Raw genomic sequence first — 71,538 nt, 5'->3', positions numbered from 1 at the left:
AACAGTTGCTTTTTCTCAAGAAACCAAATTGCTAACCCCTGATGACTAGTAAAGAAGGGAGTGATCGAGATTTGAACCCGTGACCTTTGTGTTACGTTGGTTCCGATATTATGTTAAGGGACTAACTCAACCAAAAGCTTAATTAAGCTCATGTTTGTTGTGAGTCAATTTTAAGTGTATACACTTTTTTGAGTTTGGACATGGAACTTAGACTGTTTTTTTTGCAATTAAACTGCATGTTAGTCGTTGCTTTTAAAGTCCGTGTTCATTCATTTTAACTCTTACGTACTTTTAAAGTTCATGTTCATTTATTTTAGCCTTAATGTTATTTGAATATACCCTTTAGGTTCATTGGATGTACAAACCAATAATTGGGCCGGAGGAAGCATATATGTAAACAAAGCTTACCAAGTTTACAAGCCAATTGATCCACTGCCTTTCCAATTTAAAGTTAGGCTAATACTATGTCTAATAATTCCTTAAAATATATATATGTATATGTGCTATGTCTAATAATTGATTAAAAAAAAACCATTTACAGTTTAAATTGAAAAATGAACTATTTTGAAATTACATACAGAGAATGTTTGGCATGGAAGAAAGCCAATTGAGCAAGGCTAGCTAACAAAGATTTTCGAAAGCTGAAAAAAAATTATATGCTTTCTTCTATATCTTAATCAGCTGACAAAAACGAAGCAGGGGAATTAGATTAAAATGCTTTCATATTTTCATTGGCAATAATAGATGGACCTTCTACTTTCACATGATAAGAGTTTAAACCATTGATATCAAGACCTTGCCATTTGTTACTATGATCATTTATAGGCATTTGTCCAAGCATTTGTGTTCGAGATGTTGTGTATACTTCTTGCTCGGGGCTTTGGCTGTTTGATTCAAACGTGTATGGTGAAATATTTCCGAGGGGTGAGTCCATTGCCTGAGGAGGGTAACTCATATTTGCTTCGTTTGTACAAAATTGTGGCACTCTTGGTTTAGATGACTCGAATGGAAGAAAACTGCCTCTATCAATGGGGAAATGTTGTGGTACTTTTGGTTGCTGAGCCATGTTAATCATTATTGCTTCGATTGGTTCTGTTTGGTGTGAGTCAAGTGCTGGAGAAGGGCGGGAGATCTTCATCTCAAAGGGTTGTAAACAGGACATTTTTGAGTTATGTGAGTCGATTTGATGAGGGCTCATGAGCATGTTTGAGTCGAACGGACAGGATGATTGCTGCTGCTGTTGGCGGTGGGGGTGTTGCTGCTGTTGCGAATGATGTGGTGCATTCTGTTGTGGCATAACGAAGGTGTCTGCAGTGTTTGAAGTATCTCCAGTAGCAGCCTTAAGCCTGTCTAGTTCTTGTTTGAGCGCGTCATTCAAAGCTGTTTGACAAGGTAACATCTTACATGATTCAGTCGGTTATTCTAAGAGTCAGAGTATACATATACATCATGAAATAAAGCTGCTATATCCTTAAGATGTCTATTCATAACTAGCATAGAATTATCAATTATGACAGTAAACGAGGGTTACACGTACCATCACGTAGTTGAGCCTGTTGTTCCATGGACTCTAATTGACGTCTAAGATCCATGTTCTCGTTTGTTAAACCAGTTGTATCTCTCTGAAGATGGGAAAACAAAATGCATAAAAATCTGGCTTTAGAACCAGTTAAAAAAGCAATTTTGATGAATTATAACACTAGATTTGTTTACATTTACACTATAGAAGCATCGTAGAACAAAACATTATTCTACCACATAATTTCTGGCAAGAGAATTCTACCACATAATTTCTGGCAAGAGAAGGAAATAAGAGCTATTAGCCTATTAGCATAATTGTTTTTTTCCTAAGCTTGTAAATGACTATCTATCATCTTTGATGCACGGAAACTCGTACAAAGGGTTATGTTTTCTTATAGCTTAAGGGGATTCAGGGGAAACATTTTTTGTACTAACCTTAAAAAGTGAGAGCTGTACGGAGAGTGCAGTTGCTTCAGTTTGTAAAGATTTGACTCTTTTCTCTAGCTCCTGCATATATCGAGCCTTTCGTTCTTTCGATCGAGCAGCAGACTGCCTATTAGCCAAAATCCTACATGAAAATTTTCATTTTAATTCATACTCGCTACAAGAACCTGTCTATTATCCATACTAAGAAAATTACAATCACATACTAGCTAAGGTACACAAGGGAAATTTGTCAGAAATGAATTAAGATATAAGATTGCAAAAAATTTCGAAAGGCTCTTTGTTATAAACGTCGTCGGTCTAGAGAATTTTGAGGGGGTTGATTCTATAATAACTAAAATTTCATAAGGAACAAGTTTATAAACTCAATTAATCAAGGACAATCGACCCCAATTCTTCTTATGTAGATCCTCCCCTGCACACTTTACCCTTTTTTTTCCCCTAGAAAAACAAAATTGCGAGTATGTGATAGAGAATATATGATCAACATTATTTTTAAAAATAAAAAAAATAGACATGTACGTTTGTTTTATAGATAAGATTATAAGAAAAGGGGTAACCTCTTAGCTCGTTTAGGATCAGCAATCCACAATTCAGCCAATTTATGAGGAGGCATAGCCTTCTTAGCTTCACAAGAAGCAATCCCAGAATTATTATTGCTAATCTTGCTATAATCATTGTTATTATCATTGTCATTATTACTCGAAATTCCTGAAAATTCATCGACTAACATGCAATGTCTAGGCTTTTGATTATTATTGTTATTATGATGATGATCTTGAGGAGCATTGTCATGACAATTCATGGGATCATTTTGTTTATCGTCGAAATACTCGATTTTCTCCATATCCATATAAGTAGCCAAGAGATCATCAGCGTCATCACCTCCTTCCATGGAACCCCCGAAGCTAATTTGGTCGGGAATTCGTAAAAGAATCTCTGAGTGAACTCTCCGGTGGCCCATTACCAGAGAGACTACGCTAGCATTACCATTGACATTGACATGGACATATTGTAATTATGTGCCGCGATTATTTTATGTTTTTTTTTTTTTGACCTCTTTTCCTCTCGTAAAATTATTGGTGGTGGTGGTGATAGTGATTGATGACGGGAGGATGGCGAATTCTCCCGTCGAAAAAATGGAGGGAGGGAGGAGAGATAGGGAAAGAGAAGGGAGAGGAGAGGAAAGGGACGTTAACAAGAAATGTGTGGGAGGAGGAGCGACATTTTTGGAGGGAATTTTTGTGATGAGAGGTTCTTATATGAATGAATGGGGAATTTTGCGGAACATAAGCTTCTTCCCTCCAAAATTATGATTTTTTCTTACTCATATAATAATAATTATTATTATTAGTAATCAGTTTCACTATATATATATATATTTTTATTTTGATAGAGGCATGGAGCGAATAAGGAATTGAAAAATAAAATGACATTAAAAGACCATGTTCACGAAGGGAACACCTAATGCAAGTAGAGCCTATAAAGGTGAGCATGGTTGAATATCTGAACCATTATTGTTATCGGATCAGATTTTTGATAATAACTTACTAAAAATGCTATTTATGAGCCAAACTTATACACAAAGTATAAATTCGGGTATCAAATACTGGATACCCAATATGATATCCAAATATAAAAAGTTATACTTTTGTTACTGTGATATCATTTGGTACTATTCAACAACATTACAGCATAATCTCGACTATTTGTTCAAATTATAAAGCAATTATGAAACAATGTAAGAGTTTAGGTATTGGATATATAAATTTGAGTGGACAAAAATGGTAACAATTTTTGTTAGATCATTATCGGATACCCATCAACTTTGAAAAGTGAATTATCGAATTGAATACTCGAACCATTACAATTATCTACCTTTCGAAACAAATTTTGGGATTTTTAGTTTTCCAAATAATTTTGCTCAACCTTAATGCAACTCATGTATACAATAGATAATTGTTGCATGCATGTTACTGTATTACTGTATATAATAAGATTTATAACATATAGGAAAAATTGTCAGGAATATTATGACCTTTGTTTGGTCTTCCATAAATAAATCCACCTTTTGTTTATTCCCAATAAAATGACCTAATATTGATCTTCCATAAATAGGATAAATGACCAGTAACCTGTTTTATAGGTTAAGGAAGAGACATGTCGTATTGTGATTGGTTAGGATTTTTTAATTTAATATTAACATTTTTCTTTTTAAAAAATGATATTAATTTTTTAAAAACTTAATCAAAAAACAAAAAAAAAAAATATTCCCTCCTTCCCCTTCCGACCCCTTTCCCGATCTCAGTCTCCCTAGCAGCAGCCACCGCGACACAGCACCAACAGCCTCCTCGCAACGCCATCATACCAGCCCAAAACCCTCCCCATCCTGCCACGCAATCCCGACCCTTGCCAGACCACGCAACCATCCCCCTCTCTGACGCTAATTCCAATCCTCGCCAGACTGCCAGAACACGCAACCATCCCCTACTCCGACCCTCACCAAACCCTGAACTTCCAAATAATTATAAAATTAAAAAATATATATATTCTATTAAATATATCTAGTTAGTGAGATCAAATGGTATTGCCAAAGACTAAAAATAATTATAAAAAAGTTTGAAAACGAATAGAAGTGGAATTAATTCGTGGTGGATAGTGTGTCGGGTCATAATAGCTCACAAACCTAAGTTGCAAATTTGAACCATGTTCAATTGTTCATGCCACATATCGTGCCATGCTTTTCTCTCCAATTGCAAGCATAATGTCATGATGTGCCAAGCCAAACCCATGTTAGGTTGTGATGTATTTTAGGTCGGCCTGGCTAGCTCCAACTCGAACTTGGACTCTTGGAGTACGACCCAATATGCAAGGCCCGGATTGACTCAACTTTTAAGGACTAAAGAAAATTCTCCCTTAAATGTGTCTTTGTTAACTTTAACTATGCTCTCATTAAGACGAGCAAACTTCAAAATTATTGCCATTAAAGTATATGGTTGTTGGTTACATTATTGCCATTAAATATGCAAGCATATTATCCGATCTTTTCAATTTCCAATTGTCTATAATTCATTGGTGCTAATTTATATATATTGACGAAAATACAAAGATTCTTAAAGCATGAATGTGGTTTTTTCGCTCTTGGTACTTAGATGACTCATAAAGCAAAGACCAAGATGCCTAATGTTGGGAGTCAATCATGTATAATATAAATGGCTTTATCCCAATTGTTAGGGTCCAGCACATCCATTGGCTAGTAGAGAATAAGCAAATATAGATACAATGATTATATAATTAAAACAAGACATTTTATTTCATATCATAATTAGTGTGTGGCCTGAGCTCCGGGACATTACTATAATTATCATATTGCAATATTTAGATTTTTATATACATAGTGCATCATAAATATTACTTCTTATTAAACAATAGAATAACTAATGGAAAAAATATATATAAACAAACACCCCAATTAAAGTTAGATATATAATTAAAAGCGTTAAATATAAAAGTATAACTAAAAGTTGGCTAATATGGTTATTAGACCTTCAACTTAATTATTGTTGGTCGTGAGTTCAAACACTATAAAGATCAAACGTCTATAATTATTTTTCTTTGAATAGATAACATAAATGACGTAGTAGTATTACTTTACACTACACGTGTTACATGTATATCAATGTATTCGAAAAAATATAATTGAATATAGCCTAACATAATATACATCTTGTCAATACACGACTTTAACCATAAATATTTTAATCATCTAATTGTAAAAAGTATCAAAATTTACTTGGTATGAGAACAAGTTTAATAACTAATTATAATTAAAGATGGTAAATTATTGTGATTGCAAAGTGTGTGTGTGTGGGGGGGGGGAGCAAATTTGTAGGCGCTTCACTGTAGAAAACTAGAAACCATATTTGTTAAAATCCCGATTCGGATCTTACGATCCTACGATTCTACGAACAAAAATTGCGTGATCGATCCGGATTTTTGGTAGGATCTTAAAGTTTGTAGGATCTTACGATCCTATTCCGATATTAATTATGAGTGGTAAGATCTCAACATGATCCTACGATTTTATTACGATCCTACGATCCGATCCAACATTTTACTATAATATGAGACTTTGATTTATTTTGACATATTTTTTATTACTCACTAGGCTATATGCACCTAAATTTAATGTATTTAATAATTATCGCCAATAAATTAGCGAATCCGAGACATTAATATGATTTTATCAATTGACAACTTGCAATTGTTATAGTTAAGGTCTCATTCTTGACAAATTTGCACATAATTTATTAATTTAAACTTGTGTTATTAATCTTCTAACTACCATACAAACAATGCTAAATGAAGATCGACCTTTCTTAAGCAAACCAATGTCTTTCGCATGGAAACCCATTAGAAGAAATGTTTTTCAGTCAATTTATAGCATATAATATTATTCGTTACTAAGTAGGATCTTACGATCCTACGTTTCGATTCTATTGATTCGATCCCACCCCCCCTCATCGATCCAAGGTAGGATCTCGATCCTAACAACCTTGGTAGAAACAAGTATCTAAGGTCACCAAAAATTAACAATTAAACAGTACTGTAAATAATGCAGGAGATTAATCATACTATTGTGTGCCGTTCAATGGTCTAACATAATTAAACATTAGTGCAAATCAATTTCTAATATTTATTCAATGACATTTTATTGTAGAACACCGCCTTAAGCTATTAAAACATTATTTTATATTTTATTTTTTACAATCAAAGTAAAAAACAATTTTCCTTTGGGTTACAAGATTGTGAAAAACTTCGTATTACTATAGAGTGAACATGTAAAATAGGCGGTAATTGGCAAAGTGGTTGTCTTGGTGTATTATGGTAGGTGGCGGAACTTACGACGCATAATAGAGTAGAGTATAGCGCCAATACAATTTGGCATATAGCCACTAGTAGCCGTAACTAGACAATTTGGAGCTCGATGCATGAGCCAAGTCGCAGCCATATATAAGTCCAAGGGGTAATGGACAAACACATTTGACAACTTCCAACTAGAAACTTTTTAATTAATTAATACTGGCAAGAATGATGATTAGGCTACAAATAGTTCTAGGAGATTGCAAACTTTATCTTAATCATGAACCTAATCCATAAATTTAGTACCATAAAAAGATCAGCGGATGCCAGTACATCAGGAGATTAAAGCATGACAAATTATTAAACTTCAAATAAAATTAAATCTAATTAAAGAGTAGTAAGGTCAAATATGTAATATTTTTTAAATATTCTCTCATTAAGAACATTAACTATATATGAGCAGTTGAGCACTGAACTCGAATGAATCGCCTTATTACTCTAATATTCTCTTAATGCTTATTAGTTCGATAACTATTCTCTCTTTACTTAATAATTCAATGATTCAACACCAAGATTACAATATCCTGTTATAAAGACTACAACACCCTATTATAAAGACTACAACACCCTTAAAATTGTAACTAGAGTATATGGCCTAGTATGGATAAATATGTAAATTTCTACAAGTACTATGTTAGATTTTTTTTTTTTTTTAGATAAAAAAAACATAAAAGTCCCTTGCCTAGGGTTTGTTCTCGTCCCTCGCCTAGGGTCTCTGTTTGCCCCTGTTTTTCGTCGGTTCTTGGTGGTTTTTCGACTCTTTTTCTGCAGTTTTCCCCCTGTTTTCTCTTGGTTTTATTCCTTTGTGAGCAATGGAGTCTCAATTATTGAATGATTTGGATAATTTGCGGTTATCTGAGGAGGAGAATAAGGTATTCGGCAATTCTGATGATTGCGATGTCGATGATGATACGAAAGCTCGAATTTCCCTAACCTTGATAGGGAAATTGTTGACTGTGAGACCGTACAATGTCGAGGCTATGAAACGCACCCTGCTGAATGTTTGGAGAGTCCGAGACAATGTGGCGATTCGAATGGTGAAAACGAATTTGTTCATCTTTCAATTCTTTAGCGAAGATGATAAGCGCAGAGTTCTTGAGGGCTGCCCTTGGTTTTTCGATAAGAAACTCCTTCTGCTGACTGAAATTTCCGGTGATGAGCAACCCTCAGAGGTGCGATTTGGGATTTCCCCTTTCTGGATCAGATTGCGTGATGTCCCTTTTAATAAGCGAATACCTGAGTTTGCCTTTGATATCGGTGAACACCTAGGAGGGTTTATAGAATATGATGACTCGAACCCTCTTGGATGGAACAAATATCTCCATGTGAAAGTACAAGTCGACATTAACAAGCCCCTTCGTAGAGGGGTGAGGGTTGCAACTGGAAGACAAGGATCGAAGTGGTGTGGCATTCAATATGAGCGTCTGGCGGATTTTTGTTATTACTGTGGCCGACTTGAACACACTGACATTGAATGTCAATATGTGGAGGAGGAGGCAGTTAAGAAGGGGGTAGTATATGAGTATGGACCTTGGCTTGGAGCTTTGCCAAAGAAACCAGTCAGACTATCGATCTTTGAGCGTGAAAAGGAGAAGGAGTTGCTGGCTAAACTGAAGGGGCAGGCTACGGTGAAACTCCCTGGTTATCATGACCCAAATGTGATCCGTAAGGGACCTCCGGTGGCTGCCCGGAAGCTTGTTTTTTCGCCTGAAAGGGAGGCTGAAACCGTGATCCTACACAAGGAGGATAATGTCCAGCAGAATGTTCAACTAGGGGCCTTGAAGGAGAGCACTACGACGGTTACAATCAGTGATGATATTGAGGTGACGGGGATTCTTCCTAATACCCAGTCCGGATATAGCGCAAACCACTTGGAGGATGCCTCTTCCCCTATTAATCCGATACTTGTGGCTGACCCCCTAATAACTCCAAGGTTGGAGTTAGAGAAGCAAGTGCTTGGAGAGATTAAAGGAGGAGACTCTCACGGTAAGACATGGAAACGCATTGACAGAGATATGGATACCAATATGGAGGAGCAACCACCTCTTTATGGGAAGAGAAAACTTCTTGATTCTTCTGTTGAAGTGGAAACGAGTGAGACATCTTTTGGGAAGCGATTCAAAGCAAGCTAGCTCGGAGGTGCCTTCTTTTTCTTCTAGTCCGGCGGAGGTTGACATGGATCAACCCCGCCAAGACCAATGAGTACTTTATGTTGGAACTGTAGGGGGCTTGCTAGCCCTCGTGCAGTTCGGGAACTACGAAAGTGGTGCTCTTCTTTAGTTCCTGATATTTTATTTTTGTCTGAAACAAAAGTTAATAAAAGCATTGCTAAGAATAATAAAATTAGTTTCAATTTTTCGTATTCTTTTGGTGTGAGTAGTATTGGTAGATCCGGGGGGTTGTGTATTTATTGGAGGGACTGTGTGGATTTTTCTCTGGTTTCGTTCTCCCAAAATCATATTTGTGGTGATGTTAAACTTGAGTCGGGTGTGGGTGGCCGGAGTCTGGAAATAAACACAAAACCTAGTCCCTAATTAGACAGTTATGTGATGATGTTGAGGGGCCTATGTTGTTTGGGGGCGATTTTAATGAGATTTTGTCGTATGGTGAAAAGGAGGGCGGAGTTGATAATGCGAGAAGGGCTTTGCTTGATTTTCGGGAAGTTCTTCACGATTGTGAGCTTAGGGATTTTGGGTATGAAGGGCAATGGTTTACATGGGAGAAAGGTCGGACTGTACAAACTTTTATTAGGGAGAGGTAGGATCGTTTTGTGGCAAATGGACCTTGGTTCTAGCTTTCTCTCAACCAGGAGGTGGACAACATGGCTCGTAAAAAATCTGATCATTCACCAATTTTTCTGAAATTTGGTGAACATAGGAGGAAAAAGAAGAGAAAAAAGAAAATTCGATTTCGTTTTGAAACTCACTGGCTGCTCGATGGGGAATGTGAGGAGGTAGTGCGTGGGGCTTGGGGAGACAGTATGGGTGAGGTGGGGGACCGTTTGAAGAGGGTTGCGGGTGATCTGAAGAGCTGGAGTGGTCGTAAGTTCAAGGGGTTGGAATTGCAAATTGACAAGCTCGAGAAGGAATTGAAAGAGGCGCAAGGGGAGGCGGTGTCAGATGAGCCTCTTGCTAAATGTGCTAACATTGAGAAGCAGCTGGAGGAACTGTGTGATAAGCAGGAAGCCTACTGGTACTTGAGGTCTAGGGCCTCAGAAATCAAGGACGGGGATCGCAATACCAAATATTTCCACCATAAAGCCTCTCAGCGCAGGAACAAAAATGAGATAAAAGGCCTCTATGATGCCGAGGGTAATTGGAAAGAGAAGCTAGAAGATATTGAGAAGATTGTCGAACAATTCTATAAAAACTTATTTGCTGCTGGCACTTTTTCCGAGGATGCGTGCACTAAGGTTCTCGAGGCAACTGAGAGACTTGTGACTCCAGACATTAATTCTGAGCTTATGCGATCGTTCTCAAAGGAGGAGATTTTTGCCGCTCTTAAACAAATGCACCCCTGCATGGCTCCAGGTCCTGACGCTATGCATGCTATCTTTTTCCAAAAATTCTGGCATATTGTAGGTGATGATGTTTCCAGACTTGTTAGTAGTATATTGCAGGGTAATGAGTCAATTGTCCCTGTTAATCATACTAACATTGTGCTTATCCCAAAAGTGAATTCCCCTACTCTAGTGTCAGAATATAGGCCTATTGCTCTCTGTAATATGTTGTATAAAATTGCTTCGAAGGCCATTGTGATGAGACTGAAATCTATCCTCCCTGACATTGTTTCGGAGAATCAGAGTGCTTTTGTCCCCGGTCGGATTATTACTGACAATGCTCTCATAGCCCTGGAATTGTTTCATACAATGAAGACGAGATGTAGCAGTAAAAGAGGCATGGTGTCTATGAAGCTGGATATGAGTAAGGCCTACGATAGAGTTGAGTGGAATTTTCTAGAAAAACTTCTCTTGAAATTGGGGTTTGCGGACAAATGGGTGGCAACAATTATGGATTGTGTAACTTCGGTTAAATACTCCTTTATTGTCAATGGGGATGTTTGTGGCTCAGTTTCACCCACGAGGGGTCTTAGACAGGGAGACCCTCTTTCTCCATATTTATCTATTCTTGTTGCAGATGCTTTCTCGGGTTTGATGCGGAAAGCTTTAGTTGATGGTTCTATTCATGGTGTTAAAGCTAGCCGAAGAGGTTCGGAAATTTCTCACCTCCTATTTGCAGACGATAGTCTTCTTTTAGCAAGAGCCAACCGAAGGGAGTGTTCCCCAGATTGTTGAAATCCTCAACATATACGAACAAGCTTCCGGCCAAAAAAATAATTATGAAAAATCGGAGGTCTCTTTTAGTAAAGGGGTGAGTGCTTTGGTGCAAGAGGAATTATTGGGGGTTTTGGCTATGCGTCGGGTTAATAAGCATGAGAAATACTTGGGGATTCCGACAATAATTGGTAGATAAAAAAAGACGATTTTTGCAGCCCTTAAGGATAGAATATGGAAAAAATTGTCAGGGTGGAAAGAAATTTTTTTATCGAGAGCGGGCAAGGAAATTCTACTCAAATCTGTCATTCAAGCCATTCCGACTTATATTATGGGAGTCTATAGAATTCCGGAAGGGGTAATTGGGGAGATTCATGCTATGATGGCTCGCGTTTGGTGGGGAAATGATACTACCCGGAAGAAAGTTCACTGGAAGAGTTGGAAGGATCTTTGCTCTCCTAAGTGCCTAGGAGGCATGGGCTTCAGGGACTTATGAGTCTTCAATGATGCCCTCCTTGGTAGACAAGCATGGAGGCTAACCAGTAACCCAAATTCTCTCCTCAATAAGGTGTTAAGTGCGAAATATTATGCGGGCAAGAGCTTCCTGGAAGCAAACTTGGGTTATGGAGGTAGTTTCTCTTGGCGCAGTATATGGTCTTTGAAGGCCCTTTTCAAGGAGGGTTTGCTTTGGAGGATAGGGAATGAAACAACAGTCAACATATGGCTTAATAAATCATATACTGCGCCTTCCACCCCTTGTTCGGATGTTGTGACTCGGGTAAGTGACTTAATAGATCATGACTCTCGCCAATGGGATGTTCAACGCATCGAAAATATTTTCAATACTGAAGACATTCATAGCATACTAGCAATCCCCTTGTGTCCGAATGCTGCTAAAGACTCTATAATGTGGGCCTTCTCGAATGATGGTTGCTATTCTGTGAAAACAGCCTATATGCTAGGCAAGTCATGTAATCTTGATCTGTTTCACAAAGCATGGATAGAGATTTGGAAGTTGGAGGTTACCCCAAAAGTCCGACACTTTTTGTGGCGAGTTTGCACGGGAACTCTCCCTGTAAGAGCCTACCTCATGCATAGGCACATGACTAATGTAGTGAGTTGCCCATGGTGCGTGGACTACCCAGAAACCGTCCAGCATGCCATGTTCGATTATCACACTGTGCGTGAACTTTGGGTAGAGTGCGATTGTGTGGAGATGTCTTTTTGGCCAACTGGTATGTCTTTCTTGGATTTATTGGAATCATGGAGCAAGCTGGACGCAAGGAAGGTGAGTAGAGGTGCGATTTTAATGTGGTACTTATGGAATCGGAGAAACGAAATGGTCTTCAATGGCAAGGAAATTTATCATCCCGTCATTGTTAAGCGTACTCACCGCCTTGCGGCTGATTGTAACACCTACATGAAGAAGAAATATGGAGGGGTCAAAAGAAATTCTTGCCGCAGCCCCAAAGGATGGAAAGCACAACCGGAAGGTATTGTTAAACTCAATTGTGATGCTTCCTTGTGTGATGAAGGTTGGGTAGGAATGGGGGTGATTGCTAGAGATTGGAAGGGGGATACCCTCTTTGCTGCGGCCAGAAGAGTGAGAGCTCATTGGTCTCCGATTATTGCGGAAGGGAAAGCGGTTGCCTTGGCCATAAAACTTGCAAAACGCCTCGGATTGAAGGAGGTTATAATCGAATCTGATAGCCAAGTTATCATCAATCGCTTAACCAAAGCATCGATCTTCTTCACTGACCTGGATGCAATTTTAGATGATATTTTATCTTCTTGTTCCTCTTTTTCTTCTGTTGTTTGGTGTCATGTTAAACGGGACGGTAATGTTGTGGCTCATAATTTAGCCCGTTTAACGCCTTTTGGTGTAGAACAAGTTTGGGAGAACCACGTCCCTTGTGAGGTTTCTCCCTATGTTTTGATGGACAAGTTATCAATATAAGGCACCTACAACGTTTTCTCAAAAAAAAAAAAGATAAAAAAAACATGACCAAATAGAAATGAGAGGTATTATGATTTATGAGGTTGGCAAAAATGATTGCCCCCCTTGTATGAAACACCTCTGGAGCACAATCACCAACGAAAATGAATGAAAAAGATTTGTGCGAACCATAGGCGGTTCTGGGCCGGAGCAAGGTGGTCGACGGAACAGGGCCCCAAAATTTGAGGGGCCCCAAAATTTAGATATATATAATTAAGTTAGGTATAATATTTTGAAAGTGCAGTTGGTGTAGTGGTTAGAGCAATTGCCTTGAGTATAGGAGGTCTTGGGTACGAGACACGCATCAAACAATTGTCTAATTTTTTGGGGAGCTGAATTCAGATTCCTTTTTCCCCCAAAAATTTTCAATCTACTATTTCAATTCCAAAAATACTCTATATCTTCTAAACTCTATATTTCCTATTTACTTTCTATTATTATCTTCTTCATTTTCTTCAATTATTCAATTAATTTTCAAATTTTTTCATCTCCCAAAATTATTCAACGAATTTTATTATCAAATAAAAATTGTGTATTAAATTTATCGAGTAGAAGACCTCATTTTAAAAAGTTGAACAAGGCACCATAAATAATTTACAATTTTAGCCCCGGCACTGGTGCGAACCATAAACCTATCACCAACAAAAGGCATGGGATGCAGTCATGCAGTCATAGCTGCATCAGTTATTGATAGCTAAACAGCCTTACACCTTATGATTTTGCACCGTAACTAAAACATTAGAATAGTAACCCCTGCTTTTTACAGTTTAACGTAACTGTAGTATACGTTTAAAGTCTTTATTTCTATATTCGAATAATTTTGAGGTTATTGAGATCAAATATAGGCTAAGTTCAACTCTGTATTCTATTTCAGTATTGCATAAGTTAGTTAAGGCTTAAGAGTAAAAAATAATCAGGTACACGATAATACTCTGTAGTGTAGAAAAACAATTCGTTACCATACAATACCAACATTATAGTGGTATGGATGATTAATAATTATTTTGGAGAAAAAAAAAATGATATTTGACGATGTTAGGATTATCAACCCCGATCATATTAACAATCTCTATATAAATCACGGTTAGATTTAATACATCTACTATTTTTTATAACAATCTATATCTGCTTTTTAATTATCTAAATCATTCCTTAATCCGGTAAAAAAGGGACAAGTGTTATTAAAGCTCAATTAAGCCACTGTTAAGCAATCAAGTGTTATTCATAATTATATGATTTCTTACTAGATCCAAACCAACAATTTTGGATCATAAATCTTGGATAATCTATACGTTGAAGAGAATTTCTCACAGCTAATTAAACTGCAGAGGCATCTATTATTGTCCTAAGCCATATTATATTTTCTCATCGTAGACTTTAGGAAAAGACAATAGACTTGTATAAATAGTTTTCAAATCCAAGTATGTTTATTAGAAAAATGATTGCTAAATAACATAATAGTGTTTTTTCCATTAATTTTGAGGTGGGGGTTGCGCAGCCCTAGATGCTAAACAGAAACTAATGAAATGATAAAAGAAATATGCTTTCACAGGAGTAACAACAAATACAGTTTCAAATGAAAATGATTACGAATTTACGATAAACATCTACATACAACAAATCATCTTGTAAAACACATCAAAAGTCACCCATTTTTCAGTATAATGTGATCATAGTATTAAAAGGGAGTAAAATTCATTTCACTATTATAAGGAAGTGGAAGGATGGTAAACCTTATATCTTAAACTAAAAGGTTGCACGATTAATCCTCGCCTAACAAATTCAGATTGAAGCTAATTATTTCAGATAGAGTTTACAGGTAACTCCAAAAACCCAGGTGGTATCTCCAATTCCAAAGGTCAAATCTCGCCTACACTATTTACCCGGATAAAACTAATCCTAACTTGAACTAATTCAAAAAAAAAAAAACATACTGCTACTAGTAGCTTAGTGAAGAAATGACATCTTCTCAGCTTCTCTGTTGCATTTAAAGAAAGAAAGCAACTTAACGCTACTACCTTTGATCAAAGTATAGTTGAAAGAAGCACGATAGTGTGTTAATGCTAATGTAGAACTTCAACACACTCGAATATTCCTATAATAGCACGAAGCCAAATCAGCGGATTATATAATCTTAGTAATTTGACTTTTAAATCCTGTTTAGATTTGTTTATCTATGCTAATTAATCTTAAAAGTCATGAAATTCGATTGGCACTTTGTTCAAGTAAGATGTATGATTTTAGAATAGGTAAAACTCATAGATCGTGCTTTTTAAATTTTCAACTTTAAAACCAATCTTTCAAACCCACATGGTATGGGGTTTGGAAACCCAAGAAGAGGTGAATTGCTCATACCATTTTTTCAGGTATCAAATTAAAGAAAATTATTCGTACTGATATTTTATAATTTTATCGCATGAGGTTAATTATTGTTATAAAATGTCGAATGATGATTTAGTAACGATGGTTTTCCTATCTCATACAGAAATTAAAAATCCCCAAACTTAACCCGCTATACTTAGATTAGGTTGGAGTTGAATCACCAGATCGGGTCAATTAACCTTTCTCAACTTTAAAATCGATCACTCCTTTAAGACACTCAAACCAAACCAAACTTCTACCAAAAAACAATGTAAGACCCAACCTGAGGCAACACAAGATTAAATCCCTTGACTCATAAAAATGAAATGGGCCTCATAAAACATTAGGTTAACATAACATGGGCTTGTATTATTTTAGCAAATCCCTAATTTCTTCGATATATATATCGTCCACTTCTCCAGTTCTCTTTTTTCTCGGTTTAATCTTTGTTACTCTTCATTTTCAAATTGATCGCTTGCAGAGCCTAGGAAGAGTTTCATCGATTAGTTGACTTATAAGGCTTTCTCCAACTAGCCATTTATCGGTTTAAGGTAGTTCGATACTCGATCGTTTCTTACCTGAGATAAATTGATCGCTTGCAGCGCCTAGGTCGGGACTGACGGAGCTCGAACCGCAGCTTCCGCCTTGACAGGGCGGTGCTCTGACCGATTGGGAAATTTCGCCAGTGTTTTCTTCAATTTTTGAAGAAATTAAAATCAAGGGGCAGAGATTTGAGTCATTGTGCCTTCAATTTAATGAGGTCCAATGAATTATGCCTTGCCATATTCTCTCTCCTTTAATTCGTTATCTTGAGGGTTTTATTTTAAATGATTTATTTTTGGAGGGTCCAGTGATGGTAAATAATCTTTGAGACCTGAGATTTGTCTTTCCTTGATGACAAACTTTCAAGCATGTTTTCTGAGGATTCTCTTGATTTTTTTTATTTAATTAATTTAAATTTGATTTAGAAATTCAAAGGATGAATGTGCACTGGGCTCTGAAATTTTTGATGCATAATTGCAAGCCCTAGAAAAGCTTCTTCTGATCTTTTTCAATTCATTTAATCGATTTCAAACTTATTATTATTAATTTACTGATATTCATCCGAGGGTTTATGGGTCCAAGGATGTTCTAAATACGAATCATCAGAGCTGAATCTTAATTTGATGAAACATTTTTACCAATATTTAGCTGAGGATACTAGAAATTAAAATTAGTATTAATTTGTTGATTTAAAAATTAGTGGAAATAATTAAAGATAGTGATTTCTCGATGATGATTACAACAGATGACGAGTCTGATTAATCCATTCTTTTAAATCGTGAGGACAAAACGAGGCATTTGTCTGAGAGAAATCCCATCTTTTTAGTTTATTTTCAATAAATTTAAATTAATAGGCTAAAAGAACTTGATAAGTGATAAGCTGCAATGTGCAAATTGCTCGGACATGATGACCTGAAGGATTAACACAGTAATGAAGATTTAAGGCTTTCTTTTTTGTACAAATTATAAAAAGAATAATGCTTAAATGAGTGTTAGTTAAAATGAGTTTAATCGGTAAATTTGACAACAAAAAGAAAAGTGAAGGATTTCTCGATGATGATTACAACAGATGACGAGTCTGATCAATCCATTCTTTAAATCGTGAGGACAAAACGAGGCATTTGTCTGAGAGAAATCCCATTTATGTATAATCAGTTAATCACACTTTTTTTTTTTGGCTCATTTGAATGTATTTGCTTACTTGTATTTTTCAAATGATATAACGACTTAACAAGCCATGGCAACAAATATTTCTGTTGTGACCAACATTATGACCAACGCCACAATAGGTTGCCGCTAGATCGGCCAGACTACGCAAGGAGACGCAGAGCGAGTCAAGGTTGCTTTTAGAGCTTCCTAAGACAAGAGGATAATATTTCATAGCAAGAATGAGTCAAAAAGGCGATTTTAACGAATCTATCTATCTATAACTATACTAAAACAGAGGACACTCCAAACAGAAGTTCTATGTGTCACCTGGATATTAAAAAAAATTCCGCTCTTATCCACTATCCTAAATAAATAAAGCAATTATTCACCAAAAATTTTTAAGATCTTCTATTTCCTATAAATATTACGCATAATATTAGAAAAATATCAGTATATACTAGAATAATATTAATTGATCCTATAAATTTTATTAATCATAGGTAAAAAATATTTTCATTATTTTCCTTAAACTTGGTATTTACGCATGAGTTATTCTAAACTTTATTTACCTAAATAAATATTTACATATGTGAACTCTTATTTACATAACTATTTACACATGTGAACTTGTATTGAAAATATCAAGTTCACATGTGTCAACTGTTTCGGGGTTTTCCGTGTCCCTAGGGAGAGTTATAACACCAATACTGGATTCCAAGCGTCTGTACCTGCAAAACAACGGAGACTCCGGTTGGTTGGAGTTCCGCCTCCGACGACCAAGTTAGAACGTGTTCAAGTGAGGTAAAAAGGTCGGAAAGTAAAGTATCTTCTCGGATTCCGAGATCGAGAGTGTTCTCTGAGGTGAGAGGTAAATATCTGCAATTAATGATTGCTCAGTTTTCAGTGAATGTTTTTTTGAATAATCCTCCCCTGGTGGGAATATCTCCTTATTTACAAGGTCTTGGAATTTGTGCCGCTTTTCTGGGTTACGGAAACCTAGGAATTGTGGGCTATCTCGGAAATTGGGCCTTAAAGACTGTCTTTTTCCCAATCATTGGGGATGCCACGTGGTGACATGTGTCACCATCTTATTGGACCACGTGGCCTTTGGTATTTTTACCCAAAACATTTACCCCTCATAGGTGTGACGTGGCGTGCCACGTGGCCCCTGGTGTCACATGCAGATGGGTGAACGGTATTTTTTTTTTTTGACAGTTCGCCTTTTGGGGAAGTTATAGGAGTTCCCCTATTTCCACCCCTTCTATAAGTAAGACTCCCCCCCTCCCCTTTCTCATTTTAGAAATCTGAAAAAATTTGAGAGAGAAGATTTTAGAGAGAAGCTCTGACACCGCCTGCCTTTGTTTTCACAAAATTTTCCGCCTTTTTCGCCTGACACAGCCGGTATATACCGTCTGTGTAGCTCACAAACAAGAAACATCAGAACCGCCTGGGTATATTCCAGAACTGCCCCCTTTTTCAGCTAGGTACAACCGGACTACCGTCTGGGCACCTTCCCGCTAATTCTCTTGCTTTCAAAGTAGCTACAGCCGGTCATCCACCTGCACTCAGCAAATAGAGCTTCCGAGAACCGTCTGGGTATATTTCCAACAAATTCTCTTGCTTTCCAAGTGGGTACATTCGGTCAACCATCTGTACATTTCTCAAGCAGCTAACTGATTTCCGCTTGCCAGCCACAACCAGTCGACGCTTTTCTTCACTTTTAGAAACATCTTCGAGATACCGTCTCTCCCCTTTGCAACTCTTTCAAGCTTTTACCGTCTGTATATATTGCATTCAATAATGGATTCACCCACAACACACACGGCACATTCTAGGACAGTAGTCAGCCGGTCTCTTGGTACGGTTGAGTCTAGGACTGGGGGTGCCGCCTGGGGGTGTTTGCACCACCCTTGCTCTTCCTTGAATCCGACCGTCTCTGTGCATGTGCAGGACAATATGGCTCGGACGAAGCGGACGACACTTGACCCAGATTATAGATCAGACGGCTCAGCCGAGGTGCCGGTTGATAGAGAGTATGATGACCCTCCAGGTGCACTCAACACTCCAAGTGACAGCATTTTGTAGGATTCTGATCAAAGAGACGGCGTTGAGACCGTCCAACGATCTGACTCAGAGGAGTCAAACTCACTGCAGGCGGATGCCGTCAGTGAGGAGGATGAGGCGTACAAGTGGTCGTCTATATCCAACCCAACTAAAGCGCACATGTCCGCCAGGGATATTGTCACCCTAACAGCCACCTTTCCCGCCTTTGTAGAGAAATGTCCAGTGGGGGATAGGTGGGAAATCATTGTGTCGCCTGCTGAGGCAACATTCGTCTGGGATGACGACATCGAACATGCCGACAATTATTTCGGCTGCTATGAGGCGGCATTCAAAGCCAGCCTCCGGTTCCCCCTTCATGACACAGTAAAAGCAATCTTGAGGGGCAATGATCTTGGCGTATGGCAACTCACCCCCAATTCCTGGTGAACATCATTAGCTATATCGCCGCTTGCGAGATGCAGGACATAACGCCCAGCTGGGAGGCGTTTGCACATATGCACTACTTAAGCCGTGCCCCAGGCGGCTGGAAGGCGTGGTACACTTTAACCACGCATCCGTAGTACATGATGACACTGGACAAGCCGTCTAAGTGGAGCAACTGGAAAAGCAAGTTCTACTTGGTTTCCTCTCCATCCAGACGTCTAAACCATCTGCTCCGCCAGTACAATAAGGAGCCGGTTCTCCCGGGGAAAAAGTGTGTCCTCCCACGTGTCCCGGAGGAGGCTTGGGCACAAATAATGGAGTTAGAGTTTTTCAAGAGGACCACCATGCCTCTGGATGATGGAACCGAAATAATTGTACCCAAGAACTGGGTACCCCATCAAGACTGGCTCAAGGATGAGGTTTTCCTCTCCGCCTGTGGCTTTAGTACCTTTTATGATAGACGTACGTAGACCACTTAACCGGCACTTTTGTGTCGTCTCCATGATTCTATTATTTTTGTATTTAACCAACCAGTTTTCCTTTTGCAGAAAAAGGTCTAGAAATGGTTCCGCCTAAAAAGACGCCGGCTAGGTCAGCAGCCCAGATCCGGAATGATCAATTGGAAAAGAAAAGGGCCCAACTGGCGGCCAAGGATGATGAGGTAAGCACCGGTTGCATCCTTTATCTTGTAAAATTTTTGTATCAAGCGGCTTTCAACCGGCGGTGACCCTTGTGTTTGACTTTTCAGGGTGGGAGTAAGAACATTCCACGCTCCATCTCTAAGATGTTGTTCAAACGGAAGGTTAAGGAACCTTCCAAAGCTCCCTCTAAGGCCAGGAAAGCCCCACCTGCCCAATCGGCATCATCAAGGCCGCCTGTATAGGACAGACCAACTTCTGCAGGCAAAAGCCTGAAAGATCTCAGTCTGAGTACCGAGACGGCTGACAAAGAGTCGGGTGTCCTTAAGACGCCGAAGAGTGGCATGCCACTCAATGCTGCATCCGGTTCTGAAGTGGATGGGGGTGGGGTGACCCCCCAGTCTGAACCTCAAGGTATGGCTTACGGCTTTGATTCCTCATGGCCGCTTGGGCCTATGCGAGTTAAATCCTAAGTTATCCAATCAGGGTATTCTTCTAGCAGCCGGCACAATATTGGTGCCGCCTATGCTGCTGTCCCACCACATCATTCTATTAGTGCAGATGCCACTCCAAGATGGCCTGACCTCCAGCAATACTCCAGACGGATGCTGAGGTGCCTCACCCGATCTAAAAAGGAGTCAATCCCGGGAGTGCATCAGGTCAACATGGACCGCATCAATGCTTTGCTTGCTGAGGTAACTTGCCAGCTGTGTTAAATGAGCTAAATTAACTCTTTACCAGCTAAGATATCTGAGGTAAATTAACTTTTTGCCGGCTAGTTTATCAAAGGTAAATTAACATTTTGCCGGCTAAGTTTTGCTGGTAATGCTGAGAGTGGAAGGGCTCAAAGTCCTTTTTGAAAAGAAGCAAGAGGAGGTAAGAGACGCTAATAAACGGGCGGCTGATACCCTTGATGTTGCTCAATACCAATGTAGTATGACTGACATTAGGACTAAAGGCCAAGCAATGAAACAAGTGGAGCTGGTTAAGGAGCTCACGTCTGCTGTGGAGACGGCCAATAATAAGACGTTTGACCTTGAAATTCAAATTAAAAACCTTCAGTCAGATCTCAAGGCACTGGAGGATGCTGACAAAGAGAATACCCAGCTTAGGGCAGACGTCTCCCGGCTGAAGGACGAGCTGGCCCAGGTGCAAATTAACCACAAGGCTGAGCTGGTTGCTGAACAAGAACGGCTGGTGGATGAGAATGAGCGAGATTGTGAGGCTCGCATGAATATGGCATGGAATCTCATCCACTTGGACTATGACTGGGAGTTTTTCAACTTGAGATACAAGTATGCCTTTGAGGTATACGATGCCCAGTCCCTTGGTCTTGAAGCGCCGGCTCCCTTTGAAGAATGGGCCGACATTAAGCCGTCTGATGAGGAGCAAGAAGAGCAAGTGCCGGTTGACACTGATCAAGTTCAACCAAGGCAACCTGAGAGCGCGCTCCTATTCGGCCAGAACCAAACGGTGCCTCCTCAGAAACGACAAAAATAAACCTGACTTTGTTTCCGGCCTACGTGCCAAGTATTTCCATGTAACTTCAACCAACAATCTGTTATTTTTCCGGGTTGTGGATCCGGTGTGACAATCTTCAACTCCCGGTTTTTTATGCCAGGGGCTTTTAATGAATTAGCCAACTGAGTCGGTTTTGTCAATCTTAGAAATTTGCATTAATTTTTCAATCTTTGCAAATTTTTTTTTTTAATATGCACATATTTTGCTAAGTAGCCTAATACATGAGGTTTTCCGGATGCGCCAGGTGTATTTGCCCCTGGACGGATGCGCGCTTGGTTTTAAAAAGGTTATAACTAATGTTTCGAGTCAATCAATCACCAAGGTGATCGCCCCAACCCAAGCAGACAGTCGTCCACTGAGCATCCGGTTTGAACGTCAGACGGTCATTGACCGTATCTGAATCAACTTTCAGAATTTAATTCTAAGTTGGAATGACAGACAGTTTTTGCTATGGTGTCTAGGTTCCATCTTAGGTTATTCAGGTCAACCGGCTGTGATTAGTCCTGGGATTAATCATTCTTTGCCGGTTGCTTCCTACGACGTGTTCACCCCGGATGGGCTTCGTCGTATGTCTTGATCTTAGAGCAGACGAATTAACGTTTAGTAGCAGACGACCATTGACCGTGTGTGGTTGCCTTAAACGAGCAATGTTTTAGCTGCTAAGGTTCTGACTTAGCTTAGATCTTCCAATTTACCCGTTTGTAGTGCTTTTTAGCAACAACAGGTTATATCCAACCAAGATGGTTACTGGTCACCGTTTGTTACATTACAGGCGGTGACCTATGATAAATAGGTCTCACTTGATCATTCGAACGGCTATGCATTATCCTTGTCCGGACAGTCGGTAGGGTTGTTCGTTTTAAAGTTTATAGAGCAATGTACCACCCAAATGGGAGATGCTCTCTGGACGAATTCACCTGGATGGGCGTCGCCGGATGCCCACTCATGTTGGAGCAGGCGATGGTTTGTAGTATTATCCAGCTATTTGCCTTATTAATGTCATCTGGCCATTGGCCTCATTAGCTGCTAAGTTTTTGGACTTAACTTATATCTACTCATGTTAGAGCAGACTTAAATATTTAACAAGTTCGTCTGTACATTGCACAGACGGTATTTTATAAAGAAAGCAATATATATGATTGAAATTAAAGAACAACTTTTCATTAAACTTTATTTACAAAATTTTTGAAGTTTTAGAAGTAGTACTTTTTTAAGTTGTCTACATTCCAAGTTCTGGCTAGCTGCCTGTCTCTGGAGTTTCCAGGCGGTAGGTGCGGCCTCGTACTTCTTCATAGATCCGGTAGGGGCCTTCCCAATTGGGTGTCAACTTTCCTTGCACATTTGCCCTACCGGTTGCCTCCATTTTCCATAACACAAAGTCCCTTACTTTCAAGGGCCGTTTGTGTACTCTTTTGTTGTAGGCTCTTGTCATTCTCAAACGGTAAATCTCATGACGCAAGGCGGCATTGCCCCTGCGCTCCGGGAGTGAGTCCAATGCTAGCCGCATGGCCTCCCAATTAACCTCTTCGTCATAAAGCATGACTCGAAGGGTTGGCTCATAGTGCTCAATTGGCAAGACGGCTTTTGCACCGTACGTCATAAGAAACAGGGTTTCACCGGTTGCCCCTTTTTCAGTTGTTCTGATGGCCCATAGGACATGAGGTAATTCATCTGCCCATAGACCGCCAGCCCTTTCAATCTTCTTCTTAATGCCGTATGAGATGAGGTTGTTGAAGGCTTCAACTTGGCCGTTTGCTTGGGGACGACCGACTGATGCAAAGCAATGAGAGATCCCTTGGTCTCCCAACCAATTCTTGATGTAAAGCAATGAGAGATCCCTTGGTCTCCCAACTAATTCTTGAGAGCAGGCGTCTCAAACTGAGGGCTATTGTCAAAGACCATAGACATAGGTACCCCTAACCGGGTGAGAACATTTAATTTCTCCAAATGAAGGAGATGACATCCTTTGTCTTAATGCCTTTTGCCGCCTCTACTTCTACCCATTTGGTGAAGTAGTCAACAGCAACCAGAACATAATGTCGTCCGCCTGTAGCAGGCGTATATGGACCCAGAATGTCCATGCCCCATTTGGCGAATGGTACTGGGCTGTAAATAGCCGTCAGATCAGCAGTCGCACGGTGTATGAGTTTGCCAAATTTTTGACACTTGTCACATTTCTTTACCATTTCCATGGCGTCTGCCTAAAGAGTGGGCCAAAAGTAGCCTTGCCGCCTGACCCTTTTTACTAGGGACCTTCTGCCTATGTGTGATGCACAATAACCCGAGTGCAGATCCTCTAGTACCTCCTTCCCCCTTTCTGCGGTGACACATTTCAATAACGGCTGCAGATAACCCCTCTTGAAAAGTTCTCCTTTATGAATCTCAAAGTTTGCAACACGCTTTTTCATTGCAACCGCTTCTAGGTATGCATCTGGCAGAGCACCGTCTAATAGATAAACCCGAATGTCATCCATCCAGGCTGAGCTTCGGTCCAGAATTCCAATGGGATCTTGTTCAATACTTCTTTTTTCCATAACTTCCCAAAAGACCGACCTAGGCGTATCACAAGAGGCGGATGATGCCAGTTTAGAGAGTGCATCTGCCTGATTGTTTTCAGACCTGGGTACTTGACTTAGATGAATTTCATCAAGTGTCCCAGCCTCTTCTTTGACCGTCTGCAAGTATTTAATCATAACCGGATGGGTGGCCTCGTAGTCACCATGGTATTGGTTAACGATCAATTGTGAATCAGGGCAGGCGTTAACTTTTCTTGCCCCTGCCGCCTTACACATGCGGATACCGGCTAGCAGGGCTTCATATTCTGCCTCATTATTTAAGGCTTGGAACTTGAATTGTAGTGCATATTTATACCTGTCCCCTTCAGGGGACTGACATATAACGCCTGCACCACAGTCGTTCATTGTAAAGCTCCCATCTACATACACTTTCCTAACCTGGTCAAGATTCTCCGGCTCAGCTGGCCTTGTCATTTCGACAATGAAGTCGGCAAACGCCTGACCCTTCACTTCCTTCCTTGGTTCGAAAGAGATTTCAAGACTTTGCATTTCAATAGCCCATTTGAGCATCCTTCCGGATGAATCCAAAATTGTCATTGGCCGCTTGAGGGGTTGATCTGTGTAGACCACAACCGGATGTGCCAAGAAGTAAGGCTTCAACTTCTTGACTGCCATGGAAGAGCAAGGCCAAATTTTTCAACGTGGGGTACCGTAGCTCAGCATTTCGAAGAACGTGGCTAATGAAATATACCGGGAGCTGACTCCCGTCTCTCTCAGCAAGGAAAACAACACCGAGGGCATGGTCTGAGACGGCTAATTAAGTACATGTACAGCACCTCCTGTGGCAGTGGGCTAACAAGCCTTGGTAATGAGTGCAAGTGTTTTTTCAACTTCTGAAAGGCCGCCTTAGCATCCTCCCCCCATTCAAATCTAGTCTTCTTTTTTATTGTTTGGAAGAAATAGAGGCACTTATCACCTGACCGGCTGAGGAATCTCCCTAATGCCGCTAGACAACCTGTTAACTTCTGAACTTCTTTGACAGTGCGGGGTGATTTCATGTCAATGACCGCCTGTATCTTCTCTGGGTTGGCCTCTATCCCCCTTTGATCAATCAGAAATCTGCGGAACTTTCTAGCCTCAACACCAAAGACACACTTCTTGGGATTGAGCATGACCTTGTGCCGCCTGAGGGTGGTGAAGGTTTCTCGGAGGTCAGCAAGGTGATCCGTCTGTAGCTTGGATTTGACTATCATATCATCAATGTACGCCTCTACATTCCTCCCAATTTGATTAATGAAGACCGTATTAATCATTCGTTGGAAGGTAGCAGGCGCGATTTTCAACCCAAACGGCATCACAGTATAACAAAATAACCCTTGATCAATAACGAATGCCATCTTCTCTTGATCTTTTTTCCACAAGGGTATCTGATAAAAGCCTGAGTAGGCGTCCATAAAGCTCAACAAGGCATGACCGGCTGTAGAGTCGGCCATACTGTCGATCTTTGGAAGGGGATAATTACCCTTCGGACATGCCTTGTTCAAATTTGTGTAGTCGACACACATCCGCCAGGTGCCATTCGGCTTTTTTACAAGAACAATATTTGCAACCCAATCCAAGTAACGTTGTCGAATGAACCCAGCATCCAACAGCTTCTTTAGTTCGGCGATTGCCGCCTGAATTCTTTTCTCACCGTGGTTCCTTTTTATTTTGCCTAACCGACTTTTTTTTGGGATCCACGACAAGTTTATGAACAACAAGATCTGGGCTGACGCCTGGCATCTCTTCTACTTCAATGGCAAAGATGTCTTTGAATTCTTTCAATAGATTGTGCAAGTCTGCACCCAACCTTGTAAATGCAATCGTCCTAACCCTTAACAGTTCGATCCGGACGTGTGTCGTCCAGAACAATATCAATGTGCTCACCAGCCGGCTAGGGACGGAGTTTGTCTGACCGTTCCCCAGTCAGTGATTGCTATTGCTTCTCTTTTTTCACAGCCACCAACTGGTCGACCTTTCTCTTTTTGCCGACTGCTATTGGGGCAAGCGCGGCTTCCTTGACCTCATCAAGGTCTATAGGTTCTTCACCTTGGCCAGATACGGCCACAGTAGGCTTGACGTCTGAGAGGTAACACTCTCTTGCCGTCTTCTGATCCCCGTTCAAGGAACCTACAGACCCGTCATCCTTTTAAAATTTCAGGAGCATAAGGGATGTAATGATGACGGCCTTGGATTTATTCAGTGTTGGACGACCCAATATCATATTATAGGCGGTCAACTCCTCAATGACCAAGAACCGGACTACCATGTGGCGTCCTTCTCCCTTCTCCCCTAACCGGATGAGTAAGTCAATCCTCCCTACCGGATGCACTACTCCACCCCCAAAATCAACTAAGGGGTGAGATACTTTGTGCATACTGCTGGGCTTGTACTTGAGCTTTGCCAAGCACTTATGTCTGATCAGGTCAGACAAGCTCCCGGTGTCAATAAGGATCCGACCTACCTTCTGGTTGACCACTTTGCATTCAATGACTATGAGGTCATCATGCGGCCGCCTGACCTTGCCCCTGTCCTTCTCAATGATGATGACCTCAGGAAAGGTGTCTTTTGACGCCTGTCCCTCATCAACTGAGTTGACATCCAGCCGTTTGATATAGTCTTTGGTGCCCCGGATGGTTGGATCCTCTCCGACGAAGCCGCATACTATTGTATAGATCGACTCCTCATCAGTGTCCGAACTATTAACTGGTTGGGCCGCCTTTTTGGACGGTTGTCCATTGTTTGTCCTCAGGGTCACCTTGGACTTTAGAATGTAGGACTTCAGCACCCCTTTATCATCCAGACGGTCCAACAATCGTTTGAGGCTATAACAGTCGTAGCTGTCGTGGCCTATGTCCTCATGGAAATGACAATATTTGTTCTTGTTCCGATTTTTTACGGAACCTTTCATTGTAGCCGGTTTCTCAATAGTCACCCGGTCTTTGATCTCCATGAGAATGGAGTAGCATTCCTTGTTAAACTCGTACTTAGGAACGTACGGTTTAAACTCTTTTTCTTTCTTCTTTTTCTGAGATGGCTGCTCAGAGTCATCTGCCACCCAGACTTCTTTTCTCTTCTTGCTCTCTTCTTTTTTGGCTAGCTGAGCAGGCCGACTCTCTTTTTTATCAGACTTCTTAGGGTCCGACTGCTTACTGATGGCACAGAGTTCAGTCGCCTGTATATAGGCTTCCGCCTCCATCAGAGCTTCTTGGAGGGTAGCAACCTTCTTTCTGACGAGATTGAACTTAAAGGTCGACCCGTCATTCAGACCTTAAAGAAGTCTATGTAAGCCACTTCGTTAGAAAGCCCTTGAATCTGAATTCTCATCAGATTGAACCGCCTGACATAGGACCTTAGCCCTTCTCTATCTCCCTGCTGTATGGCACCCAAGTCGAGACTTGTTTTCTTAGCAGGGATGTTCATAGAGAAGTTAGAAGCAAACAAGTACACAAGCGTCTTGAAGCTATTGATGCAGCCGGCTAGCAGATTGTCAAACCATCGTTGGGTAATGCCCTGCAATATAGCCGGAAAGTATCGGCACCAGGTGGCATCATCCAACCCCTGTAAGTACATGAGGTTGGTGTAGGCCATCAGGTGATCTTCAAGGTTAGTGGTAACATCATAAGTACCCACCAACACATTCTTAACCTTGGCCGGCTGTGCCGCCTTGGTTATCTCCTTGGAAAACGCAGAAGGCTGTTCCCCAAGTTTGAGCAGACGAAGCTGCCAGTCTAAAGGTTGGACATTCTGTGCCGCCTAACCCCCAAAGAGAGTCGGCTGCATATAGCATGTATGGCTGCTGAGGCGCATATGGAGTCGAATGGATTATCTGAGGGCCAGTGTGAACGGACAAGCCGCCTGACTGACTCTCTCAGTTTTATTGCGAATTCCTCATTGAGGTATTCTGAAAGCTGTATGGGTAAGTCGACGTTGAAGCCGACTCAAACAGTTGTCAACATTTCTTCTGCTGGATTAACATCCGGGCATCAGAATAAGTCTTCTTTGATCCATCCGGCTGAACATGTCGGATGGCCTTCCTTTTCCCTATTTCAGGGAATCGGATCTTGGACAGATCAATCACGGGTCGGTTCCCCTCTTTTTGTTTAGGATGGAGTAGGCACACGATCCTTGACCGATTTTTTCTTCTCTGAGGGAGAAGATTTCTTGGCCGACTGACCCCTATTGGAGCCACCCATCTTCTTGTTGATCAAGTCCTTGATTTCCCCTTTAAAACTTGCCATGAATTTCATGAATTCGTCTCTAGTAATTAAGGCTGCACCTTCTGCCGCCTGGGGTTGTCCAGACGGCTGTCCGACTGTCTCACTTGGACCAACTTGCTCTTTGCCCCGTTCCCTTGTTTCCATGGGACGAGTGCGCCTGGTTCTGAGTGACCAGTCTGGGGCCACATAGGTTTCGACATCAAAGTCGTCACCACTGTCTTGGTTTGAATAGACCTCAACCTCGACCGTAGGTCGTTTCTCGTTAGCAGGCGGTACAGACTCATATGAAGCCATCTTAGAAGTACTCTCCCCAAAGACGGCGCCAAATTTTTCGGGGTTTTTTGTGTCCCTCGGAAGAGTTACAACACAAAGACTGGATTCCGAGCGCCTGTACTTGCAAAACACTAGAGATTCCGGTTGGGTGGAGTAAAAAGTGCAGAAAGTAAAGTATCTTCTTGAATTTCGAGATCTAACGTGTTCTCTGAGGGGAGAGGTAAATATCTGCAATTAATCATTGCTCAGTTTTCAGTGAATGTTTTTTAGAATAATCCTCCCCTGGTGGGAATATCTTCCTATTTACAGGTCTTGGAATTTGTGCCGCTTTTCTAGGTTACGGAAACCTAGGAATCGTGGGCTATCTCGGGAATTGGGCCTTGAAGGCCGTCTTTTTCCCAATCATTAGGGATGCCACGTGTCAGCAGAGGAGAGGTTAATTTTGAACCTCTCTAAGGGTGACACGTGTCACCATCTTATTGGGCCACGTGGCCTTGGGGTATTTTTACCCAAAACATCAACTTCAGTACTATCGCATGAGTTATTCTAAACTTGTTATTTATGAAAAATTCTTGACCCATAAATATCACAAGTTGATATTTACATAAATAATCTAGATTGATCATAAGCTAGATTATTTAAAATATACTTATAGTCCTTTAAAATTTGACACGTGTCGTTCTTATAATAAAAAAAATTTCCGCCTAATTACAGAATACTATTTATGGTAGTTAATTCTAAAGTCTATTGCAATATATTAATATGCAATCTAAATGAATCTTTTTAGTTACTAATAATAATCAATAATCAATATCATTTAATATATTAAATAATATATAGGCTATCTTGTACTAAATATGATGATATAAATAATAGAAATATTTTATATCATATAAATGATATTATTGATTTTAGTTAACAAAATAAGGCATTTGAGCTGTGTATAAAGTATAAAGCAAGATTATGAACAGTGATCTTATTAGATTAATACAATAGTAAATAATGTATATGCTATCATATATAACTAAATGTATGTATAACTAGATTAGTCTCATGTGATGCATGATCTGAACAAATAAAGTTTTCTAAATTTGTTTATTTTTTCATATTAAAATTAAAAATAACAAAAAATTCCAAATAAATACGTCAAATATTTAAAAAAAAAAAAAAAGAAAAATTAGGGATCATAGAAAAACTGAATGATGCAATGAAAGGGGTAGTACTTGAGGAGGAAGAAAACATATATTATATATTATTGTTAGAGAGAATATAATCTTTTTCGGAAATTGATAATAATAATAATATATCTGACTGGAATTTTAATAAAAAAAAATAATAAAAATCATAAAATGATGACATCATTTATAGTTTTGGAGGAAATTATTTTAATAATTGTATAACCATAGCAAACAAAAGAATTTATACAAAGTTTTTGGGTACTACTCCCTCCGTTCCTTATTTACATGCATACTTTTCATTTTACACGAGAATTAAGAAACTTAAAAGCCATGATTGGGAAGTACAAATATGCATGTGGGGTTAGAGAGAGAAAGAAAAGGTAGTTGGTAATTATTAAAGAGATGGAGAGAGAAAATGTTGTAAATAATGTCAAAAGTACAAAAAAAAAAATGACAATTCAAAAAAAAAAAGAGGGAATATTGTCAAAAAGTACATTCTTAAAATAAAAATAGATATAGGCATGTAATTTTGAAACCCCAAAAAAGTATGTAATTTTGAAACCCCAAAAAGGAAAGTAGGCATGTAAACAAGGGACGGATGGAGGACGGTAATATCCTCAACACTTCACCAATTCACATTGCATTCTAGAGTAAATCGTGTCATTGAAAATTGTAATCATCACAATGTGTTATTACACTTATTAGAATCGCCTTCGAATCATGCAACAACAATTCTGATGATTTGATAAACTGCTCACTTCTCCAAACTTGAACGCAAACTAAGTTTTCAATGTTCAAACCGAATCTTCCTTTGTCTACCATCTTCAGGAATTCCACCATAACTTAACCAAGTCGATGTCTTTTGAATACCATCAATACTACTCATACTAGTAATATATACTAAGCAAATCTTAATTCCTACTTACTATGTATGTACCATATCAGAAATTTTCTACTACTTTCTTCTTTTACTATAATCTGCACATAGTTAAAGATCATGTTCAAGCAGCCCGAAAACAGCTTAGACAGGAATCGTCTTCGATTTCTGACTCTTCTTCTTCAATATTGATCCCAGAGACATGATCTTCTTCAACTTCTGAACAACACTTTTCCCAAATCCACCTACTTTGTTCTTGGCAGCAGCAGCTTTCTCTTTCGCCTTCTGTTCTTCCTCTTCCTTAAACTGTTGGACAAACAGGTCTACAGAAGCACCAGTTTTCGATAATGCCACCATCAACTCCCCATAAACCTGATTCACTGCCCCCTTAAACTTGACTGAAACTTCCGCTTTAGTTCCCTTCAGAACCCCATTGAATAACCCAACTCCTGCTAACCCTTTCCTGTATGCATCACAAGCATTCAGTATAAACTCGGCGCTATCCTTGAAGTGTTCAGTAACCAGTTGCTCAAAGTTCTTTGGAGGCCTTCGAAGCACACAAAGCATTGTTTTGCAGCTTAGAACAAACACTTCTTCGCTGTATGCCAAAGATTTCTTCTCCCCGTAAGTTCGCCCTGCCCATCCCGCATTACCTGGCTCGTTGAAGTATGGCCTTTCATTGAGGACTAATGCTTGGATTGACAAGAGTAGCTGCAATAATTTTCCAATGATATCAAGTTAATATGAGCATTCCAATCTCCAAGCCTTTTCGTCGAATTAGAGCTAACAATCTAAATTACAATACTTTAACAAACCAAAAACATTGTGTAATAAGTAGTACAGTACTTTAACACACCAAAAAAAACACAAAAACTATGAACTTTGGCATATTAATCGATAGTGACCTCATGTTAAAAGTAATTGACCATAAAATGGACCCACTCGAACCAAAAATAAACCAAATGACCATCACTAAAACATACTAGTAACTCTAACCAAAATTGAACCAGCATCACTAAAACATGACCCGAACCAAAATTAAATTGTATGACTATCACTAAAACATGACCCGAACCAAAACTAAATTGCACGACCGTCACTAAAACATGACCAGAACCAAAATTAACTTGAACGACCATGACTAAAACATGACCGGAACCAAACAACAATCACACATTCACGTGACTTCGAGGGGATCCACGAGAACTCACGCTTAAACGAATCAAACAAGCCGATTTTCACATCAAGTAACTTTGTATCGGCAATAAAACTATCTTTCTAGTCAATTTTCGAGCAGGGTCAAGTCAAGAAAATAAACGAAAATTAAATTTTTTTATAATACTAATCAAACAACAGCTTATTTCTTATACTCATGATCAAAATTAAAACCGAAACATTTAAAAACAATCTTTAACGAACGGAAAGAGTAACACTTAAAATCATAATCAAAACCCAAAATTTCCAACTCAATCTTTATAACTAGAAATAACATAACTCTAATATCACACATTTAATTAAACTGATAATTTAAAAACAGAGGATTAAACTGATAATTCTAAAGAAAAGATTCAAACCTGAAGAATAGTAGATTTATTAGGATCCCATTTCTCACACTTTTTACCTGACCAAGTATTCAACAAACTAAGACAAACCCGGCCATTATTATACAAATTCGGGTTGATCCGATACCCGAATGACTGATAATGAACCAAAGGTGGTTTCGCCGGATAATCTACCGGAAAAGCAATATCAAAGAAGAACAACCCATCATGATAAGGAGTTCCACGAGCGCCGACAATTGCGGCCCGAAGAAGGTCCATCCGGGTTTCATAGGCCCGAACAAAAATGGTTTCGGGTAAGTCCTTTTTAAAAAGCTTCCATTCTTGCATTATCTTTTTCTGGGCTGTTGTTGGCATTGAGGGTGTTCTAGGGTGTTTCCCGGCGAAATGGTGGTCAGAAAGATTAGAAACTGCGTCGAATTGGGGGAATTTGTTGTCGGAAAGTGACGTCATGTTGGGGGTTGGGGGGGGGGGGAGGGAGAAGAAAGTGGAGTGGGAGAGTGTGTTTTTGATGTTTGTTATTTTTGGAGTTGAAAAAAGTTTTTAAGGAAGTAGTCAAAAGTATGGGAATGATTTAATAAAAATAGAGAGAAATTTTAAGGGGGGAAATGGGGGATTGTAGAATTTTCCAAAGGGTTTTAAACTCTTCAAACATTGAGAGATTTGCGGGAGATATTACTCGTATTAATATTATGGTTTTTAATATAGGATGTAGTACTTGTATATTTTTATCATTAACTGTTCGGATTATTTATTGAATTTTAAAATAAACTTTTTATCTATATATTAAGTTTTAAAACATATCATTGATGATTTAAATTATGTAGTAGACATGTAATGACTAATAATAATATTGGTGAAAATGTTCGATTTAAAAGATTATTTAAAAAAAAAATAGCAAAGAAGGTTGAAGTATTAGAAATTTCTAAATATTAGCCAAAAATAAATTAAACAAAAAAATTGTTCTAAGCTTATTGGGTTGACCCGAACCCGAAACTTTTGGCTATCCTTGAACATTTCTTGACCCGTGACCTCAAATGACCCGTGACCCGACCCGATTGACAGGTCTACATACAGTAATACTCCCGCTGTGTTTAAATATAAATGAAACATTTTCCTTTTCCGGCCGTAATTAAATAAATGAAACGTTTCCTTTTTAGTAAATTCTCTCCATTTTTTTTAATACTACGTAATATTATCTTTATTTTTAATAATATTTAACTAATTTATGGTCCCCACAAAACCCCTTGCTTTCTTCTCTATCCTCAAACTTATACCCCACTACCTATTATTTTATTTAATTCAACTAACTTTCCTAAAATTTCGTGAAAGTTAATACGTTTCCTAAAACTAATCTATTAGAATATATTATAAATGAATGTCAGTACGTTTTCTTTGCTCCAAAAAAAAATTATGATATAAAAATAAATTTATATGATTAAATATTTAATCGTTGTCTACGTGGTGCAGCATTTGGTCAAAAGTTGAAACGTCAAGTGTCGTTGTCTTGTGGTCTGGCTAAACTTATAATTTATTTTATAAATGTGAAATATTGGCATTTTATTGGAAATAAACTCTAAACCAACAATTTTATCAATTTCAAATTTTATTGAAAATAAAACTCCAAGGATTAGTTTGGCATCGTTATGATTTTCTGTTTTTTTTTTTTTTTTTAAACAAAAAACGATGTCAAACAAGTCCTTAACTAACTTTTTTATCCTACAAAATCTATCCAAGTTTTTATCCTAATAAAAAAAATACAACTTTTTTATTCATAAAAAATTTAGCCAAATAAGTCCTACATTTCTTACTAATATTTAATTGTTGCTTACGTGGCGCGACACTTGGCGTTTCACACCTGGCGAAAAGTTGAAACGCCAAGTGTCGCTGTCTCGTGGCCTGACTAAAAGTTTAGCTTTATATATTAGTTATATATATATATACTTTCTCCGTTTATTTTTAGTTGACACGTTTCTATAGTCACGTTTGCCAATGCACAAATTCAACTATTAATATCTCTAATTATCGATAAGTGAAAAATATGAAAAGTTGATATTTTGAAAATATATATCGTGACGAATCTAACAAGATCTCACACAAATATATTTTTCATTACGTATAAAGCACGAAAAACGATCAAAGGGGAGTATGTGAATAGTGTTAAAGTCAAAACGTGTCAACTAAAAAAACGGAGTTAGTATATGATATGATACTGTACATGTATTTTTTTATTATTGATACTTCGAATACTATATTAGGTAAAAAATAAAAACAAAATTTGATATTAAACATTAATACTTTAAAAATATGTTTTTTTTTTTTTTTTTTTGTATATATTGATAAAAATTTGAGTCAAAACTCAATTTTTTTTAAAGTTAGACAATGAAAATAAAATTATACATAAAATATGAATATGTTTAGTACTGTATCTAAAATAATCATCAATCATGTCACATAAAATATCAAAGTTTAGAACACATTAGATATTTTAAGATTGTTTGATATATTGAACTTAAATACTCCGTTACTATAGTTTTAGTAGTACTACTCCGTATTTACGGAGTACTAATTATAGACAAGATCACAAGAATAAAAGTGCGATATTAAATTTTAAAATAAATTTACTCATTAATTTAGTAACTATTTTTTTTTTTTTTTTTGGGTGTAGTTTTAGGAAAGTCTATTGAATGGTTATGTATACAATTGCGGTTGTATTGCACAAAAATACTCTAGGATTACATACAATAATAAAGTGATATTGGATAATATTTAAGCAAGTAGATACCTCATTACATTTTAGATCTCTAGTTCCTTTTAGAGTCTTTAGGTATATACTGTATAGTTTTACTTTTTTTTCAAAGATAGAAGCATAATTTACATGGTAAGTTATAAGCAAATGACACATATCAGTTGGAAATGAACATGACAAACATTACAGATTCATCAGTTAAAATTCCCTCAGAGAAAAATGAGATACAATTACTACATTGTATCAGCAACTTCTTTCATTACTAGAATTATGTACAGTTCAAATGGAACAAATATAAAACAATAATTATACAACCCTATACAGTTAGAACTTGGGAAAATGTGCACATTCTCAAGTCCTCCAATTGATCAGATGATATATAAACAATGAGCTCCAGCCCACAATCAAATAGATTCTTTAATTGCGATAGAGGAGATAACATATTTACATGGCATTAACAACCAGTCAAATGCAAAACGGGAAGCAACAAAAAACTCACACAGTATAATTTATATGGGAAAAAGTTGGTATGTAAAGCTCTGGAAACAAGACTAGTGTTCTTACAACCACTTGGCCCTTCTCCCACGTCAGCTTAAACGGGAAAGAGAACTTTAAGCTTTAACAAGTGTTTCGGTATGAAAACAATAGGGCCTTCGGTAGGCCCTTTTAAGGGAGAAGACTGATCTCGGACCAACTGATGAGTGGGCCGAGGGTTTCCTACACAGCAAACTAGCCTCGGGGGTAGTTGCCGAGGAAGGCCCCTCCGATGCTAAAGTCAGTTCAGTGTGTTGAGAGAGAAAAGCTATGCAAGAGAACTAATTGCTTGAGGTTATTTCTAAATGAATGATAAATGAGACAATTGATGGCTTTTATACCTTTGCTCAAAATATGAGGATTGGGCCTTGAAGTCAGATGGGCGTGCCATGCTGACTAGGCTTGATTGACTTTAACGTGCTTTAGAGAGTTGAACCTTGCTTTGGGCTTTTGTAATTAAATCATTTGGACTGGATTAAGTTGATTGAATTGGACCCAAACAACTTGCCCCCTAGACCCGATTCAGAAGGATGACGGGTCGGGTTTTGACTTGCAAAATAGAGGGAAACAAATGATTGTAATTTAAATCTGGAATTTGGATAGTTAATGACATTTGAACTGTTGTTTAAGGAGAATAATTAGGGAAGGTGGAAGGTTTAGTGGGTAGTTAACTTGGGAAAGTGTTCAACAGTTGTGATTAAGTGGAAGTAGTGGGGTTTTTGGCGGTTCGGACTCTTGGAATTCTTGATTCCAGCAAGTTTATTTAAACCGCCCTATCCACTTTCTTTTAATCACTTTTCGTGACGGATACCCTGAAATTCGCTAACACCCTTGAAAACCCAATTTCACTCTTTCCTTTATATCTTTCAATTCCGAGCTTTAAACTGAAATTCGTTGCTCCAAGCTTATTGATCGGCAAATTCCCAGTTTGATAAAGGTAATTTTCTCCGAAACTTGTTCGAATACCCTTGTTTTTCCAAGCTTTCCCCTTTTCCCGAATTTCTTGATTTTCGCACAAATATGGCTCAAGACTGACGGTCGTTGAGGAGGAGGAGGAAGTTCCTCAATTAGGGGCTCAGCGCAGCTAGCCACTTGGGCAAATACCGCCCTTGAGCCGCTGAAGCTCTCTCCCTAGAAGAGAGGATAGGGCTATGGCTGAAGACGCCCCCATTGCTGCGATACCACTGGCTTCGGTGCCTTACCGAGGCTGGGAAGAGGCGAGCACATCCAGCAGTGGCTCAGCGCATGGGCCTCGGCGTCTACCTTCTGAGGCCACTGAATGGCATAACCCGCCCGAGAACTTTGGGCTGATGAACGCTGCTTCGTATGACTGGTGGGTCAATGGGAATGCCCTCCATCACTTCGGTGAGAAAATCGAAATTCTACGACATAATGGAGGAAGACGAGTATTGGTGTCAAATGCCCGTGGCCGAGGTTAGGATTCATAGGCCCCCACCTGGTTACATCGGCGTGTACACCAGGCAACTTCAATTTGGACTTAAATTTCCTTTGCATCCATTCATTGTACAGGTGCTAAATGGGTACAACATTTCGTTGTGCCAATTAACCCCGGTCAGCATCCGAAAAGCCATGACATTTCTTTGGGTCTGTCTCTTCTACGGATTTGAGCCGAGCATTCATGTTTTCCGCAAACTACATAAGCTGATGCCGAATCAGCAATCGGATGAGCACCATTGCCCTGGATGGTGGAGAATTGAGACCCCAAATGGGGTACTTAACCACTTGGCCGAATGACATGTCCGATAAAGGTTGGCGAGGCCAATGGATATGGATTCGGGCTCCTGTAGAGGAGGATCACCCGAATTACTATGGAGGGCCGAGGCATCTGAGAATGCCAGATCCGAAGATGAAAGCCACCGGCCTAGATGATCTCAAATCCGAAGAGACGGAGTTGTTGACTCTCTTCGGAAAAAAGAAGAACCTAGGGGGCACTGGCCGAATGACCTTTGTGCCAGAGACTTGGCTACCCTGTTATCACTATATCTTCAAGGAGAAGATACTAGCTGCTGTCGGCCTCAGCCGAAAGTACCAAAATGGTAAAAAGCTCGGCTGGGGCCGAAGGCCTTTGCTTTTCTTTTTTATTTTTCATTCTGCTTTTGTTTGCTTCTTCTTCATGCAGAATAACCTTTTTTCTTTCGGTTTTTCAATGCTGCACGAAGGGAATTGCGGCTTTGAATATAAGAGACTTGGCATTAACGCTGCTCGGCGAGTGACGAGGAACGCCCTGACCATAATCGATCCTTCAGCTAGGGCCCCTGCACTACGTCCGTCAACGCTTGAAGAGGGACCCATTTTTCTTGTTGGGTCCTGAAGAACAAGCAGTTGTTGTTGCTGCTGCTGCTAGCGTAAGGGCTGGAATTTTTGCAAGAAATCCCGAGCAAGTGCCTAGCCGCAAACTTTCGTTGCTAAACCCGACATGCTCAGCACTAAAGACGAGCTACTGCTGAAGACCTCGGTGAGTCTTAGCCTTTTTTCTGTTTTTCCTTTTTCTTTTTCTCCTTACCTTGCTCTTTCTACTTAGGTTTTCATTTGAATTTTTCAACTTGTGAAATTTTTTCTAAGTACTAAGCTTCGGCTTGGAGATATTTTGTTTTATTTATTTATTTTTTATACTGATATCGCTCTTTGCCCCCCTGTCTCTTCTACTGCAGTCTGACGAAGAAGAAGGAGACCAGAGAGAGCCTGATAAAGCACCATCATCTTCTTCAGACGAAGATATGGCCGGGCAAAGAAGAAGGAGAGCTGTAGTAAATCCGAGACAGTTCCCGGTTACTAAGCCCCCAACTAAAAGACCTCGGCTGGATGAGGACCAGGCCGAGGTGGCCAAAGAGAAGACTCCTCCTCCTCCCGAAAATCGGGAGGAAGAAGTTCAGCAAAGGACTCCTCCCATTCCATCTCAATCTCCTCGGCACATGGCTGAACCTTTCGCTGCTGAGGTTCAGAAAGAGGCTGATACGCTGATAGTGCAGCCCGCCGAAGACGATGATGTTCAAATTCTGGATAGGAGGCCAGATAACTTTAAGGAAGCCGAAGAAAGAGTTGATGATCCCCCAGAACTTCGACGTTCCATCAACCTCTGTTGGGAACTCTTTCCGGACTTTCCAATCTTCGGATATAGGGTTTGAGTCTGCCCCACTTCTAACTGTTCCAGAAGCTATTAGGAACATCATGCTCTCTCACCAAAACTCGGCTGTCGAGTTTTTTAGTGACTTGTATGGCCTTTTAGAACTGGAAAGGGCTAGGGTTTAGTCTCTTCGGGCAGCTGCTGGAGTGTCCGAACCTTTTGTGAGGGTGCCAGACCCTTTCGCTGAGAATCACAAGCTGCTAATGCAGGTAGCCTGTTCTTACTTAAACTTTTCTGCTTTAAGTGCTTTTGCTTCCTTTTCATTAAGCTTGTTTCCTCAAATTTTTTCTAAGTCCTTTTCCTCGGCTAACTTATCTTCGAACCTTGTAGGTCGTTCACAACCATGTCATGGCTGCTGGTTTGAACGAGAAATTAAAGAATATAGCCGAGGAGGCTGATTCTCGAGCTCGGCTGGCTGAACTTAAGAGCAAGAAGGCAGAAGAAGAATCTGCGGCAAGCCAGTCTCGGATGGACGAAATGGCAGCCAGTTTCCGCAACTTCTGCCGAGAGATTGAGCAAACCATATTTCCTTGGATCGAAGAAGGCCAAGCCCTAATCTAGGAATATGGGGCTATTGATGTTCCGAGCTTGAAGGCTCGGATAGAAGAAAAAACGCAACAAGAGGCAGAAAATCGGTAAATGATGGTCGAGGAGTTTAGAGCAAAGCAGGCTGATCTTAAGGCTGAAATTCAGCGTCTCAACGATTATGTGAAGGCCAAGGACTCTGACTTATCCACTGTTAAGACTGAATTACAAGGAGTCCAGAGCCAACTTGAGGTCCAGACTGACGAGGCTTCTAAGGCCAAGGCAGATCTCGAGGGTGCCCAAAACTTGCTGAAGGTCCGAATCTACACCCAAGATCAGTATGATGAAGGTTTCGGAAACGGCTTCAAAGTTGCTCGGTGCTTGGCCTTCCATGCTGACCGAAGCATCAATTGGGATGTGGTTGAAGTATGGTCAATGGTTCCTAACCATCCCAACATGATAACTGCTCATAAAGCTGAGGTTGCCTGCCTTGCTCGTCTGGCCGAGAAAGAGGCCCAAGAAGAAGAAGAAGAAGAAGAGGTTGCAATGAAAGAGAAAGACACTGCTCAGCCTGCTTCATCCTTTGTTGTTGCTGAGACCTCGAAGGCTCCCAATGCTGATCCGGCCAACGCCGAAGCACAGGAACTCGGGCAATCGTCTGCAGAATCTTGCGGGTCAACATGTTCTTGAACGATATTAATGCCGCATCTGCTTTTTGCCTCTCTTTTGCTTCAGCTTGCCATGAATATACAAACTTAATTTTGCCTTTTTTAAGTATTTGTACTAGTTTCGGCAGCTGTATTTTTCGCTTGCGGGCGGCAGCCGATTTAGGATATCTTTTTGTACTTGACATTGAAATCCTCATTTGAATGATATTGAAGTTTTTCTAAGCTTTTCTTCTTCCATTGCCTATTTTTCTAATTCCTTTACTTAGTTGTCTCTTTGAATTTCTTCAAAAAATTTCTAAGTGTTGTACCTCGGCTTGGGGATACTTTTGGCTAAGAACCTCAATATTTGCAGCGAGTGCACTGTTTTGCTTTCATTCTATTTGCCTTGCTCCTTCGACTTGTGAAATTTTTCCAAGTACTAAGCTTCGACTTGGAACTGGCTAGCTGAGTGCCTCTTACCCCCCTTAGAAACCTGAAGATGAGATCTTCAGGTTTTTGAGGAGATTGCTTCGACTTTTTGATGTAATCCAGACTTTAGAGTTTCTGCTCATTTTTCTTTTCTCTTCCATTTTGTTTTTGAAGGATATGATTTCGTTGTTCAAAAGTCTTGGACTCCGAGAACAATACATCCTGATCCTTATATTTCATCTAAGGGAACGACTATCCGAAACACGATGCCAGGGCAATGATCTATCCGAAGTACAATGCTTCACTAGGAAATACTTTGGAAATGCAATCATCACCCGGAACTGATTCATCCGAAGTACAATGCTTCATTAGGCAATACTTCGGGGCTTTATCAGCACCTATTTTTTAGGCAATGTTTCGGATACGCCTATGGCCTCTTTGCCCGGAGGAATTGATTCATCCGAAGTACAAGGCCTCATTAGGCAATACTTCGGGGGTTTATCATTTATCCTTGTCTTAGCAGGTTTTACGGCTTGCCGAAGTACAAGGCCTCATTAGGCAATACTTCGGGAAGCACCGAACGAAAACCTTGAATTTTTTTAAAAAACCATTGAAGACAGAAAAAATAGAAACTTGCTGAATTTGAATAAATGGTAGCTCAAAGGCCATTCATTAATAAGAAAGATGTACTTACATAGATTGTTCTTCCCCGACGGGCTTTACACATGGTATTTCTTAAGTACATCGACATTGTAGTGATTTTTCAACCCGATACCATCCAACTGCCGAAGTCGGTATGTTCCTGGCTGAAGCTCATCATATATTTCGTAGGGTCCCTCCCAGGTGGCTGAGAGTTTCCAATGAATGCGGCCTTTTTGCATAGCAGCAGCATTCCGAAGAACAAGATCCCCAATTTTGAGAAGTCTTACATGGACTCTTCGGTTGTAAAATTTGCTGATTCTCTGCTTGTATGCAGCCATTTTATCCCGAGCTGTATCTCTTGTCTCATTTAAGAAGTCAAGGGACTCTTTCATGAGTTGTTCATTTTCTTCGGGTGAGAAGAGATTTACTCGTAGACCAGCTCAAAAGGTGAATGCCATGTTGCTTCTGTTTCTGTTGTCCGAAGTGACCAAAGAATTCCTGGAAGTTCCTCTATCCACTTGGACTTTTGATCTTCAACTCTCTTCTTGAGAGCGTTGAGGATTTGTTTATTTGCAGCTTCGGCTTGACCATTACTCTACAGATGACAAATTGCAGAATATGCCAATTTAATGTCGAACTGATCCGTGTACCGCTTCAGCGGCAAGTTATCAAATTGCCTCCCATGATCGAAGACAAAAACCTTCGGGATCCCGAAGCGAGTGATAATGTTCTACTAGATAAATCTTCTGACAGTTTGCTATGTAATGCTCGAAGCTGCTTCGGCTTCGATCAATTTGCTTAAATAGTCTATGCCGACTATCAGCCATCTCTTTTGGTATGGAGCATCGGGAAATGGTCCCAAAATTTCCAGTCCCCATTGAGCAAACGGAAGAGGATTCAGGATTGGCTGAAGATCTCGCGATGGCCGATGGATGACGGGTGCGAACTTTTGACATTTTTCGCATTTTCAGACCAGCTCCTTAGCATCTGCGATCATGGTTGGCCAATAATATCCGGCCCTTAGCGCTTTATGGGCTAAGGTTCTTCCCCCTATGTGGTTTCCACAGATGCCGAGATGAATTTCCCGAAGGATGTAATCAGCATCAGTTGGACCCACGCATTTCAATAGTGGGGCTGAGAAGGACTTTTTCAGGAGCTCCCCTCTAAAGATGATGAACCTTGAGCTGATTCTCTTCATCTTAGAGGCTAAGTTCCTGTCTTCGGGAGTTTCTCCCCGAAGTTTGTAAGCTAGGATGGGGTTCATCCAGCTCGGCTCGTGTGTGGTGCAGCAAACCTCAGGTTCTTAGTCCACACTTTTTTCTCGGCGCACTTCCACATATACAGATCGGTCTAGCTCGGTTAGAGTTGAACTTGCAAGTTTGGATAGTGCGTCGGCTTGTGCGTTCTGACCCCTTGAGATCAGCTCGACTTCAAAAGTTCTCAGCTTCGCAATGACAGTTTTGATCTTTGCGAGGTAGGCAATCATTGAGGGCTTTGGCCTCATATTCACCTCGGATTTGATTTGCGACAAGTTAAGAGTCTGTCTTTAAACAGACATGCTCGGCGTCCAATGCTACGCACAGCTCTAGACCAGCAATTGCTGCTTCATATTCAGCTTCGTTGTTTGAAGCCTTGAATGAGAATTTTAATGCATATTCAAAGGATTTGCCTTCTAGAAAGGTTATGACGACCCTGCCCCCGAACCATTCACGATGGAGGATCCATCCGTGAAAACGGTCCAGATTTTCTTTTTCTCGTCAAGTGTCTCTTGATAAGAACACTCGGCTACGAAGTCTGCTAAGGCCTGAGCCTTGATAGCTTCCCTCGGATGATAGCTGATACTGAACTAAGTGAGCTCGAGAGCCCACTCTGCTAGTCTACCAGATTTCTCTACTTTGCCGAGGACTTTTTCCAGCGGCTGATTAGTTAAGACCACTATTTGAGAGATGTAGGGTCGACATTAAGCTTATGAGAGATGGGGTTTGGATTAATCCCGAGTATGTCTGCTGCCAAGAAAGAGAACACATATTTGTTGTCCCGATGGAGTTGAATTAGTTCAACACAAACATTTGGATTAAGTCCCAGTCCAATGCTGACACATTTTTCAGAATTCCCTTCGGTCAACTCTATTGACTCAATCTGATTGTCCGGCTCCATGGCTTTGGCACTGGACTCTTCTCGATCTGGCCTGCTGCCAATATCAGCAGGCTTCCCAGACTTTGGCTGATATTTCGAGTCTTTCGGCTCAGATGAGAAATCAGCCTTTTCCTTCCCCAAAGATTTTTCTCTTAAGCCTTAGGCCGAAGCACTTAAGCCTTTGGGCCTTTTTGTGCATCGGTCCTTTTCTTTTTCCTCCTCATCATCCTGGTCGTCGCGGTGAGTTTTGGATGGTTTGAGGTGGTTGCATCTTCGGGCCTCCTTTTGGCTGCCCTGAATTTTTTCGGAGTGTCCTTCGTCCGAAACATAGATCATTGTTTGATGGTACGTTGAGACAACTCCTTGGATATCGTGAATGAGTTGTCTCCCCATGATCACGTTGTACACAGAGGGAACATCTATGACCAAGAATTCGGCCATGATGTTTCGGGTTGTTCGGCCTTTGTCGATGGTGACAAGTACAAGGATCTTCCCATCGGGATACGATGAAGAACCATTGAATCCAGATATTGGGAAGGAAACTGGGGTCAGATGCTTGGTCTCCAACTTTAGCTGGTCGAATTCTCCCCGAAAGAGGATATTCGCCCCGCTACCACCGTCGACGAGAGTTCGCCAGACGTTGTGGTTTGCAATGCCCGTCACAATTACCAACGGGTCATCATGGGGGTACACCACCCCCTGGCAGTCTTCGGCTATGAATAGAATGTTTGGCACCGGATCGGAGACTGAGGCGCTCGGATGTCTGATGATTCACTTGATGGGTCAAGCCCCTTAAGTGGCGTTTTAATGCATTCCGAAAGGCTCCTCCGGAAATGGCAAGGATATCAAGAGTCTCTTTACCTGGCGGCTTGTCCTTTTTCCGAGAGAAATCAAGATCTTGTCGAGGATCCTTTTCGGCTCTTTTTTCTTCGCGACGGTCCGCGAGATACTTTTTCAAGTAGCCCTTTCGGACCATGTCCTCGATCTGATCTTTCAGCTAGAGGCAGTCCTCAGTGCGATGTCCAGTAGATTCATGGAACTCGCACCATCGGTCCTTGCCCTTTTGTTGATGCCACAGTGGGAGTGGCCTTGGTTTCTTGAACCTCCCCTCGTCTTTGGTTGTGCTATAGATTTTAGCACGAGAAAGAGCGAGAGGGGTGTAAGTATCATATCTCCCCGTATAGGGGGTCTTATCTTTCTTCGGCTCATGTGCCGAGGACGGTTTTGAGGCTTTCGCCTTCCCTTTCCTCGGCCCTTGGCCTTCGGACAGTTGTCCCTTTACTTTCCCTGGGACTGGGATTTTGTCTTGTTCCATTCTTCAGCTCAGATGTATTTATCCGAGGCGTCCAAAGCTTCCTCTAAGGTCTGCGGGGGATACATGACCATGAAGTCAAGGAACTTTCCAGCTTGTAAGCCATTCTGTAGTACAAACACGGCTAGGCCTTGATCCAGACTTGTAATTCTAGACGACTCGTTGCTGAAGCGAATCAGAAGTCTCGGAGGCTTTCATCCTCCGCTTGCTGCAGACCCATCAGTTCTGCAGTTGTTTTCTCTCAGCGATTTGCCATAGAAAACTTGCTCTTGAATTTGTTGGAAAGATCCTTCCAACCGGTTATTGAGCCTTCTTTCACTCTCTTGGTGATCCACGCTTGTGCAACACCTTTGAGAGTGGTTGGAAAATATTTACACCAAATAGCCTCATACCTGGGGTTAAGGTACATGTGCCCCTCGTAAGAGGCGATGTGGTCCTTCGGGTCCGAAGTACCGTCGTAAGTGATGTGCGCCGGGATTTTCACCGTCGGCACATGCTCTTCCAATATCCAGCTTTGGAAGGGTGAGCTGGTAGGAACCATTACGGCCTTCCCTTACGTATAGCCGTTAAGACCTCGCTCCTCCCTCTTGGAGAGGTTGAAGTGGTTTTCATCCTCGGATGAGACGATTCGGGGTACGGCTCGGTTCCCTCCGGGTAGGTAAGGCGACTATGCACGCTCATCTCCCTTGGGCCTAGGCGTTCATGAACGTTTAGGCGAGCGGGCTCTTACCACGCGGAGGTGGAATTGCTGCTTTTGTAACTCTTGGAGTCCTGGGTTTTTGAATTGTCAAAGAACTGGGGGTTCCTTTTCCTTTCCCGCTCGGTCCTCCAAGTGTCCTCCTCATACTTGTCCCCGATCTCCTTGAAGGAAAGAGCCCATCCATTATCCTCTTGGCCGAGACGAACTTGTCGGTTGGCGAGTATGATGGGACGGTGACTTCTCCGATGCTGCCCTTTCCGGGGAAGAGGGAGCTTTAGAAGAAGAAGGAGAAGAAGGTTCCGGTGATGGGTTCCTTCTCACCGTAATTAGGTCTCTCCTCGAAGAGGAAGGACCGTTCTTCTTAGCACTCTTGGCGCTTTTACCGCTCTTAGTCATGTTTCTACTAAGATGGGTCGGATTTTTGGCTTAATTTTGTGTATCTTCCCCACAGACGGCGCCAAATTGTTTCGGTATGAAAACAATATGACCTTCGGCAGGCCCTTTTCAAGGGAGAAGACTGATCTCGGACTAATTGATGGATGGGCCGAGGATTTCCTGCACAACAAAACATGCGTAAACTAGCCTCGGGGATGGTTGCCGAGGAAGGTCCCTCCAATGTTAAAATCAGTTCAATTTGTAGAGGGAATAAGCTATGCAAGAGAATTAATTGTTTGAAGCTTAATGTGTATATTCGTGAATGAATGATAAATGAGACAATTGATGGCTTTTATACCTTTCCTCAAAATATGAGGACTGGGCCCTGAAGTCAGATGGGCTTGCCATACTGACTGGGCTTGATTGACTTTAGCATGCTTTGGAGAGTTAAACCTTCTTTTGGGCTTTTGAAATTAAATCATTTGAATTGGCCCAATTAAATTGACTGAATTGGACCCAAACAACAACAACAACAACAATAATAATAATAATAATAATAATAATAATAATAATAATAATAATAATAATAATAATAATAATAATAATAATAATAATAATAATAATAATAATAATAATAATAATAATAATAATAATAATAATAATAATATGAACATCATTTGCCTCATGAAACAAGCCACACTCATCTCCTTATCAAAAGTTCATAATTGTCATTCAATTGCTAAGCCCGTGCAACAAGTGAGCTACACAATTGTTAAACCTGTTTAGCAAGTTGAGCCACACAATTGTTCCCAACTCTATAAGAGTTATGTAAAATACACTTATTTCAGTCTTAGCGGTCCATGCCTTTTGAGAGTGTTGAGGAAAGGAGGATAATGAGAAACTCTATCCCGAAGAACCAAAACCAGTCTTGAATTTGCCTACTAATTAACAAAGAATCGCTTTGCCAAAATTTAATTAAGTGATATTCTTAATGCTAATCGTAGTTATCAAGTTAGAATCTCATGACAAGACATTGGTGCCTTTATATTACTTGATACGACCCTCCTTGCGATGTCACTACCACTTTTAGTGGATTAACAACATACCATATTACACCTTCCTAGAAATTGCCCCCAAAAATCATAAAAGAAATATTTTCTTAGAAATTTCTATCTATAATTTCCTCCCAAGTTTGAAGCAATCTACAAGTGTGGAATGAATGAATTGTCTTCTCATGATTTTCCTCATAAATCATCCGATTTTCCACAAATACTATTCTCTTCTTTATTTCACTTCACTCAATTTAGATTTGACAATCATATCAGTAGTCTCCTACACTACACATATACACACTTTGTCCTAGATAATCATCAAGTAGCGTAGAAGTAGCACAAGAGCTAGCAATGGTGTGGCCTCGGCCGCCTCACCGCCACCTCCTCCATGAAGTATCACCGCCACCCACCGCAACCTCACCGCATAGCAACGAGGCCCATGTCACAAGAGCTAATTATGTCGGTATAGATGCTAACATGGTGGTCATCCTAGGAGTGTTACTTTTTGCCTTATTATGTGCTCTAGGCTTAAACTCACTTGTCCGGTGTGCCATCCGTTGTTGCACCGGCCAACACCACCACCACCACCTCCGGCACAACCACAACCGGCAAGACCTAGGTAACACGTACGTGGGGGCGATTAGTCAAGGGCTAAAGAGGAGCACCATAAGGCAAATCCCAACAACAATATATCATACAGCAACAAGTGTTATGTCCACGGATTGCATGATATGTCTAGGGGAGTTCATAGAAGGGGAGAACATAAAAGTGTTACCAAAATGCAAACATGGGTATCATAGTAAGTGTATTGATACATGGTTGCTTTCGCACTCGACTTGCCCTACATGCCGGCAATCACTATCGGAATGGACGGGAAACGATGCCATTGTGGTGCCTATGGAAATTGGGAATCGTACGGATTCCTCGAATCATGAGGTACGTGGTGTTGAAGATGCTACGCAAAGGCACTAGAGAATAAACTGTGTGGTTGTTATGAAGATGATTGATGAATGAGATGAACTAAAGTTGTGAGAAACATCCATGTCAATGTACTTTGAAGCACCCCCAAAAAAAAAAGAAGCCATTCTGTAGATTTGTAATTATGTTGTAATATAACACCAATGTACTTTGTATGTGTAAATTCATAATACATGTATATACGAGTGCCATTTTTTAAATGAGACAATACAAAGCTAGTTGCATACACTCTTATTTCATTCTTAATATTAGATGTACTACGAGTCTATGATTAAATGTGGCAAAGCTAGTTGCATACACTTTTATTTCGTTCTAAGTATTAGATGTACTACGAGTCTATGACTAGATGTGGCATATACATCGTTCGGATTATTGGCTTTGTTGGGTTGATTTGGTTTGGGTCATACAATGGGTGTTTAGTCTTTTTCAATTCTGTTTGGTACAAGTAATTATTGGTTTTCAATGATGTTACTTCCAATGTTAATCATACTAGTAGTATTAATTATTTGGGCTGGATCAATAGGTGAGATCCTTTTCTATTTGGGCCATAATTGGGTTGAGTTAATATACTTTTGCATGTAGTTTGAGTCTGAATCTGAAAATTTTGTACAGTTTATCAATTTTGTTTATATAATCATATATAGGTCAGTTTTGTTACGTTAAACAGGTATTAACTCTCTACACCATCATATTCATCTCGGATTACTTGCGACTAATGTCAATTTCTTTGGTGTATAACCGATGCAAATCCAATAATGCCTAGAGTGGTGGCTTAAAAGATGACCCCAAAACGAAAGATCATGAGAGTTTTGCAAGAGCTATTATTACCAACGAGAACATTAATTATTAGTACATGAAACTTAATGAATCAAAAGAAATCCCACCAAATCACACATTAGTTTCCACCAGTTGCTAAACAGCACAAAGTTAATAAGGCACAAGTGCACAACATGATCACAAGAGTCTACACCCATTTGCGTTACATTCATTTGGATAACTCGGCTGAGAGGTTGTTAGCCAAGCACTCTATGGTTGAAGGACTCACTGACCTGCTTCCTCCTAGATACCACTTCTTGATCATCTCCGCCACATTCTTGTTCTCCACTGCTGTCTTCGTTTCCTCTTTCTCATCCGTCGTTATAGTGATCTGACATCAATAAACTCCGTGTCAATAAAACTCGTAGTCCTATCAAAAATTAGCTAAACCCATACCTTGCCTAAAGAAAATCCAATCAACATAACAACATAGACTTGAAATTTTGAAAAGCCATGAAAAATTAGTTTGAGAATGCACTTCAAATCGAAAATTGAGATTCACGTACATGCATAAAACTGTCCCACCCCCTAAACAAACATAAATTTGATCCAAACCCGTAAATCCAACACAATGAAACTGGAACAAATAGTAGTGAAAATCTCGAAAGGCCATTAATATAGGTACAAAAAAGCACTTCTAACTCGAATAATTAGATTGATCATGAAGATTAGTACAGTAGATCAAGTTGAGTTTTTTAGTGATACATCAGAATGTAGGTCCTTTTCTTTCCTAGTAAAAGATATATTTGCACCACTATTTAGCATTTACTAATTGCTACTAACATTACTAATTGGAGCAGTAGGTAAGTAAATAAGAAGTATACCTCAGCAGTGCCTGAAGCAAAGAAGCTGAAAGTAAAGAAAGAGTTTTTCTTAAGGTATCTGGTAGGAAAAAACTCTGCAACCTTCTCAAGCGCGGCTTCTTCCTCTTCTTCATACTTGTCTATAGCTGCCAATCGGTCCCTTACTGCACCCTCCAGCTGCGTGCCTAATTGTGAAGCCTTAATCTCCTTGATCACGACCGCCTTAATAACTGTTTCCACAGGTGCTGTAAACAAAACACACATCATCCAAAGAAGCTACATTAGCATTATAATTCTTCAGAGCTTCAAATTGTCAAGTTACAAATCATTTGTTAAAAACTTTGTTCTGATACCGTTTTTTCACATCTTTTTCTTAGGGGTGGAGGGGATTTACCTGCGGTAAGAGCATCAAAGAAATCATCCTCCTCGGCGAGTTCCTTTCCTGATTTACCCTTCCATTTCTGCAAGTGTTGTACCACTTCTTTCTCCATGTAGACTCCAATTGCTGTGAACTTTATTTGCAGAAAGTGGATTTCTAGTTCTGTGCACCCTGTTTTGTCCAAAACAGAATGTTCATTTGCTTAGAAACTAACTATTTTTCGGATGCAAAAAAAAATTTGATTAAGAATTTCATCATCTTAACATATTGATAAATGATAATATAATGCTTTCATTTCATTTTCAATGTGGGTTTATGCAACTACTTAGTGAAGTGTAATTAGGTTGCACCACTAGGTGCACCTTCAGTCCCCTGGGTCTCGGCCCGGGTTCGATGAATTTCTTGTAGCTAATTAATGTACACTTTGGACTTACCATAACAATGCAATTAGTTAAGTAGTAAACATCTAGGAAATAATTCGATCTTCTTCAAAATATATCTTCAATTATGATGCAATCAAGTTTTTTTATTACAAAAAAGAAAAGCTTGATTAAATAGAATCACTTACCATAACCTAATAAAGGTAGCAATTTAGTCAATGTAAGTTCAGGAGCAAAAGCAATATCATCAACCATTACATCGTTTCCCACTGCATCATTAGTAAAAACCAAATTAGTGATCACACAAAAAGAGGGTTTGATGTTTATATAAGCAATTGCAAGTTCTAGCCTTTTAGGTGCTTGGTTGATGCCATATTGTTAAGGACACTTTGCTTACACTAGTCATTTTTTCCCCTTCTCATACACATAACTACATACTTGTATTTAGAATTTAGTCTTAAGGTACCAACTAATTCGTATTTTAGAAAGTCACAAAAGGTAGTGATCCTGAAAAGACTTGATCCAAATTTTGTACATACCACCCACAAGAATATTACTAACACTATCATTAAAGCAATTAAGCTAGCTGACATAATTATGTGATTCGTGTACTAACAACCACCTTTATTCATTTTTTGTCGATCAAATGTCAATTTGGGTTGGGTATGGTGACTATCTCTATACAAACTAAGCCTAATTTAAATCTACTAGGACATAATACGTGACAAATTTGAGCTTTGATTGGTATAATTAATTAAGGATTGATTTAGCTTAAAATTCTTTTTTAAACTTGTTATATGCAAGTATGCAACCCTAAGATCATATGCAACTAAATGTTGAATAAAAAAAAATATCATTGAAATAAAGTTATGCGACATCTACATCCGATACTGTCAAAGAGAGCACTTATCTAGAGGTTGTCACGAGACCCATGACATTCATACAATGAACCAACTAACGATTTTACATGTCATATAACTTAAGAGTAAGAAGGAAAAAAAACATATCATAGATGATGAACAAGTTATACATATACATGTGGGCATGCATAAATAGTCTTAATCACATCATAAACATCAATGAAAACAGCTTAATCATACACAAATCTAATAAATTAAAAAAGGATAAAACTACTTACTGATAATAGTAGAATAATTAAGAAGAACTTCTAAAGAGAGCTGAGAAATGAGAGAGAAAACAGAGGATATAAGTGTAGTGCAAACTGCAAAGTGTATGAATGTTAGAAAATTAGTTGAGTTATAAATATAAGTATGCAAGGGTAGCTAACGATCAAAGGAAAAGTGGGTAGGTAAAGCTTAAGAGAGGTTGCTCTATTCTCTACGTTCTCAATTTCTAGTCAATAAATTTGTGTAGCTATTTTTATAAGTGTCCTTCTTTCTTGGTCTTGGTGGGAGCCACCGCCCGCCTGGTTCTATTTTAAGCTCCATATATCGCCCTCCTTTAATGACATTTTTATGTGGTGGGTCCATGTGTAACGGAAAATAGAAAGATCATTTTTCATGAGTTTGGTGCTCATAAATTCATAATGAGTAATGTTATAAGTAGCCTTAAAAGCTATATATAAGCATTAAATACACTTTTGAAAATTGGAAAAATTAGGAATTCATGACAAAAATACGCGTAAATTAGTTAATTAGTATTTATACTCTTATTATTTCCTAAATTTATACGATTTATGCTTGTATGTAGCCTTAAGGGCTATTTATAGCATTTTTCATTCATAATATTCTCTCTATTTTGATCGACGTATTAAGTGCAAATGTTTTTACAAGTTAATTGTCATTCAATCTGAAAAATTTAAAGAAAATTAAATTAGACTTCAAAATTATCATCTTTTTCAAGAACATTGTAACTTGTATATGTCATTATCTTTCATATTTCGTTTGCTATGGCTACAAAAAAAAAATTGTGTTTATTTTACATGTTTCTCCTAAATCCTTGTTTAGTTCAACTTATTTTTACTAATTTCAAAAAAAATAAGTTCAGATCAACAAAAATAAAAATTCAAAGATCATCGTTTTATGTGCGATTTTTTATCGCTACATATCTTTAATTTCGTAATGAAAAAAAATATAAAAATTACATTTTTAATAAAATACACATTATTACGAATCTAACAAGAGCCCACTTGATAATTTTTTCCTTATAGATTAGCGTACACATATGATCAAAGTTTGGTCAAATCAAACAATCAGATAAGTAAAAATAAGGTGAACTGAACAAGCCCTTAATATATAAACATGTAGGATACAGAATATAAGAGAGTGAAAAGTTGACCCTTACAACAAAACACACATATAGACTTCTATTTAAAATTATACTTCAATTTGGACCTAAGTAAAACATAAGAGTCAAAGTCTCATTAATGGACTAGCAGATAGAAAATTGGAGCTGTCCGATTTGAATGATTCAGAAAATGTGGTTCCATAAAATGAAATTGACTATTATAATACAAGTACTATTTTGTTGAATATTATTAGCATCCATATTATTAGCATCCATATTTGAAGCTTGTATACATAATTAAGTCATTTGTATATAATTTTTGTGAAAATACATAATTAAGTTATGCTGTTGAATATTGAGTAACAAGCTAAATATTAAAAGCAACTATTAAATATTAGGTTTTTTTTTTTGAAGGGCTATATCCCTTTTTGGAAATCAACAAGATCCTTTTTTTAATGAGTCAAGCAATTTGTCATGCCTGCAAGACGAGTGACTCTTCTTTAATTTTCAGAATAATCCACTTCCATCAAAATTTAATTTTTTTATTTGGATATCTTGATGATTTTTAAGTCATTAGGCACTTTACTTCACAAAAAAAGTCATTAGGCACTTTAACATGTTTCGAAATACTCCATCCACTTGTTAGATGAATTTTCGTGTAGGTTTTCTATACATGCTCAACTCGGGTTAACTGGTACGATAATGCACGTTATTCACGTGAACATTGTATATTTTAAGTTTTTGTGAACATTATATGTAATTATACAACTGATGATTTTTTTACAATGACTAATCATTGTTGATTAACCTGATTATGTTTTTTTTTTAATAGTTTATAAGTTTAATTTTTATCCTTAACAACTTAACTACCCTCAGTGAATAGAATATTCAATTTTATTTTCCATAATCATAAATATTATTTACAATAGAGTTTCGTCAAGAGTAGGGAATAGGACAAATGGAGAATGTGGTTGGAAAGAACTAGAAAAGGATGTGTAGATCAAGATATAAGTACTACCTCCGAATATTTTTAGTTGCAACTTTGGGGTATTATTTGTGAGATATAATATATTCCAATGTTGCAACTAATAGTATTCGGAGGTAATATATACTATGAAGACACGGTGAGTAGGAAAAAACCATAAATAAAAGTCTTATTCATATTTTACACATGTTATAAAAAATATTACTTGTAATAAAAAAAAAATATTGAACTTTAGATGATCAACAATTAACTAATCAAAAATAGATGGTGAAGACTTAAGATATTATTTTAATTTAGAAATTATATAGTAGTAATATTAACAATAATAATATTTGGAAAAAAAAAAAAAAAAAACTTATTTAATCCTATCTAAACTTTTGTTCTAATATTATTTAGGTCATGCTAAAATTATGTTTATAAAACTGGAATTATTTTTATACTTATTAAAATTTATTTTTACAGATCTTCTATCACAGTTGTTCTTTAAAGTTACTGACTTTCACAAAAACTTAATTTTATAAAATTGGAATCAATAACTATATACCAAAAGACACACCAGCAATGACACGTGTCATCTTATGGTGTGTCCTTAGTATATTTTTGTAAGAAAAAAAAACTTTTAAAATAATTGATAGTATAGAGAATATACGCAAAATATTTTCTTCCAAAATTTTGGAAAAAATCGTAAAATAATCAACTTAGATATCTAACCATATCTTTATATAAATTTCTATATAAGTAATTACTTTTTAATGCATAAATAATAATTATTTATAGTAAAAAAATCATGTTTATATATATTTCAACCTAACATAATTGGTGAATGAAAAAATTATCAAATGTGAAATAAAACAAATATGCCATTAGGGTTCAAGTAGAAGAAAGCTTGAATAAAAAATTATAATATGTAGTCATAAAAGATACAGAAGAATATTTTAAGTTCCTTGATTTGAGATAAAATAAGAAATAGATTCTGGACCAAATTATTTTTTATATTTAAATATGATTTTAAATTTATACTCCGTAATAAAGAGTGAAAAACCATGCCATGCACGGGATCTAACCTACTTTATATTAAATACTACTTCGCATTTGAATAAAGTGAAGAAAACATGTGACCAAAATGGTTATATGCCAATAATATGACTTCCACTCTATGTCCATTACAATTGGGCTAAATTTGGGCCAAATGATTGGGCTGTCAACAATTCAACATAGTCGGCGCAAATAACTTTAAGAATATTTTTCATTAAAACTTTTGACGCACGCAAAATGCCGCGTACAAGTTTAACCAACGTATGGCTCAGCCCCAATCCGTCACACCATAAGTTTACGCGCGCTTAACATACAAACACCACGTGCCCTCCTCAACCCACCAGTCACCTATCCTACGTGGCACTAACACTCTCACCCCTTTTTTCTCTCTCCTGCCATTCTGTCATTAATTATTCCCTTATTATCCTACGTGGCAATATTAATTTCATGACGTGGCAATTATGGCACACAAAAAGCGCGCGCCTTGCAACAATCCCAACTTTCTTCAAACTCTTCCATCCAAAATAAATTCACAATTTCCAGATCTATTTTTTTATTTATTTATCTATTACGAGTAAATTCGGATATAAACCCAGGATTTTTCTCTCTCCTCAAATTCTAACCCAAATCAAAAATCTAACATTCACCCACTTTTTATTTCTTGATTTTAACCCTACCCATCTCATTATTTTCCGACTCTGATTTGATTCTTGCTGATTTTTTTCTGGGTATTTTCTTGAATTTTTCTGGGATTTTTTATTTTTGATTTTTGATTTTGTCGGAGTTGTTTGGAAAGATGGCTTGTTTGGGTCTCCATTCAGCAGGAGAAATAACGATTCGGGCGCACAGAGTTGGAGACTGGGTCAACAAGTTACCGAATCATACTCTGAACAATCAAGTTCGGGTTTCGAACACGACACGATACGACACGACACGAAAGAATAAGACAATGACAGCGAAGTGTTCGACAGCGGCGGTTACGGCGGTGGAGGTGGTAAGAGGGCAAGAAAGTGGGTCCCACATGAGAGGGGGAGAGCCGGAGAAATTTGACCGTTGGATTAGAGAATCAGTGGGTGAGATTGTAAAAAATTTACGAGAAGCGCCCTTGTTCGTACACGTGTACGGTGGAGGAGGACCCGATAGTAGATTAAAAACAGAGAGAGCGGTTGCAGAGGATTGGAGTGAGTTGAAGGGTAAATGGGTAAAAGGGGAGGAGCCCTCTCCTGAGGGGATCATACTTGTGGAAGAGTTGAAAGAGGACGATTTGGGTATTTTCGAAGAAGTCGAAGGTCAAAATGGGGATTGCGAAAAAGCGTGGGGGGTGTTAATACAAGGCAAAGGGGAAGATGGGGGTGTTGCTTGTTACTTGTTGAAGACTAGTAGAGTTGGGTGTGGTAATTTGGGGGTGTTTTGTACACATTATTGTTTGGTTAAGGTTCAAAGTTTTAGGGAAACGGCTCGGTCACAACTTACAAGTTGTTGGTTGGTATAGTTTCGATTATTATTAGTATAGTATGGGCGAGGTTGGATTTCTTGGAATTGAATTGTGAAAATTATGATAATGTTCAAGAGATTTCGTTGTTTTAAATTGTACAAAATAATTTATAATATAGTTTATGATTTTAGAACAATTTGAATAGTTGTTGCTTGATTCACTCTATTGTACAAAAGATTTGATTTAGTTTGATGATTGAAGCAATGTGATTCTACAATTTGCACATAATTATTATCAACTTGTTTGTGAATTGTATTTCTCTATGGAATTTCTTGGTTGATGAAATTCAAATTCTTGCCTATTTGTGTGGTTTACCTAAAATCGGATATCATTCGAACACTACATGTGAAATTACGCACACATAATGTGTTTTATAGATATTTTTATTATTTAATAGTGCGTAATAACTATTATGACCACATTTTTTTTTGTTGAGAAATCTTGCATTTGACATTAAATATAATGACCATATTTTATTGTTGAAATTTAGTCTTATTGCATTAGAAAATTCTTCTCGTAGAGTCACATGGAGGAAAAGAATCTCATGCAAGATTCGTAATAGCTTAAGAAACTAGGCTAATAGTATACATGATAAAACTTGAATAAGAATAATTTTGATAAATAAACTCTATGAAATATTTTTAAAATAATTTATGTGAAATCCAACTAAAAAGATTTGATTTGATGTATAGTTTGAAAATATCAACTTTTTTTTTTTTTTTTTTTTTTTACAACTTGTTATTGGCACATGTAGCAATCTAATATATATATATATATATATATATATATATATATATATATATAGGAGTTGAATCATGTGAAAACCAACCTTAAGCTGAAAACTAAAAATATGACATCTTAACCGTCGATTGTTGACCCATCAAATTTTACGGTCGAGATTTTTTCCCCCAATGTTCATGCAAAATGTCTACAATTTCTATCTCCTCCTTCATTTGCACGTTATTTTCTTCCTCCTCTACCTTCTCTCTCCTACTTTTTGCCAATTTCATGCTACTTCTTCAAATCCAGCTTCAATTACTTTGATTTTCAGCAATTTCTTAGCTCTACGATCTACTATCAAGTGAGTTATTCGTATTATTATTTTTATTTTTATTTTGAGTAATTTCGCTATTTTTGCTTGATTATGCTTTCTGAAATTTTGTGATTTGATTTTTGCGATTTGATTTATGCGGTTTTCGGATTTGATTTCATGAATTTCGCATGAATTTCAATGTAAATTGTTTATAAATTTGAATAAAACCAAGTCAAATTGAGCGATTTGAGTATAAATTTGGCAAATACAAAACCTAGATTGATCAAGAACAAATTGAAGAAAAATATCCTTCAAATTCACGCTCAATTCTCCGACCTCAATTGCCGGAAATAATTGCCGATGAAGTCTTCATCGCAATGCTTGAAGGTCTTTCTCTCAATCTTCCTCTCTGTAATAACTTATTTTAAATAATATTCTTGAGCTTTTCTGTAATAGATATTTTGCTGAATTTTTTTTATTAGAATGTTTATTAATATCAATGAAGCACTAGAATTGTATATATGAATCGTGTAAGCCACTTGATTGATTCAATTCGAAGCTTATTTTTAGGTTTTTGTTGATATTTTGTGCTGAATTTTGAACATTAGTTGATGTTGGTTGTTATATTCAATTTGTGAAAGTAGCTAGATTAATAATTAGGTGAGAGCACTAGAACTGAAGTACCCTATGATGCTTGACAGATTTCTGCTTGAAGTGAATGAATAGGTTTATAGTTATATTTATTGTTGAAGAATCATTATTTTCTGCGCTTTTCATAGTTTATATTTATATTTTCATAGTCTAATGGATATGACTATAACTCCATAGTTGTCCAAATTGGAGACAAAGATTTACTATTTGCTCATAATGTACTTGTTTGGAATGTCTCAGTAATTATTTGTGCCTTTTATTGTCATTGCATTTCATGTTAAAGGTCAATTGAAAATAATTCATAATTTTATTAGCTGTAAGCATAGGGGCAAGGCTTCAGACATCTAGTCCCTTTACCCTGGGGGTGATCACTTTTGTTTAGGCGATTGGGTAACATTTGATGTTCAGTAATGATTGTATTGCCAATTTCCTTTCTGAACTTTGCATTATCTTATATTTTTTCATCTTTACTCCAGCTTTGTGATTTTGGATTTGCTCGTGCCATGTCAATAAACACTGTTGTACTTCGCTCCATCAAAGGTCAGCTTTGTGATTTGTTTGCTTTGCTAGTAATCTAATTTCCAAGTTCATTATGGTTGATGCATATACTTTTTTCTTGTATTTCTGTGGACTTATTCTGTTTATGCTCTTCAGATGATTTTCTTTTACATTATCAAAACCCTTGTTAACTCTCCATCAAGTCCAAAGAATGCAAAAAGAAAAGGAGTTATAGAAGTTGGTCTTTTATTCACAAATTATTTTACTGTTAACACTTTTGCTCACTTTATGCATCTGACTGTTTCAGGTACTCCATTGTACATGGCTCCTGAGCTTGTTCGCGAACAGCCATACAATCACACAGTTGACTTGTTGTCAAAATTGATATAATTACCTTATTTTTATATATAGTGTCCTTCGTTATTTTTATATATAGTGGCCTCTGTATAAATGTGATCAAAATTGATATAGTTACCTTATTTTTGTATATAGTGACCTTTATGTAAATGTGGTCAAAATTGATATAATTACCCTATTTTTGTATATAGTGACATCTAATTAAATATTGTAAAAATTGATATAGTTACCTTATTTCTATATATAGTGACCTCGGTGTAAATGTCATCAAAATTAATATAACTTGATATAATTACCTTATTTTTGTATATAGTGACCTCTGGGTTGTTTTACACCATCAGATTATCTAGTGAACATTCAATGGTTAAGATTGCTTGTTTTTAGTTTTCACCGTAAGCTCTGTTTATATATATATATATAGGGAGTGGATCATGTGAAAACAAGTCTAAGGCTGAAAACTAAAAATAAGTAATCTAGACCATTGAATTCTAATCTGACGAAGGAGATTATATCCGTGTGATAGTTATTCTTGACCGTGGGATTTGTTCCTTGATTTCTGAAAATCCATCCACTCCTCTACTTTTTACTCTATTTTTCTCTCTCCTCCATATTACGTTCACCATCTTCTTCATTCTCTCTGCTTCCCAATTCAATATCAATGTTGAACATCATCAAATTACAGAGGAATTTGGTTCAATCTTCGTCAATAGCTTCAAAAAAGTGAGTTTTCGTTTATGATTTTTGTTTAATTTGGTATTATATACGTGTTTTTGGAAATACCAAATTGATTTTTCGATTTGATTTTTTTGGGGTTTAGTAACTTCGTGTATTAGACATACACTCCCTCACTTCTTTCTCCTTCACGCATCTTCTCTCTCTAAAATTGTTCATCAATTTTGTGCGATTTCTTGTGCGATTTTGCGTGTTTTGTTCATCAATTTTGTTCGATTTCCAGTGCGATTTTGCGACTTTTGCTCATCAATTTTTTGACTTTTTTTCATCAATTTTGTTCGATTTTGTTTGATTTTGCGATTTCCTGTTCGATTTTGTTCAATTTTGTTCGATTTCCTGTTCAATTTAGGGTTTTTGCTTTTTTTTGTTTGATTAATTTGCGATTTTGCTATATTTTTTTTATTTAGGATGGTGGGGGTTACAATCGGTGTTTGTGAGGATGGGTTTATCACCGAAGTTTGGTTCGGGGGTAGGGGTGAACGAAGAAGATGAGATCGGTGAAGAGATGTGATTGACTTCCGTAATTGGTCGTCGGAGAGTGGGATTGGGTTGAATCGCCTTCACCGATTGAGCGAGATTTCCAACACCAGGTTTGGTTGCACCCATTGGAGATACTGCCCCACCTCCAAAAACAAAGGTGTGGGATCAATGGAAGATCGAGGGTAGCCGCAAAGCCAGGAAAAATCTTCCATCTGAGCTCAAGATGTCACAGAATGGTTATGCTGGAAGCCAAAGCGATGAGGACAAGGGTACTGAGCAAGATAAGGAAACGCCAACTTTAGTTTAGGGGTCACAACCCATATTTGTCTAGTATTGGTGTACACTATATCCAAATTGTGTTACAGTAGTACTGATTTGAGATATATGATGAAAGTTTGCAATTTTGGAAGGAAATTGATCTTATTTTGTTGTAGTGTAGCTGTTCCATTGCTATAAGTCCACTGCTATTAGCAAAAATATGTTAATGTAAGTTCTTTTTAGATTTTAATGGAGGATTTGGCAAGATAGAAATGTGAAAATTTCTAGGAGAAAGAAACTCCAGTTGCTGTCTTAAAGGCTCGTGTGCTACGGTGGACAGAGGAGTGAGAAAAGCTGTAGAACCCTCCCCAACATATAGGTACTGCCCCCCGTACCGGGCCAAGGCGTTGGATTCCTCCTCCAATGGGGTTATCAAAATTGATAAAGTTACCTTATTTTTGTATATAGTAACATTTATGTAAATGTGGTCGAAATTAGTATAGTTACCTTATTTTTGTATATAGTGACCTTTATATAAATGTGGTCAAAATTGATATAATTATCCTATTTTTATATATAGTGACCTCTAAGTATATATTGTAAAAATTGATATAGTTACATTATTTCTATATATAGTGACCTCGGTGTAAATGTCATTAAAATTAATATAACTTGATATAATTACCTTATTTTTGTATATAGTGACCTCTGGGTTGTTTCACAACATCAGATCATCTAGTGAATATTCAATGGCTAAGAATACTTGTTTTTAGTTTTCACCATAAGCTCTGTTTTCAGCGGAACCTCCCCGTATATATATAAATGGGAGTTTTTTCCCAATATTTTAGAGAGCCACGTTTTTAATTTTTTAAAAATTATTAGAGCGCAGGTAGGATTAGTATTTTTAGAGCGTTACGAGTAGGATTATGCAAGGATTATTATTTTAAAGTGTCACGTAAGTTAAAATTAAAGGTTTTAATTTTAACTAAAAATAAAATAATATCTTTTAAAATTGAAAATTTTATCATAGAGAAAAGAAACAATTTATTTTATTTCGTATATGAAAAAAAAAATTATTAAACTTAAAAGATGAAATTCACATTTAATTGATATTTAAAAAAAAATTGGATTTGATAAAAGAAAATAATGAAATTATGAATTATAATAAAATATTTTATAAAAAATACTAATAAAAAAAATGAAATCACGTTTAATTAAAAAAAAAAATTAGTTTTCTTTCAAAAAAAAATTTATCAGTTTTGGATTAGATACAAAAAATAAGAAAAAAAATTCATTTAAATTAAAAATATATCCTTTTTCCTTTTCTAGCCAAAAAAAACAAAAAAAAATGTTTATCATTTATTCATCTAAAAGATTAAGTTATATGTAAACAAAATCTATCATATCTAACAATAAACTTTATCACCACTTTAAATCTAGTATTTTTTAAATCCTATATAAACTCATCTATTGTCCCACGCGATAAACGATGATCATAATGAATAAGCCACTTCAATCATAAGTGTTAATTTTGCAAGGATGTTAATTTTGCAAGAGGGCGAGTTTAATTATGCAACTTATCAACTGGCACGATCAACGATTGATTTACAAAAAATAATGGAAGCCTGAAAGATTATATTTTCACCGTGTTCACAATTTGAAAAAAAGTTGGTTAAACAAATACATATAGTTTCACATATTTTATTTTCTTTCTATTTCTCTTCAAAAATTGGTTTGTATTGTTGTTTAAACAAACAATTTACAAAATATACCGTGTTTATATATGCGTTAACCTTAATTGTATAAGATTAAAAAAATAGTAATATTATGTATTAATATTTTGTTATTACAATTGAATATTATTAAATGTTTAATTTAATTATTAATAGAAACCCGTGCATAGCACGGACTTAAATCTAGTTTTTTATAATGATCGAGTACTCCGTAGGTGATATTGATGTTCGAATATGTAGATCATAGGGGATAATCTCTATTGAGTCAACTATGCGATATTATTTTATCTTCAATGGTAGTGTCAAATGTCAATTGTTTTATACTTGTATACAGTTATACAATGGTACTCAAATTGTAATTGCAAGCAGGCTTGGATGACATGTCCATGATTAATCATCAAAATAACTCCAACTGCTAATGTTGCCTTCACCCAATGTTTGTTTTGCTTAGGTATAAAACAAGGGAGCCTCTTCCAAGAAATTATAAAAGAAGTTGTTGACTTAAAGAAAAGATACGAGTAATAAATAAATAATATTAGTGATATACTGATATATTATTACGAAATCATTGTTCATTTGGAGAAGATACCCGGTTGTTAATATGTAATACTAAATACTATATGTGCTTACTAATTGAAATTCATCCAAATTAAATTCTAGTATACAAGTATTAAAGTAATTATTTTTATCTTATTTTATTTATTTATTTATTTTATAAAAGTAAGATACAATGAGGAATTTAGGTACGTCTTCTCATAAGACCGTGACCTAAACTATCAAGGAGTAAAATACAAGAAAATTTGCTATCTAAAAAAGGTTCTATATCTTGATGAGTCGGAGTAGAGTAGCCGAGAGAGGCAACATAGTCTGTTGCCCACTTTCCTTCCCGATAGATGTGTCTTGCCTGAAAGCTCAAAAAATAATCCAAAATAGCCTTGACATCCGCCATAAGAAGCTAAAGTTTCCATGGACAGTTGAAATGCCCCTGCAAAATATTAATAACAGTTAGATTATCGCCTTCAATAAATATATCAGAAATATTAAATTCCCCTAGCAAGAAAGAGGTCATTTTGAAGAGCAATAACTTCGGCAATGAAGGACGACAAGAGCCTAAATTATAAGTTCGGCTGGCCACATGATTTTCCAGGTGATCCCGAATGACAACACTTGCAGTAGTAGAATCCTGATTGCTAGAACCATCAAAATTAAGTTTACAAAACCGAGTGGGGGATGGAGGAGACCACGAGACAAAAGGGGAGGGGATAGGAGGAGGCGGCAGTGGAGGTGGCATAGTAGGAAAGTGTATGGCGTCAAGAAGAGAACGAGACTCCCATTCCTTAAACATAGAGAAAGCTCGGTGAATATACTATGAATATTGGCGGAAGAGTTTTTAAAAATAACTACGTTACGATGTTTCCAAATACTCCAAAATAAGATAGCTATCTTTGCAAGGAAACTAGGCGAAGTGGACTTAAGGGAGTGAAATAAATCATGGATCTGATTAATCGGCGGTATGCGACCAAGCCACTGAAAGACAGAAGAAAAAGTCCCAAAGAAAATGGACAAGAGAATATAAGATGATCCTGGGATTCAAAATGTGATTAGAACAAAGACCACAAAAACTAGGTACAATATTATTTCGCGAAAATAAAGTATGACGAGTAGCAGTGGGGAGCCAAAAATTTCAAATCGGGAGGACAAATAAACACCGCATAGTTTGACAAAAATGTTGAAAAAAAATCAATACTTAAGCACATAATTTGTTAAATAAATAAAGTTTTACAACATCCAGATACTTAATAAAGAAATCTAACATCATATACTAATTATTCCTCCTCCGATGGTACATTATTAGTATTTTAAATGTGACATATTTATAAATACTTGATTATAGGTTTGAATTTTTGACGAATTCGAACATAAGATTAATATAGTTAACTAAATGCACATATTATGATCTGATTCCTTATTACAACTATAATTTATTGTTAAAAATAATGGATGACAAATTGTCTTACACATATACAAAAAATTAAAGGAAAAAAAAGAGAGATTAAATGCTTTACACAAAAACAAAAAAGGGTAAATGTTTTAACCAAAAAAACACACGTAAAAACTGCATGCATGGGGCTTGATCCGCGTGGAGCATATGCTATTATGCTGGTTGTAGTGCTTTACCTAGAGGTGATCAACAATGGCCCGACCCGCTAGTCCGGCCCGATTCGGCCCGAAAATAGGAAGGGTTTGGACAAGCTAAAAATCAAATTTTTAGTTAAAGCCCAAACTCGGCCCGGAAAAGTCCGTTTTGGCTCGACAAGCCCGCCACTTTTGGGCGGGTTTGGACATGACATTTGATACTAAGGTCCGGCCCGGCCCGAATTTTTGACCACCCCTAGCTTTACCGCTACATCATCTAACTTGATGCTTGTATTATTGATGCTTATATTATAAGAATGAAATATTATTTATCTGCCGTATTATTTAGCTGATTTTTTTATTTTTTATTTATTTTATTTTCTTCTTCTTTCTTCTTCTTCTTCTTCTTCTTCTTCTAAGTGGGAGGCAGCTGTCCCCCCTTGTCCCGGGCTGGCTCCGCCCCTGACGAGTAGGGATGTTGTTACGGAGGATTATTGGTGATAGTGTTCAATAGGGGTGTCCATTCGGTTTTCGGTTTGGATTTAGGCCAAATCTAATCCGATCCGAATTATAATTCGGTTTTTATTTTTTCAATCCGATCTGATCCGAATTACTCTTCCAATCCAATCCGATCCAATCCGAGTTAAAATTCGGTTATTTTGGATCCGATCCAAAATCCGAATTAAATTAAGTTGATTTATAACGTCTAATAAACTAATACGATAACATAAAACGGTAGTCAAGATTAACATAAATTATTTAACATCAAGACTAATTAAATTGTTCAAAATAAATAGTACAACTTAAAAGCAACACTAAGAGTTCACTACAACAAAAAAGACTAGCAGGAACAACTTAAGAAGAAAAGTAGCAGCAAACAGCAGCAAACAGCAACAAAATCAGCAGCAAACGGCAGCAACATCAGCAACGAACAGCAGCAAACAGCAGGAAAAACAGCCCACCAGCATTCTTTAATCAAGGCAGAAGCTTAGTCGTCTAAAACCTCAACTGTTTTAGGCTCAGCAATGGATATCTTGCACAAATCTTGATATTGAGAGAAAAAATAAAGAACAAATAATAATTAAAATTAAAATCAATAACAATATTAATACATAATTAAAACAAGAAAATAAAAAGATTTAGCAATCACCTTCTTCAAGTTGCTCAACTTCCTCCAAACATCAACATTACTTTCAGCATTATTAGCTTCAACATTATTAGCTTCAACCCCCCTTTGCGTGAGACTCGTGACATACTGCAACTCTGCAAGTATAATTACGAATAAATTAAAAAAATTTAGTTGAAATTCAACAAAAAAAAAAAAAAAAAAAAAAAAAAAAAAACAATAGAAGAAGGGTAGCAAATTACCTTAAGTGGTTTAGGATTGTGAGATCAGAATAAGGAATGATTTGATTTAAATTTTCATGAGATGAATAGATGATGAAGAAAGAGCGCTTGATAAGTTGAGGGAATGAGGGAGTCAGGAGGCGTTGAGGTCTTGAGGAGTAATGAAGACTGAAAGAGGCAAATTTAGGGTTTTTAGTTATATAGTTTGTATTTGGGCTAAATTTTAAAGGCCCAATTATAAACTACAACAGACCATTATATAAATGTTGGTAACTAAATTTCGGTGTTCGGTTTTAATTGGATCCGAATAGGGTCAATCCGATCCGATCCGAAAATCTGAATTTTCAAAAAATCTCAATCCGATCCGATCCGATTTAAAGTTCGGATCCGATCCGAATTGATAATTCGGTTTGGATTGGATTGGATTTCGGTTTTTATCTGAATTATGGACACCCCTAGTGTTCAATAGCAAATTTACCAATTTTTCTCTACTTATAACACTGATTTATTATATATATAGCCTTTTTTATAGCTTTGTCACTTTTAATAAGATATATACCACATATTAAATTATATTTATCAAGGAGATAAATTTGTATTTTCTCCACAAGATTATACTAGCCTTGTGCATGTTATTCCACTTCATCTTGTAATAAGTACTTCGTATAATACTATTTGCAATCTTTAATCATGTATTAGTCAGAATTATTTCAAGTTAATGTTCTACAAGATGTATTGAGGGATTTAATAAGGTCACACATGAGACATGACTATAGATATTTCCTAACATATAAATCGCCGAAGACATTTTAAGAAGTTTGTATTATGAATAATGTAATATTTCACAATTGCAGTTTTAAAAAGAAAACGAAGGAAGTATTTAATATCAAAAATCCTTATTCTAATGTAAATCTTTCTTTTTTTTATTTTCTTTTATTTTTTACAACGGCTGAATTAACATAAATAAATCAGAGTTTACAAACACGATACAAAAGATAAAACTTGCTACTAGAGGCCTAGACTTTAAAACAACAAAATAAAGGATAAATAGGCTTTTAACACATAAGCCTTTACAACACTTGACTCTAAGGTGCAACATTACACTACACAACTTCGAGAAAAAAACTATTAGACTTAGGCCTTGTTTAGTTCACCTGATTTAAGCTGATCTAATCTGATCTGAACTTATATTTTCTGATCTAAACTTATATTTTCTGATCTAATTTGATCTGAACTTATATTTTCTGATCTGATCTGATCTGAACTTATTTTTTCTGATCTGATCTGATTTGAACTTATTTTTTCTGATTTGAACTTATTTTAATTATTTCAATATTCTACTTTTAATGTCAGCAGCAGCAGCAGCAGCAGCAGCAACAGTAGCAGTAGCAGTAGCAGTAGCAGTAGCAGTAGCAGTAGCAGTAGCAGTAGCAGCAGTAGCAGTAGCAGCAGTAGCAGTAGCAGTAGTAGTAGTAGTAGTAGTAGTATAGACCTGTAAATTTTTTAAAGAAACCTATAAGTATTAAAATTACTAGATAGTATAAGGTAATAGAATTGGAATATTTGATATTTTTATTATTTACAATATCCCACTTCATAAATGAATTTTTTTTATAAGAAAGTATTAAAATGGGGATCCTAAAAAAACTAAATTACAGATTAAATTTATCATAGCTTTTTTCTATATAGAAAAAAGAGATTTGACTTGTTTTCAAATACCTTAATTCTTAAATAATAATATGGATTTATGATGTATCGGATTTGATTTTATCGTTTGTTTGAACTAGCAACATTTTCTATGTTATTTTGTACTAATTTTAATTAAAGTAATGCGTAGCTACTATTATTGAAAACCTTATACGTATACTCCCTTCGATTTTAAATACCTTCTCCATTTCTACATGTGGGGAGTTTTAGGAAAAATTGGTAAACGTAATAATATATGGAGCTTGCGGGGTAAGTGGAAGAATAAAAAATTGTATAAAGCAAAAGTATTTGACAGAATAGGAGGAAAGAAAATATGAAATTCAAAAAAAATTATTTATGGGAAACGTTAGGCTTGTTATCAAAAATATGAAATTAAAAAAAATGAAAAATATACATAATATGTTGTACGAAGATATTAATTTTTTTGTATAGGAAACGTTAGGCTCGTTTATTATTGCTTTTTTTTTTTTGTAGGAAAAAAAGTAATATTTTGTAAGAAGATATTCAAATATTTTTGTTACAACCACTTGATCAAGTATTATTGTTTTGATCTGAAGAGGGTGTTTCTAGGAAAAAGCAAAGTATTATGTTTTCCTCCGTCCCTTATTCATAGTCCTTTTTCGCTAAATTTTAGTCCCAAAATGTTCATCCTATTTGTTATTTCCCTCCGTCTACTTTTTTTCATATCCAATGTACTTTACTACTTATTTTTGCTTATTACTTCTCGTGAAAATTGCCCATAAGAGGCTATCAATAAGGGATGGAGGGAGTATGTTGTTATAGGAATTGACAATACTATTTTTATTCAATAATATATTGTTTTAGGAAATGACAATATAACTCTATCAGTCTATCCTAGGAAGTAATATTGTCCTAAAAGCTGTCAACCATGCAATATTTTCTTAGCAAAAGCATAAAGGTGGTTGAAAAATACAAGCACACTAACATATTTTCTAATTAAAAAATAATAATAATAATAATAATAATAATAATAATAATAATAATAATAATAATAATTTGTATTTGATATGAACTTTTCTGATCTGATCTGAACTTATTTTTCTGATCTGAACTTATTTTTTCTGAAATAAGTAAAAATAAGGTGAACTAAACAAGGCCTAAATTCAAGAACCTTAAATATGTAAAGATTTAAGAGAGACCTTAACTTTGCATAGGAGGAGCTCCGTATAAATCAAGGATCGGATATACACATTACAACACAATGAGAGCAGCTGAGAGTACCTATATTGTTCGTTCACGGCTAACTTTATCTTTCTCGGTGGGATCAAATCATCACCGCTAATATTAATCTAAAGGAGTAATGTTAAATGTCATCTCAATGCATAAAACATTATTGTAGATTTAAAGTGTAGGACGAAACCACAAGGAACAACAAAAGGAAGACCGTACGTGGGTGTTATTCCTCACATCCAAAGACCGGATTATATTGTCACTCATTTAAAAAACACCCATGCCATGTCCTCCAATTTTATCTTTGGTGGTAGCATAACCAACCTTTAACATCAGTAAAGTAAGCCAAAAAAAAGAACAACAATAAATAGAGGGAGTATATTATACAATATTTATATGATTATTCTTATTAAATGGAGGACTTGGTAGCTAGACACAACAAAATATTTGATGAATATTTTTTTTTTTAAATAATAGATGGTTATAATAAGGGGCCGTTTGGTCGCACAAGGTAAACGGAATGGAATCAACAAAGGGAAAGGAGGAGAAAGGAAAGCTAATCCCTCATTTTTGTATTGTTGTTTGTTTTACATAAGAGGGAATCACATTTGCTCTCCTTCTACAACCAGTCAGCCACCACTACCCCTATATCTAATGTCGACCAAGCCCTTTCCCTTCCCTTTACCGCAATCGTCGCGACGCCACTGCCAAACTCCAATTCTAACCTTCTACCTCCACTTTCTCTCTCCTCATCCCTTTCTCTTCCTCCCTCAATCTCCCTTATTGTTGGTGATTGGTGCACAATTCGAAGATTGAAGACGAAGTTCGAAATTGATGTAATTTCAAATTGATGATTGTTGGTGGTCGAATTGGTGGAGCAATTGGTAGTTGTGGTGGAGAAGATGGCTGGTGGTCGCGGTGCGTGAGGTTGCGTGGCTAGCGATTTATAGTTTGGTGCGGGGGAGAATGATGGTGGTTTGAGGGAGCAAGGAGTACGTGCGAATTGATTGGTTGGTTGGTGTGTGTTGGTGAGCTGTGTGGCTGGGTTGTATGTAGCGGGTTGTGGGAGCTTTTAAAGAAGGTGGGGATCGCCGGAGATGGCGGAAAGCAGGGAAAGGGAGGGGGGTGGGTCGACGCTGGAAGGGGAGGGAGGTTGGTTGGCTGGGGAACAGATTTGGTCGCTAACGATGGGTGAAGAAGGCTGGTTGGTGGTTGTCGGCGTCGGTGGTGGGCTGGGATTTTGGTTCTAGTGGTGGTTGGGCGGTGGTGTCGGTGGGCAGGTGGTGTTTCGAGGGTGGTCAAGGTAGTTAAAAGGTTGGTCAAGGTAGTTGGGTGAAGAATAGTTTGGGGGTTAGAGTGATTCCCTTGGGGGGGGGGGGTGGGGAATGAAAATAGAGGAAAATGGGGTAATGGGAGGAGTAAAGGGAATGATTGAATTTGCCTATCAAACATCAACAAAGGGAATCACGACAGTTGATTCCCTTTTCCTTTGTTGAATACCCCCAACCAAACGGCCCCTAAATATAAGTTAAATTATTGACATATATTTTTTTAATTATTGAAATATTAGGTATGTCGTAAAAAAAACGTAACAAAAAAAAGGAGTGTCTAAAATAAAATACGGAGAAATAATAATAAAAAACGAACAAAATGAGTATAAGAGATGGAATATTATTCCACAAACGATTGGTTTTTTTAACCTAATTTTCATTTATTTTTTGAAAAATAAGTTTAGGTAAGTTCAAAATAAATAAGTTTTCACAAGTTCAAATATTGTTTACTTAGGGTTAAGCTACCTAAGTTTATTAGTTTGCAACTAAAATACATTCTAATAAGGTCTAATAAGTTTTGATAATTTTCGACAAGTTCAAATAATATAATAATGAAATGACTATTTGGAAGCGAAGGAAGTAGATGATATTGCAACGAGAGTTAAGGTGGCTTAGCTTGGGTTTTATATTTCTTCAATAATTTTCATCCGATCCTATGATCTATTTTTTATTAGTTGCAAGGTTTGTGATTTAACTAATTTTATTTTGTAAATTAAATGTTATTTGACCATGGGTGATCCTTTTTTTAGGTTAATTATGTTAGAATTAATAATAAAATAAAGCTAGATTAATGCTATTTAAGAGATTTTAGAAAAAAAAATGTTGGTAATGAAAATGCGCAAAGCATTTAGCTACCAATGAGAAAAGCCCAAAGTTCTATTATTCTTGAAAAATTCATTGAGATGACGAATCATCAATTTTTGAGTATTTAAAAAATTTAAACAATGAGCAAAAATTATAAATTTAAGGTAAAGTATTATGTGAACGAACTAATGACGATGATCGCTCACATAAATTCCAATCGCCTTCAACGACACCATCACTTGGCTCTAACTCGATCTATCCCACCTTTTTTCTCCTCAATCATTATTCATATGCCTCCAAAAGGTCGTTCACGGCGCACCGCTATCCGAAAAAGGCAGCTTCACCGAAAAATCCCACCATTCTAATAACCTAACTCGTCGAAGAATTAACCACAGGTTCAACAATCACTTGATAAAGCTCTTAATCGTCTGAAACTCCGAGGTACCTAGCAAGCGCCGAAATGGTCAATTAACCTCAAGACGTCGTCGTTTTAGGTTTTAAGAAGCCTAAATATAAGAGCGACAGTGTTAGGAAGGTGAAGAAGGTGATTAATGGGGTTCAAAAAAAGGTTGTAAAGCCTAAAAATGGTTCAAAGCCATCAAATTATACAAGTATTAGATATTAAATTTTTTACATCAAATAATTTCTTTTTTTATATCAAATATTGAATATTTTTTATATCACATATTAAATGTTGACATCAAATTTTAATATGTTAATATTGGATAAGTGTTTTATATGTCCACTTATCATGGCATTTTTAACACGATCTTGCACTCTTTCCCCTACTTCAATCCCTTTATCTAACCCCTTTTTTGTTCATAATTGTAGTTTTTGGTGTTCCCGTACGTCTTTGTGTGTGTTCATGCTTATAGGTGTAAGAGAAGACTTGACAAACTTACTAAAGCATTGAAGAACTATATTGGAAACAAAGCACAAGAGGAGAGGGTGTGCACCCTTGGAGGAGCGGGTGCTCCTCCCTGATCTTCCATATTCTGCCCCAACATGTTGCAGTTGGAGCGGGAGCGCGAGGGAAGACGAAACGGGCGCTCCTGACTGAGGATGGAGCGGGCGCTCATTGTCTGAAACTCGGCTTTTTGACGAATTCTACTAGGTAGCCACTTGGGAGTATAAATACGACCCTTGGCTTTTATTTTACAGATCTTCTTTCCCTTTAGCTTTCTTAGGCCCTTACCTCTTAGTTAGTTTTCAAAACTCTCATTAATTAGCTTAGTTTCTCTCAAACTCAATCATTGGAGTAGATTAATTGAAGTTTGTTATCTTAATTTCAATAATTCCTCTCAAACTTTGAAGCTTCATTTAGTAATCTCTATCTCTCTCTATATATTTTCTGTTTTTTAATTACTTTGAAGTATTAATTTCTCCCTTAATCTTGTT

At 37.6% G+C, this 71,538-nt stretch overlaps 6 protein-coding genes and 2 long non-coding RNA genes across 12 annotated transcripts in view; 5 read left to right on the top strand and 3 right to left on the bottom strand.

Annotated features, from left to right (window-relative positions):
- The window catches only part of LOC110704462, a 1,287-nt gene extending 947 nt beyond the window's left edge, over positions 1 to 340 (top strand). For all 3 annotated transcript variants that reach the window (XR_002507959.1, XR_002507958.1, XR_002507957.1), the window contains one exon: positions 1 to 340. This exon is cut by the window's left edge and continues 100 nt beyond it. This is a non-coding gene — a long non-coding RNA (uncharacterized LOC110704462).
- Positions 341 to 521: 181 nt separating this feature from the next.
- Positions 522 to 3,306, bottom strand: LOC110704460 (transcription factor RF2b-like). Its single transcript, XM_021882245.1, has 4 exons — positions 2,526 to 3,306; positions 1,957 to 2,089; positions 1,538 to 1,622; positions 522 to 1,380 (listed from the first exon to the last, which is right to left on the bottom strand). Exons 1-4 carry the CDS (start codon positions 2,927 to 2,929, stop codon positions 710 to 712), a joined length of 1,293 nt encoding a protein of 430 aa, XP_021737937.1. The 5' UTR covers positions 2,930 to 3,306; the 3' UTR covers positions 522 to 709.
- Positions 3,307 to 12,068: 8,762 nt separating this feature from the next.
- Positions 12,069 to 13,118, top strand: LOC110704374. The gene has a single exon (XM_021882155.1). The coding sequence runs from the start codon at positions 12,069 to 12,071 to the stop codon at positions 13,116 to 13,118; it is 1,050 nt and encodes a 349-aa protein (XP_021737847.1).
- A 16,816-nt stretch (positions 13,119 to 29,934) lies between these two features.
- LOC110704459 (probable ubiquitin-conjugating enzyme E2 25) lies at positions 29,935 to 33,248 on the bottom strand. Its single transcript, XM_021882244.1, has 2 exons — positions 32,534 to 33,248; positions 29,935 to 31,670 (listed from the first exon to the last, which is right to left on the bottom strand). The coding sequence occupies exons 1-2, from the start codon at positions 32,969 to 32,971 to the stop codon at positions 31,104 to 31,106; spliced, it is 1,005 nt and encodes a 334-aa protein (XP_021737936.1). The 5' UTR covers positions 32,972 to 33,248; the 3' UTR covers positions 29,935 to 31,103.
- A 13,559-nt stretch (positions 33,249 to 46,807) lies between these two features.
- Positions 46,808 to 47,942, top strand: LOC110704348 (RING-H2 finger protein ATL73-like). The gene has a single exon (XM_021882132.1). It carries the CDS (start codon positions 47,116 to 47,118, stop codon positions 47,734 to 47,736), a length of 621 nt encoding a protein of 206 aa, XP_021737824.1. The 5' UTR covers positions 46,808 to 47,115; the 3' UTR covers positions 47,737 to 47,942.
- Positions 47,943 to 48,535: 593 nt separating this feature from the next.
- On the bottom strand, positions 48,536 to 51,453 carry LOC110704458 (probable chalcone--flavonone isomerase 3). The gene is made up of 5 exons (XM_021882243.1): positions 51,259 to 51,453; positions 50,309 to 50,389; positions 49,756 to 49,911; positions 49,383 to 49,606; positions 48,536 to 48,889 (listed from the first exon to the last, which is right to left on the bottom strand). Coding segments are annotated over exons 1-5 (624 nt in total). The 5' UTR covers positions 51,260 to 51,453; the 3' UTR covers positions 48,536 to 48,727.
- A 3,883-nt stretch (positions 51,454 to 55,336) lies between these two features.
- On the top strand, positions 55,337 to 55,879 carry LOC110704373. The gene has a single exon (XM_021882154.1). It carries the CDS (start codon positions 55,337 to 55,339, stop codon positions 55,877 to 55,879), a length of 543 nt encoding a protein of 180 aa, XP_021737846.1.
- An 826-nt stretch (positions 55,880 to 56,705) lies between these two features.
- Positions 56,706 to 58,524, top strand: LOC110704457. Of its 3 annotated transcripts, none has more exons than XR_002507956.1 (4): positions 56,706 to 56,963; positions 57,148 to 57,302; positions 58,043 to 58,106; positions 58,372 to 58,524. It is a non-coding gene; the product is annotated as an uncharacterized LOC110704457 (long non-coding RNA). The 3 variants fall into 3 exon arrangements; XR_002507955.1 differs by having other exon boundaries at positions 56,710 to 56,963; positions 57,194 to 57,302; XR_002507954.1 differs by lacking the exon at positions 56,706 to 56,963 and having other exon boundaries at positions 56,988 to 57,302.
- Positions 58,525 to 71,538: the final 13,014 nt, after the last annotated feature.

This window comes from Chenopodium quinoa, unplaced genomic scaffold (genome assembly GCF_001683475.1).
Source record: "Chenopodium quinoa cultivar QQ74 unplaced genomic scaffold, ASM168347v1, whole genome shotgun sequence".
Classification (NCBI taxonomy): Eukaryota; Viridiplantae; Streptophyta; class Magnoliopsida; order Caryophyllales; family Amaranthaceae; genus Chenopodium; species Chenopodium quinoa.
The sequence above is the reverse complement of the archived record's forward strand: the minus strand, read 5'-3'. Positions and strand labels throughout refer to the sequence as shown.

Excerpts from the sequence above, each read along its gene's own strand:
- LOC110704460 (XM_021882245.1), bottom strand. The coding sequence starts at position 2,929 with ATGGGCCACCGGAGAGTTCACTCAGAGATTCTTTTACGAATTCCCGAC. Across the intron at positions 1,623-1,956 it reads TACAGCTCTCACTTTTTAAG|AGAGATACAACTGGTTTAAC; the intron begins GTTAGTACAAAA and ends TCCCATCTTCAG. Across the intron at positions 1,381-1,537 it reads ACAGGCTCAACTACGTGATG|CTTTGAATGACGCGCTCAAA; the intron begins GTACGTGTAACC and ends CTTGTCAAACAG.
- LOC110704374 (XM_021882155.1), top strand. The coding sequence starts at position 12,069 with ATGTGGGCCTTCTCGAATGATGGTTGCTATTCTGTGAAAACAGCCTAT.
- LOC110704459 (XM_021882244.1), bottom strand. The coding sequence starts at position 32,971 with ATGACGTCACTTTCCGACAACAAATTCCCCCAATTCGACGCAGTTTCT. Across the intron at positions 31,671-32,533 it reads ATAAATCTACTATTCTTCAG|CTACTCTTGTCAATCCAAGC; the intron begins GTTTGAATCTTT and ends AAATTATTGCAG.
- LOC110704348 (XM_021882132.1), top strand. The coding sequence starts at position 47,116 with ATGGTGTGGCCTCGGCCGCCTCACCGCCACCTCCTCCATGAAGTATCA.
- LOC110704458 (XM_021882243.1), bottom strand. Across the intron at positions 49,912-50,308 it reads GCTACCTTTATTAGGTTATG|GGTGCACAGAACTAGAAATC; the intron begins GTAAGTGATTCT and ends TGGACAAAACAG. Across the intron at positions 49,607-49,755 it reads CTTTGATGCTCTTACCGCAG|CACCTGTGGAAACAGTTATT; the intron begins GTAAATCCCCTC and ends TTTTGTTTACAG.
- LOC110704373 (XM_021882154.1), top strand. The coding sequence starts at position 55,337 with ATGACAGCGAAGTGTTCGACAGCGGCGGTTACGGCGGTGGAGGTGGTA.